Genomic DNA, 71,582 nt, shown 5'->3' on the forward strand with positions numbered 1-71,582 from the left:
CTCAGGTGCTGCTGTAAAATGAGCACAGATAACTAAGGCTTGAGTGAATGATGCTCACATTCAAGTTTATAAGTTGCAAACTGATGTGTTCAGCTTACCGTTTACCAAAAATACTGTATGAGCATGTTCAATGAATGCACTCTTTTTGCACGTTCACTGTTTCCCTGTATGTTTACACATTATTTCCCATCAAGTTCAGAGTACCAAACAGACGGCTCCTTTATATACACCAAACAAACCAGAATGTCTGTGGTGAAATTATATCATCTGACCCCATGAATACATATCAAGAAACAATGATAGAAACTAAAATAATTAAGGCCTTCAAACTGGATTTTTAAGACAGCATGTCAAACAAGACAAGGCCAAACCATAAGGAAATAGATACTGCAACTGATATTGTAATTTAGAGGTGCAAATTCTTTAAATGTAGGAATTATTCACATTTTTCCATCTCCAGTTTGCCACAGGGTGTCTGAGGCCGTGGGATAGTTGCCCTCTTGGCTCAGTTGGTAATAGAGCCTCGCTAGCTAAATGCACCAATTGAATGGTTTAAACTGTTTCAGCCTAACAGGTGCAGCAACACTGAATCTTTCATGGTCTATGAACACGCAGACACTGCACTGACAAAAAGGTCTAATCAGCCATAAGTGAAAACCGTTGTGGGTGTACACTGTATGAACATAAAGCATGCACGGTCTTCTACAGAGGTGAAGATGGTGTGTCTGGTAGGCTATGTATACATAAATTGCCTCAGACTTTTCTTGATTAATCCCTCTGAAAGCTAGTGCTCACTACTAATTTAATCCAGCTTCACATATGCATGCAGTGTCAGACAAATCCTGTTCTCTCTAAATAAAAGAAAACCTAAATCTTAAAATGTATAAAGATTTTTAATACAATGAAAGTTTAATTGTATAAAGCTTGTCAACACAGACCACAGAGGTTGACCTCAAGAGTAAACATTTTTCTTAAATACTTCCAACAACATTGAACACAGCTCCTCATTATGCATCACATTTCTTCATCTTTCAGAGATACTGTTCATGCAATATAAAAAAAGCTTTATTTCCCATATCTGTAAGGACAACAAAATACACATTGATAGAGCAATGACACTTAAATGCAAGGATTTTTCAGAATGTTTGAATATAGTATAAAGTACAGGTATTTTTTGCAAACAACGATAAGTTATAATGTTAACGGACAAACAAGTGGCTGTAAGGCCGTATGGCAAAAACACTTTTTAGCTTGTGAAAATACACATAACATCAATACTGCATTTTAATGAAAGAAGGTTAAATATATAGTTTTCTTGATAAATAACATAGTTATAGCAAATCTCTTGATTAGGAGGAGCAGCGTAAATAAAATGCAGCCTACTTTAAAATAGAGAACCTGGCAAGAACAGGTGTGCAAAATCAGGATACAGCATAAATGTATCAATGTTATTAATGTTTTGTATGGCTGGCATGGATCAAGTCTTACATTTTGTTGTTAATTGCCAAACTTGACATCTACCACATGTAAAGATTTCTTGAGCTAACAAATCCGAACATTTTTCAGCTTAACTAGGGTGTACTTTCAGTAGATCCGGTGGATCTGGGGTCACTGAACTACCTTACAATGTGCAAAAAATGTAGAATAAAAAATAAAGCTAGATTTGTAAAAAAAAAAAAAAAATAAAAAATAAAAAAAACAATAATTTGTAGGACACATTTCTGTAAGGTGCCTGATCAATGAGAAACCTCCTTCATGGATAACAAGCTTTAAAAGAGTGAGACATCTATGAATCCTGTTTGAGCTGCGCTGAAGTCATCACATAAAATATATATATTTCCTTTGTTTCTACAAAAATATGAGCTGCTTGTTAAGTAATAAAACTATATGAATGAATAAACAATATAATATTATCTGTACGATACTGTGGGCAATAGTAAACAACATTTAAAAAATAATAATATAGTGATGTTGATTTTATGCAACAACCAGCAGCGAGCTTAGTCCCAATAAACATCACAATAAAGAAAGAAATTAAGAGAATGTAATATAAAGAAAGGAAGAAAAGAAAGTGCACGTGCAGACGTTATGACTACTTTAACCCTTTGCACAGCAGGGACAATCCCTGTATGCTCAGACAGAGGACCAAAAGGAGAACTCTCGCTCCATTTCTTGTCTCCCTCCACAGCCTGTCGCCGTCCCTCCTCAGACTCACATTCGTAGAGCTGAGCAGCCGTTCTGCCAGCTGGAAGGCCTGGTTGTCCTGCAGCAGGACCGGAAGACACTGGATGGAGACAGGGTTGCAGCTCTTCTGCAACCTGCACATCTGGTGAGATGTAGATATATATAGATGTAAGTTTAAAGGGCTTAAATCTTATTTTCCTTTAAGGAATAGTCCAATATTTGGGAAATTTACGTATTCACTTTCTTTCCAAGAGAAAGATGGGAAGATTAATGCTTCTCTCATGTCTGTATGATAAATACGAAGCTACAACCAGCAGCCTGTTAGCTGCATTGACAAGAAATCAAATAAGCGTATTTCCCAAAATGTCAAACTATCCCTTTAAACTATTTTTGACAATGCAAAATCAAATAGTTTTGATAATTTTCTAAAATAAGTGACACTTTTTGCACTGATAGACTCAAATAAATAACTTATAATAACTTAAATACTATATTATAATATACTGTATCGTCATTCTACGGTTTGTATGATATCTTATGAAAATGTACGTACAAAGGTTTGTGCAATATCTAACGGATTAAAAACGCACAAATGGCATCGTCATGCCACAAAGGTTTTAGAAAAATGGTTGGGCTTCATCATGTTACGTGCTTGACGTAAAGTTACTGTGCTAAGGCTTCGGAAAGTAAAGTTCCATAGGTTAGGTTTGCAAAAGAAATGTGGCGACGACGTTCCTTAAAATAAATCACAATTCACATGAATTCACACAAGACACAATCACTGGTCTCCTGGGGTAAAGTCCTGTGTTTGTTTGACCCATACACCTCCCAACCTGACGCCTGTCTTATACTAAACACTTTTCCCAAACAAATTCAACATGCTAATGTTATTAGCATAAGCCTATGGTTTTTCACATTGTATAAATTAGCTTAGCAGCCAGCAATCTTTTCCTCTTCACATGTAAAACCAGGGACAACAGCAACATTTAATAAAGGTAACAGCACATAATTCGGCTCTGTTACAACTCACAAGGTTCACTGACAAAACAACTGTTATATACTAAACACGTTTTCCAAACAAATACAACATGCTAACGTTATTAGCGCCTGGCATTTTACATTGTATAAATTAGCCTAGCAATGAGCTGAGATTTCCTCTGCTCATATGAAGCCAGGATAAATCACACACAAGACTTAAAATGCTATTTTTGTGGAGGCTTTATTGTCTTCATAATTTATTGTTCAAAAATAGACAGGTCTGTGTCGCTGTGAGGTGTAGTTACATTTCTGGGGTGGTGCACATCAAGCTACGGCAAGGCTCGATGTCGACGCAGAGCCTACACCATAGCTACGGCGTCGATTCAACGCTGAAGTATAAATTCCGCATTATGCAGGGATTTGCTCTTAACACTACTTCCTTCTTTACTCCCATCAGCACATTGGTCAAAGTATTGCAACCTTCTCGATTATGTGGGTAATTCATGAATTACTGGCTCATGATTATTTGGGTTTTATAAGAATTCTGGTGCATTACTTGTCATACTGTAGGTATGTGTATGAACAGTTCCTCAGAACAGCCCGTATTACAAAATATTAATAAACATAGAGTTTCAGTTTCAGGGTGTGGGGGTTTTAGAACTGGGTCAAAATAACATGTTTGGGTTTGATTGGTGGTCTAAGTGGTTTAGGGTCGGTGCTTGACTGACTCAGTACTGGGTACTACAGTTGACCCAGACTGGGTAGAAACTGACCCAGTATTTTTTTTTTGGTGTGTGTGTAACACTTTCAATATTTTCAACGGTGTAATGGTGTGCAGTAAATGAAACAAGTTTACTAACCAGTGTGTCGAGGGCCTCCAGAAAATCAGGTTGGCTCTCACTCAAGAGGCTCAGAGTTTCATCAGGCAGCTCTACAGAAACAACATATATAGAACACAAACATGTTAAACTGTCGCAAACAACTTTTTGAGCACGACCTCGTTTTGCTCAAAGCACTGTTGGGGAAATGTTTACCGCCCTCCTTAGTCTAGAGTTCGCCCTCACCTTCCATGGCACTGACCAACAGGTGAGCCGCATTTAGGTGGGGAGGGATACCACTCTGGCTGTTCTCCGCCAATTGGCCCAGTATGGCTGCCAATGATTCTCTTTGACTTTCCGACAGCTCCTCCATATCGATTGTTTCACCACTGCACAAGTCCTCCAGCTAACAGAGAGGTACAGAAAAGAATGGAAAACGAAAATGTAAATGTGATTTTTACCTTAATATACTGTATTTAAATAAATAATAATAATAACTGGTTATGGGAGACTGTGTCCGTTTGGGAAAGTTATTTGTTACACAGTTATCCATGTGTCCCCTGTAGAGATAAGCCCAAATGGACACAAGGCCACCACAAACCTGTAGTGTATTAGTGTTGGGGTCATTTCAGTCACTCACCAAACACTCCATATATGACAGAGCAGTTCTGTCCCGCATTATTTCTTGGAGTCTCTTGAACAAGGCATATCGAGTTGACTGGGGCAGCTCTGACAGAGGAGAGAGGTCCATCTCCTGTGACCCTGCAAGAGAACAGGAGATACTGCGTCAGATTCAAAAGTGAAGCTAAAGAGGGCAACCACCAACTGAAGTCCAAATCATTTATCATCCATCAGGACGAAAATGGTCAGAAGTACGCAGCGCTGTCATTCAATGAAGGCAGAAAAACCACCAAGATGCTGGAAAAAGGCCTCAAGGGCTTTAAGTTTGAGCACCCAGGGAACCCACTGTGTCCTGTTGCTTCGTTGAATAGATCCCTGTCATTTGTGCCGCCCAATTCACCTGCCTTTTATCTCAATCAATCAATCAATCAATCAATCAATCAATTTTATTTATAAAGCCCAATATCACAAATCACAATTTGCCTCACAGGGCTTTACAGTATACGACATCCCTCTGTCCTTAGGACCCTCGCAGCGGATCTCCATCCCAAGCGGCCATACTACATCAATGATCTATGATAAGCTAACGATATAACTTTAGCTAGCTAGCATGTTTTTATTTGTTTTCCATAGCTATGCTGTGAATCGCTAGGGATATTATTTTTGTTGCATTGCGATTTGAATACTTACAGGTAACCTGCCTACTGGCAAGTGACAACAACTCGGAGACAGCTAGCATAATAGTTGCCGACGGTACATTATGTGATTATTTTGGATCTGCAATGATGAGAACTTGTTTTTCTTTCTTGAAACAATAGGTCTTGACTGAATCACACTATTTGTTGACAAAACCTTCCAGGTCATGTACATAAAATGAAACAGTGTCCAAGTATAGCATACACTTCAAATGATTTTTTTAGGTGGCTAAAATACATTTTGCTGTGGCCCCTGTCCACGGCAGTATACACCGATCAGCCAAAACATTAAAACCACTGACAGGTGAAGTGAACAACATTGATCATCTTGTTACAGTGCAATGTTCTGTTGGGAAACCCCTTGGGTCTGACATTCATGTGCATGCCACCAGACACTCTCCACCCACCTAAACACCAGTGCAGACCAGTAAACCCCCCTCATGGCAACGGCACTCCCCAGTAGCAATGGCCCCCAAACAGGACAACGCACCATGCCACACCACAAAAACGGCTCAGGAATGGCCGAGGAATGAAACAAAGAACTTAAGGCATTGACCTGGCCTCCAAATTCCTTGGATCCCGATCTGATCAAACATCTGTAAGATGTGTTGTTACCCCACCTCACAACCCACTGGACTCAGAAGATCTGAAGGTAACGCCCTGATGCCAGACACCAAAGGACACCCTCCAGAGGTCCTGTGTTCATTGCCTTGACAGATCAGAGCCAAGTTCTGTCCAGGGAGGACCCATCATGGATCGGGGTACCTTTGGGGTAACAGCACATTCCTCAGATGTTTAATCAGGTTGGGATCTGGGGTATTTGGAGGTCAAGTTAATGCCTTGAGCTCTTTGTCCTGTTCCTGGGGTCATTCTTTTGTGGTGTGCCAGGGTGCATAGTTCTCCTGTGGGGGCCACTGCCATCAACCACTGCCATTGCCATGAGGGGGTTTACTTGGTCTGCAACGGTGTTCAGGTGGGTGGAGCACGTCAAGTAGCATCCACAAGAATACCAGGACCCAAGGTTTCCCAATGGAATATTGCACTGTAACAAGATGATCAATGTTATTCGCTTCACCCACCAGTGGTTTTAATGTTTTGGCTGATCAGTGTATTGCTTAGCTTTTGTTTTACGGTAGATTTGGTTCATCAAGGAAGCTGGCAAATCAACACAGTAGCCTACATAAAATAAGCATAGCAGAACCATCAGATGGGTAAGACCACCGGGTTTAACTGTTTATACAAAGGGATCAATTTAGAATATTTATGAAGTTTGAAACGGTCTACACTAGAGTCCATATCGGTGAACTTTGGCTCTGTGTTGCCAAAGATGCATAAAACAGCCGACCCTGTCCACTGCGACTGTTCTATAAAAAGCAGTGAGTCATGACAGGCCGTGGTTTACAGTCATTTTAGAACAGCTATTGGGCGTTGTTGCTCATTGATTAAATATAACCATTTGGGTTTTTTCTTTTGTCATATCTCAGTTTTCCTACCGTTAGCGAGTTCTTGTAGGCTCAACCTATTACCATAATTCTTCTTATGCATTTACAGCTACATTGTGATGATACCGTTGAAATTCTGTTTCTATGAATGACACATTTAAACGGACCTTACTGACGGTCATGACTCTGACTCACTTAAAAATTTCCACAATTTTACTTCTGTAAAAAGCCCTACTTTCCCCCCAAATGTTCTTATTCTCCAAAAGTCTGCATGATTATATTTATCACCATGTTTCTGATGCTGATCCAAATCCAGGCGCAGATGAACTGACTTCTAAACATTTTAAAATTCCACATTTAAAGGATTATGTAACCTTGGAAGGGGTGTGCCCTCTTTGACTTTGTTCCTGTTCTCACCTTCAGCTGGGATCAACTGATATGGTAGTTTACAGCTTTCTGAGAGCAGAAAGCTGACAGACGTTGGCAAAATTATAAAAGCATAAAATGGTGTACATTACTACAACTGAGATATTAATAAATCCCACTGAGCAGTATACTGAAGTACTGTTGCAGTAATTCCACGTTCATAATTATTCTAGATAGTTAACTTGCAGTTTGTGCTGCTGAGGCTGCTCAGCCCAAACATATTTCAGATCAAACAACCCGTGCAAACAAGTCATTGAATCCACAGTGCCACCTGAGGAAGAAAAGGGAACCTACTTCATTTTCATTTCACTGATGCGTTTAACTTCCTCACAGAACACAAAGAAATGGGCAGTGTCAATGATAGTTCAGTAACCGTCATGGTATTTCCCAGTGTATGAATGAATGGACACAAACCATTTTGCAGAGAACCATTGCCCATGCTGTCCACCACATCTGAGGAATCTTGGGATGTCCAAGACATGGGCGAGTCTTGCTCAATGCCTCCTATTGTGCCAGGCTGTAGACATATATCTGAAAATGCACACAATATTATAAATAATATAGTTACAGTAGAATGGACCCACAGGTGCACAAGCATATTAGTACAGACACAATCAAACCACATCAGCCTAAAAGAAGTATTTCACTGCTGGGAAGATGGCCGTTTCATAAAACCAGGCTGTCTATGCAGTAGAGAGATGCAAATACTTGGAGCTACGTGACCTGAGAAAACTGAAGAAAAGGGCTGTGGCATTTGCTTTTGCTCAAGAGGTAGAGAGCCAACAACTACCAGAATGTACTGCGCCGCACCAGACAAATAAATGCTCCCTACTGTGAGTTGTGGCTGGTTTTGAGACTCATGTAACCACTGTTCATACCATGGGTAGTTTTAATAGTAAACTGAAACTATAAAATGAAGCATGTTTTGCTGCCTCTTGCAGCAGCTGGAGTCAGAGAAAAACTTTATTCACTGGGCCGACTGCCGACGACTTTTAAGGTGGAACATTTACTTGTAATGTTACTGAATGTATGAGTTGATGACATGAATCCATCAGCGCACCCTAAATTTCACTGTGGTAACTTTGACCATTCCATTAACTTTTATATGACATACACTTTTAATCCTCACTTGCAGAAAAAAAAGCATCATGGAGTGTTGTTCCTGTGGGCCCCGACACACTAAACCCCGAGCTTGCCTGAGAAGGACTAAATGCACAAAGTCGCTATTTTTAAATATCCCATGGAAAGAGACTCTCACTGCAGCCTGTTTTATTTTGTTCTGAAAATGTGCAGCCTCGTTGTGTGGACGATAAACAAGGTGCAGACTTCCATCTGTCTCACTGGTAATGAGGAAATATAGTGAGTGCTGGATGGAGCAGTGAGTGACAACAACCTCGTCCACATTTAAGAGGACTGTTTGCAATGGAAATGATAGGGTCTAGGTACCATGTCTGAAGGGTTACTTTTGGCTCCAAAGGTACCATACCGAAAGTGTTTGGTGGAAACGGGGCTCAAGAAGCTAAAAAGAGTGCACCCAAAGAGCACCTGAGCTGAATCCATCCCTTCTTACTAGTGCCATCCAGTTATACTGCACATGTGTTATACCCCATAGCTCCCATGGCGTCAAAGAACAGGGAAATGAGCAGGGAGATCTGGGCACTGGTGAGATGGAGGGAACTTTACCATACCAAGTATTCCTTTAATTGCTTACTTGTAATTGAGGATGTCTGCCTAACCGTCTGCTCTGCTTCCATTTTCCATTAAATATTTATGGTAGACATGGTGTCATTTGCTGCGTCCGCAGTATAATCCACAGTTTGCACAATAATTAAGATGCAAGGCTACAACACATCAGTGTTTCTAGGATTTAGCTGCATTGGAGAGAATGGAGAAGTGACATTCTGATACGCACATTCCTTCCTAGAAATTTGTTTTTACAACCGGTTTCAGTTTGCCTGTCTGTAACAAACAACACACACACACACACACACACACACACACACACACACAGAAACTCACTATAGTGTCCATTTTTTTTAATCTCCAGCTCCAGGATGCTGTATGCAACGACTGTACCGGAGGGGATCTCCAAGGAAACATCACTGTCCGACTCAATGTCATTGTTGGTCTTCGCACACACCTGAGAATACACACATATACACACAGGTGTAATTTCAGACAGACATATTTTTGGGATTACAAATCTGATATTTAAATTGCTGAACACCAAACAATAAAGAAATATAAAATCTTTCCCCCAGAATATGACACTGTTAACAATGTTAATAAAAAATAACTGATTTATTTTACTAGAAATGGTCATGGCACTGAAAGTGAAGCAAACTACTTAGTATGTTTTATTAAATTCCTACATACACACACACACACACACACACACACACACACACACCTTAGCAGGGGTCCCAAGCATGGCCACCAGCCTGAGCATCCCCTGAAAGAGGCACTGCTCCTTTTTGGTCTGGGTGATAGAGCAGGTCTTGGTGGTGAGGATCCTCTCCTTCACCACTGCCAGCACGTCAGCTCTCTTCTCCAGCTGCCGCACCAACGGGTTCTGCATGTCCACCAGCCTGATGCAGAGAGAGAAACTTTTTTTAATCTACAATGACAACGTAGTGTAAGTGTGTAGCGTTTAAGTGTGAACAGTGCAGTATATTTAAGTAACATGACACTACTGATCTGCTGCAGTTTGCACATCACTGCTTTGAGGTGTCAGATGTCTGATGTCTTACAACATTTATAGTGCTCATCTCATCAGTAATGAATCATCATGTCATCATCCTGTCATCGTTACAATGTGCAAATAATAGAGGAATTATTTAACACCTGCTGCTGGAGTCCCGTATCAGCTTCTTCACATCCAGTTCCTCTTTCTTCAGCTTGCCAAAACATGACTGGAGCTTGGATGAGCCCTTTCCTTCCACTGCGAGGCTGACAGAGCCAGCCTCAGCGTCCAGCTTCCCAGAGAGTGTGTCTCTAAACGTCCCCTCGTAGGTCAAGAATTCTGTCTCAGACACCACTGACGACACATGTGATGTAAGCATTATGTATGAATGTGTGTGTGTGTGTGTGTGTGTGTGTGTGTGTATGTGTCTAACAAAAAAAGTAGCTGGCACAGAAATAAAATATTACATGTGTAATACTTGAGCAACTTCTCTCCACTACAAACAGAACGTACCGGCACGCCTACTTACCAGGACTGAGCACCTCGTCGCCTTGCAACAAGTCACTGAGAGTGAAATCTGTTGGTTGGTACTTGGGGCTCTGCCAGAACCACATGCGGTTGCGTTTGACAACCACTGCCATGGGAACCAGTTTCTTTGAGTTATTTACTCGGGACACATGGATGAGGCTTCCTTCGGGGTCAATCTGATGGATAAAGTTGGCAGTGGCTTTGGAAAACATGGCTTCAGCGGACGAGGACTGCAGACAGCTGGAAGACGAGAAGAGAGACTTTTAAAGCTTCAATTTGAGCTTATTTTGTCCACTGGAACGCACTGAGAGCAAAGACAAGAGTACTGGTGTGCTCTTACCCAGCTACTTAACCACTAAGGGTGATTTCCAGTTGGTATTCTCCCCAGCTTTCCCCTCTAGATCGTTTATGCAAGTTTGAGGAGTCTCAGTGAAGCTAAGCAGACCCTGTGTGGGTGTTTACGAATACCATGCATGAACCCCACAGAACTCTGTAATTAACAGTTGGCGGTGATGTACAAGGCAAAAAGGAAGTCCCCTGGATGTTGTTAACATATTAGTGTGACCACAAACACATGCATGTAAAATAAACACACACACACCCTGGATCGCTAATTCTGCTGGCTCAGCTTTCACAGCTTAAATATTTAAAGTAATCAGGCGTGAGTGGGATTTGTGCTGTCAGGAAAGAGAGGGGAAAAGAACAGAAGAAAGTCTGAGCCGTGTCCCTGTTGGTTTGAGAAATGTTACACAAGAGACTGCACCACTGGCTGGAGGACAGAAGAAGGGGCCAGTCAGGGAAATAAATATGAAACAGGGGAGTGAATCAAGAACGCCACCACCTTCTCCTGCATAAGAGCAACACAAAATCCCCTTATCACGTTTTCCCACTGCTGAGTCATTTGCTCTGAATTATTGAACCCTTGTTTTAATGTCAGTGGGGACTTTTACCTTTACGCAAACTCGAAATTCAAAGCTCAGCTATGCTTTTTCTAAATATTTTATGTTTCTTTTGTTTAGTTTGAAACAAGAGGGGAAAAAGACATTAAATGTAAGATTTAAACATAGTTCACAAGGTTAAGGTGGCAAGTCACCAAGACTGGGCTATGCAGTAATGGAAAATATAACGGTTCCTTAGATACCTAAGGAATCTAAGGAACTTGGCTAATCACCATAAAGCAAACAACAAGCAGTATCCTTTTTTTTGTTAAGGAAAGTAGGCTTTTATCCACCTTTAAGCTCGTGTGACGTCACACTCTTGGTCCATAGCAAGAAAAAGATTTAAAAAATAATAATAAAAGACAGTACAGTTTATAATAAAAACTATTTGCCAACATAAACAGTTGGTAAAGCTCAGTGGTCAGTGGCCTCACAACATTCTTTCCGTTTGTTACACACAACCACACAGACACACACACACTTGACACGTGCGCCAGCGCGCGTGTGTATTTCCCGGCAGTCCACTTTTTCTCTAATGTAACCAGGCTGCAGTAGCTGAGAGGCGCGCGTGCTTGCACAGTGAGATCAGCTGCGCGCGAGCCTTACGCACGCATGACTTGGATTATGAATATGAAAAAGAAAAAAAGTGGGGAAAAATCACAACAAGCAGACATCACTGGTTATCTCCAGTAGCCTGGACTGGGACAAAAACACAGACAAATGACTACTTATCAATAAAGGTGTCACTTACCTCAAATAGCTTCTAAACAGCTCTATAAATACGGATTAAGTGTCGCACGTTTAGAGCACCGGTCCGCTCAGTTGTCACTCCTGGAACGTCACCGATGTTGCCATGCGTAAGAGCACACCAAGTTGTCCAAACGCGGATCAGAAGTCCTCCTGATGTAACAGTGTCACTTTTCAACAGTGTAAGGTCCGTTATAAAATAGCCTATAAACCGCAGGTAGAGCGGACAGCAGCAGTGTTCGGTCAGAGCTGTGGCTGAATGGTGGGAGAGAGACTGAGTACAGTTATCCACTTCACAGAGGAGGGCGCAGGCCGCTTCCTCCGCCCACTCTCACTGGAGAGTTAATTATGATCACATGAACTCTGGTATGTATGTGTGTGTGTGTGTGTGTGTGTGTGTGTGTGTGTGTGTGTGTGTGTGTGTGTGTGCGTGCGTGCGTGCGTGCGTGTGTGTGTGTGTGTGTGTGTCAGAACATGAGCAGACTTGCCCTGTTTTTTAAAGTAAATTCAGTGCATTTTGCTGCTAATGTGTTTTTTTGAAAGTAGGCCAGCAGAGGGGGGTTTATGACACACTGCCACCAACTACACCACATCCTTTCAGGAGGCACACCTTTGTAGCTTAGTGAAAGATTTTTTTTTCAGTGGCAGGTGTTGACATTTCAGTGTTAAACCTCATTTTAAATGGTCAAATCTCCTTAAAAAGGAACCATGTCTATATAAGCGTTGTTAATGGCCACAAATAATATGTGGGGGTTCAGATTTAAAGTGAAATGATGTAAGGTATGGGGTTAGAAGAAAGTGTGTGTGAGTGGGTGGGTGTATTTTTGGAATATGACCAGTGGTGATAAGTAGTAACTTTGTAAAAGCTGACAGGGAGTTGTCACTCAGATGTAGAGATAATGGCCCTCTGTTACCCCGAGGTATGGATGCACCCACATGCACAAACACTATAGTCACAGCCGGTTCAAGACTACTGTAACACACTGCTGAGGGTGCCGTAGCCAACGCCAATAGTGGTGGAGGAAGTATCCATAAATTTTACTCAAGATAAAACTTTATCAGCAAAGTGTACATTAGTATCAAAAGTAATTAGCCTATGTACTTATTATTTATATTGCTGTATTATTATTAGGCTACTTGTTTATTTAAGTGGAGGCTCAGGCTGTTCACTCCGGCTGCATGTGGTGGGGCACCAGTGTGCAAAAAGTTTTCGAGCATGTAGGGCAGTCTATGTGGCACTGAACCATGTGTTCTACATTTAAAATGCACCAGATAGTGTGTTGAATCATGATTTTTCTCCATTAGAAGGGCACTGCATCATGTTATAGCTACCATAGGGGACTATGTACAGTACAGTTGAAATAGCATTAGTTAGCTAACACTGATGAGTAAACATTGAAATAATAGGCTAAAAGTAACAAAACAGTTGAAACAGTTGAAATAGCATCAGTTAGTGAAAAGTCATTAATAAACTTTGAAATAATTGGCTGAAAGTAAATGATAAACAGTTGAAATAGCATTACTTAGCTAAAATTGTTACTGAAAGTGAGTAGTTGCAGCTGGTGGTAAATTTCACACATTATAATGCAATTACAGTTATTGTCACCTATAAGCCCCCCAGTATCAGTACAAGTGATTTCTTATTACAGCTCACTGATCTGATTAAATCAGTTGAAACAAAGGAGATTGTTACACTGGGTGATATCAACCTGGACTGTAATGAGAGCTCATCAAAATCATTGAAAGCAACTGCAATAAAGCTTGGTCTCTATCAATTAATCAAGGAGCCTACCAGAATCATTAACACTTGCAGTTCAGTCTTTGACCTTATATTCACTAATCAATCCTCTAAACACACAATGGCAGGAGTAATACACACCCCAATATCAGTTCACTCTCTTGATTACACTGTAACGAAAACTGTTGAAGCCACATTCGCCACTTCATCTCAAAAATACCAAATTCTTAACTGTCACAATTTAATGCTGAAATTAGAGACATTGATTGGAGCAATGAATTATCATCCAAAAACCCAGAACAAATCCTGATTTATCACAAAGTGGAATCCACTGGCAAAACATATACCTCTGCTTACAGTATACACTCCCAACAGTCCAAACTACCATGGTTACATGATGAAATTCTGCAACTACTAAAACGGAAGACTCTCTCCCTCAATTTATATCGAACCTCAAAAACTTTAGAAAGTAAAACACAATTCATAGAGTTCAGAAACAAATGTAGTACTGAACTGCGCAAAGCCAAGGCTGCCTACTTCAAAACACAAATCATCCAAACTGCTTCAAAACCTAAAACACTATGACAGACCCTCAAAGTCATCACTGGTGAATATGAAAAGGATAAAAATGACAACATTCAAATTTCTGTACAAGGCACCATTATTACTGAAACTGAAAAGATTGCAAATGCTTCCAATGATTATTTTGTGACATCTGTTAAAGAACTGGCATCTCACTTTGATTCTTCATGATATACTACATCTGTTTCTCCTTCTACAACCCCCAGTTCTCCTTCTCTGAGGTTACACAGCATGGAATGTTTAACATTTTGAACTCCTTGAAAACCTCTTGTGCTTGTGATATTTATGGTTTTAACATGGATTTTTTAAAGACTCATGCCGACAGCCTTATGCCTCTTCTCCAACATCTGACTAATCACTGTATCAGGCTCTCTATCTTTCCCTCCAACTGGAAAACAGCTCAAATCACCCCTGTTTAGGATCCAACCCTGGATTCAAATTACAGGCCAATATCCATTCTTCCAGTATTATCAAATTTATTGGAAAAAATCCTTTACAACCAACTTAGCACTCACCTTGAAAGCAATAACCTCCTCAGTGACTTCCAGTATGGTTTCCATTCCACCCAATCAACTACCTGTCTGCTCTATTGATATTTACTGAACAAATAAAACTCACTCAACAAAGGTCATGTCACTGGAGCCATTTTTGTTGACTTCAGCAAAGCCTTTGATACAGTGAATCATCAGATTCTGCTGAATAAATTTAGCTAATTTAGCTAATAAAAAAAATCCCTTCTTCTTATCTATCTAACAGGTCTCAAGTTGTTAAAATCGATAAGGTAACATCTACCCCTCTAACTTGTAATATGGGAGTTCCACAAGGCAGCATCTTGGGCCCCTTACTTTTCCTCCTTTACATAAGTGACTTTCCTAACGTGTGTAAATATTCCAATTGTTGTCAGTAGACGGGGGACAGAGAGCAGGATGAATGACTGATACTGATGTTTGTCTTCATGCTGATATAACAATACTTTCTTCACTCATTATTGTGATGTCAGGAGGAATATTTATTTTATTGACATGTTAGATTTGTTTCCAGTAAGATATTATTGAGTTTATATAGTAACCCTGTTGCTGCAAACATGGCTGTTGCTGCCATGGACTGTATAAAACTGTATTCTGTGAATCTGACCAAAAAGGAAAACGTCAGAAGGTGAGGTCAATCAATCAATCAATTTCATTTATAAAGCCCAATATCACAAATCACAATTTGCCTCACAGGGCTTTACAGCATACGACATCCCTCTGTCCTTAGGACCCTCACAGCGGATAAGGAAAAACTCCACCAAAAAAAAACTTTTTGGCCATGTGTGTGGAGGAGGGATGGGACAGGCAGAGAGAAAGAGATTGTGTTGAGGAGGGGTCATATATTTTTATATCTATATATAGATACACACACACACGCACACATATATATGTATATATATTTATATATGTAAGTAGTACAATATATGGATAATGGTTGAAACTGTTATAGACAAAACAACAATCATGTTATTTAATTTGAGGATACAGATGTGCACATAGTTTTCCATTCAGGCAACTTACATGACCTCATTCAAACATTCCAACAGCTTGTTGACAGAGATTCAACAATTCCTGTGGACCTAGTCATTCAGTTATGATTCATATGCAGGGTGAGCAGAGTGGCTGAACCATAAGGTCAACTGCCTGACTGGCCAATGCCTCCAATGGATCCTGATAAAAGCATGAGGAAAATTGGAAATGTTGCATGGGGAAGACAGAGAATAGATAAATCATTAAATGTGTGCCCAGACTAAACATGGGTCTGAAATCCAGGACCAACCAGACGTTGGATGAAGAGGATCCCTTACTGACAGCCAGTGACAGAAGCCCCAGCCCAGACTCCTCCCTCAGCTCTGTGGACACACATACTCCCACTGAGCTGAGGTAGCTGATGGATACAAGCTCCAGTCAGCGCAAACCAAGATGGAGGAACTCACTAAGATGCTGCAGAAGTTCCAGCTTATCCATCATCAACCCAAACCACCAGCTGCCCCCAGAAGGACCCATGCGATGGCACCTAAGGTTTCAGCGCCTCAACCAACAGCTAACAGAAGAGGACTTTGTCGTGGGACCTTAACTGGCCAAAGCACCAAAGGTTCCAGCACCTCCATCAACATCTGCCCCACCCAATAAAAAAGGACCACATCGTGGGACAAAACTCTGCCCTGCAAAGGCTGTTTCAGATCAGGAGGACCTCCAGCCTCTGGCCAGACCTACAGAGAGCCTGTCCCTCTGCTTCGAGCAGCTGAACTCAGATGACTGGTAGGACATCAACACTACAGAAGTGTAGAGAGAGATTTTAAAAGCATAGCCGGCAACGACACAAGAGTCTGTTGTTCCTAAAGCAATGATTACCAAAGTTCATTCATTTTTCTCATGTAAACATAGGGAGAAGAAAATGGATGGATGTAAATCTGTCCGAGCTCTGGCACGACACCATCCAGAGATACTGCAGACCAAACTGCGTCAGGTCTGCCTGGTCCTCACAGAAGGGGTATTGAAGACATTTTCCTTTTTGTTTCTGTGTCCTTGTGTTGCATGTAGTTCTCATTTGTCTACTTCTGCTACTGTATACGCAGAAGTATTGACTGATGTTTTGATATATTGTCTAGGTAGGTAGGCACAGAAGAGCAGCGCCTTCATCCATCACCAGGCTAACCTTGTGCTGGATGCGCTGGTGGAGGGCTGCAGCCCTAAAAGAGTAATAAGCGCTCTCCTCAACATAGGGCTCAGGAAGAGGAGAGTTTTTGAACAGAATTTAGTAGGAAGCATAAATTAAATAAAACATGGCGGTCATTCTCCAGATTTTGTCCCTCTTCAGCCACCGTTGTGCTGCAGTGAGGGGGAGCACAGCACCTCCACCACCTAGCCGACATCATTGGAGAGGAACATCTGAAAAGGCCTTTGCAGAGAGTTTCAGTACTGCTGTTAGTAAGATGGCGGTGGATGCTGCTCCAGAAGTCAGGTGGGTTGCCAAGTCTTGCCTGATCTTATGGTTTGTAGGTTCTGTGAATAATGCTGTCTGTTTGTTCAATCTTGCTTAGACACTAAATTGCTTATGTGAATGTATTTCTGTACAGGTACCACGGACAACAGATGCTCCAGGGACTTGCCCACCAGAAGGAGCTCCTGGTCCTCTGGGATAGACTCATCCCAGTGAAAGACAGACGCCCCTTGCAGAAGATCTTGCAGAACATGAGGCTGTAGAAGATAAAGAGGACATCACATTTTGGACTGGCATGGTGGTGCAGAGGTTAGCCCTTTCACCTCACAGAAAAAAAAGGTTTTGGGTAAGAACCTGCCAAAACATTTGCATGTCCTCTCTGTGCCAGTATGGGTTTTCCCGGGATGCTCTGGTTTTCCTCCCACAGTCCGAAAGATATGCCTGCTCTACCCACTGAGCCACCGGGCGCCCCATTATGACACTTGTACTTATTATTGATGTTGCTGTGCCTAACTCTCTGTCTGTCCCTCTCTGTCCCCAACCCAACAGATGTCCGCCCACCATAGAGTCATGGTTCTGCTCGAGGTTTCTTCCCGTTAAAGGGAAGTTTCTCCTCGGCACTGTCACACAACGGGGAAAAATAGGTGCTTGCTCTTGGTGGGAATTCGTTTGAATTGTTGGGTCTGTGTAAATTGAAAGAGTACGGTCTTGACCTGATCTATATGAATATTGTCCTGAGATCAGTTTTATGATTTTGTGCTGTATAAATAAAATCGTCTCAATAGAGGAACACTTTTTGATAACCCTTACTTTAGGAGAGAAACAAGCAAACTAAATTTGGACTTATTCTTACACATACTGAAACAAAGTGTGACACACCATATGTCTTCCAGCTGTTGAACAGTTTATTATCTTCTTTGAACATGGAATATTATTGCTGTTTACCTCATTGATAAACATTTTCCACAGTCCTATGACAGTCATGACTCATAACAAGGCAGCGTACTGAAAACAGAATGAAGTCCCTCGTTTATAACGAGAACCTCTGATCAGCTTCTGGTTTGAGTCACGAAAAAATCCTTGGGTCATAATGCTGACTGGATGGAGTCACACTTGAACAGGTTTTGATCTTTTGAAGAAGTTCACTTCCAACCCTGATCCCTTCCTCTTTTTACAGTCTGAATAAAAGTGTTTTTGCATAACTGCTACAGCAGCTGATTGTGTGAGGCACTGCAAGACAAGGCACTTTGGTGAATACTGAGATGCAACAGAACAAGAAGATACGAATCTTTAGTCTACACTGACAGTGTGTGAGAAGAAAATGTTCCCTTCAGGAGAAATGTAATGAACAACAGAAACCAAACCAGCAGAAGTTCGACAGGCTCTGCTCAGTCCTGAAAGAGGAAGCAGGAAGTCCAAATAGGTTTGGGTTACCATGACATGAAGCAATTTATGTTAACCAGGTCAGGACACGTGCAGGCTGGTCTCATTTCAGTTTTAAACTTCCCTCTTTATGAAAAGTTGTAGTGGAAAGGTTTGGTCAAATCCAGAGGTTACCACAACACAGGAAAGTCCATTTTACTGAAGCCAGGGTCTCTGCGTAGCTCCCAGTAGGTGTTGTTGCTCACCCACGTGTTGTTAGACTTCCTGCCGACACAACACAAACACGACACAACACAAACACGACACGATGATGAGTGATACATCTTGAATGATTATCAAATTTAAATTAAGTGATGCCTGTCAAATATTCAACAACTTAAATTACTTCAAAACTTCCCAGAATAATGTTTGATATCAATATTACCTTAAATCATTCAGCAACTGTGTCATGAAAGTTGTTGTTGTTGTTTTATTTCTATGCATTTGGCTTTTTATTTATCAGAGGAACACTGTGTTATTTCTTCTCTTTAAAATTACATGTGCCATGTTCAGAGGATCAGCAGTGTAGAAGTGTACCCATGAGAAGAAAAGATGTGTGTGGTCTGAAACTGCAATGCTGGAACATAAAAGTACTTGTTGTTATGTTTTGTGGCTACTTGAGGGCAGCAGAAGAGCAGGTCAGTGTGAGGACGCTCTTCTCTTTGCTCTGGTATCAGATGCTGTGATGGACAGGAAACCAACAGGAGGGTGTATTTAATGTTTTCTCAGCCGTTGTCATGACTGTGTAAAATTTGTTTATTTCGCTCTGTGTAAATGCAGTGGAACTCCAAAATGAAGATGTAAATGTGAAAGTTAATGTGTGTACAGAGGTCATTTAATCAACAATCATTTTGCTAATGTTGAGCATTCGCAGAGGGAACTTTGTCATATTTAATAAGAATAATACTTACACGTGGAAATGTTTGTCCCACAAGTTTCCATCATCATTTCAACACTAAGCTGAGATCATAATGAATCCAGTGGACAGGGGAGAACTGTGATTTAAAGCATCTTTGATTTCATACATGACAGACGACGTCAAAGAGGATCTCAAAGTGTTGTTACAAACAGAACGTCAGTGTTATGAGCAGCTTAGTCCTTGTGTTTGCATTAAAAAGTCTCTTTCAAAGACAGACTCTGGTCACTTATCAACACTTTCTGGGGATAGTTACAGAAAAGAAACATTCTTGTGGCACTCATAAAGCATTATCAATAATAAGCTTCCTTTAGTCTGTTTGGAAAAAAAAAATCTCAGTCTGTCTTTACTGGGGAGGAAGTTAAACACAAAACCTTCAAAAGTTATTTAATGAATTATCGACTTCTATGTGACATGTCCAGGTGCTGGTGGGGTTTTTTTGGCTCATGTTGAGTTACTGTGTGGTTGTGTACAGCTGAAAGTGTTTGCCAAGTTCAGCTGACCAATAACATTGTGCCAACAGTGCAGACACCCTCTCTGAAGCATGTAAAAGAAAGCAGCCTGTCACCTGTCTCCTTCAGGGTCTTGATCCCATCCAGCGGTGCAGATCAACTCCAGCCAACATACGACCCCTCATCCTGCTCCTGTGACACAGAGACGCCAACATGTTCTCGCTCCTCTTGTTGTTTGGTCTGGCTCTGGGTGCTGTGTCGTGAAGCTGCAGCGTGGCAACTGTCCCATGCTCTGGTTCAACTTCAACAGCCACTGCTACAAGTACATCGCCACAGACATGACCTGGGCTGATGCAGAGCTCCACTGTGTGTCAGAGGGAGCCAACCTGGTGTCCATCCACACTCAAGATGAAGACAATTTTGTCAGATCTCTGATCCAGAACTTTGACCCCACGCAGGGGTATACCTGGATCGGACTGAGTGACATTCATAAAGAAGGCAGATGGATGTGGTCTGATGGGTCTGCAGTGGACTTTGTCTTTTGGACCACAGGGGAGCCAAACAACACTAGCGGAGCTGAACACTGTGTTATAAACAACTTTGGTACAGGTCTGAAATGGAATGACCATCACTGTTCTGTTATTCATGCCTGTTTGTATATTTCGCATAAACTGTCCATAGCAGCTGAGACAGTAACATACGTCTGACTGAGTTTGATCTCTGTTCACCTGTTGCTCTGCTGGCATGAATTAGGCCTCTACAATGAAGACAAAAATGTACACTGTTATGTGTTTACAGAAGTCACTTCATTTCATGAATGTTGGACATTCACACAGGTAACTCCAGTGGTTGATCAAAAGGAATATTTCCATACCTTTTTGATAATCTCAAAATTAATATTACTAATATTTGCAATAATAATAATATCCCTTCATTGTACATAACAAACATGTATTATTAAGAGGATTAGAATGATAGCAATACAGTAAACCTGATTTTTAATCCACAGATTGCTACCCTTTGTGTTTTTATAGATTTACTTTTCTTTGTGTCTTTGCATGTCTTCTCCAGCTGTCCATCATCAACTGTGTGTCTGTGCAAGGGTGTAGGTTTTGTTCCAACACTGGGGTGGACACATAAGTAGCGGAGGGTGTGTGTGTGTGTGTGTGTGTGTGTGTGTGTGTGTGTGTATGTGTGTGGGCGGGGGTCCTCTGCCAGAAAATTTTGAGCGTCAATCACAGATTTCTGCATTTTCTGCATCAATTTTCTATGTGAATGTCTTTAGTTCTGTCAAAATAAAAGTCCTCTGCTACTTTCAGGTTTTTAGTAGGTGGGGACAAATGCCCATGTTCTAAATATTGAGAGGGGCACAAGTCTCCTGCTTCCCCCTCAAAATCTACGCCTATGTGTCTGTGTGTTAAATTTAGGACAACACAGGTTTAGCAGTTTGACATAATCACAAGGACACATCATTTCTTATTTTGTACATTCTCAGGGTAGATTTCCCCTTTAAAGTGAGACTATGTAACCTCTGCTGAACAGCAGCCACTGCAGCGTCTGTAGGCAGTTATGGGATAATGCTGAATACCAAATGACCATTTAGCTGCTAAGCATTCAGCTAAATAATAATTTAGCATTTAGCTAAAATGCTTAGCTACTGTAACATTAGCACAATTAAAGAAGAGTTATAAATACAGCAAAATGACTGTTATACAGCCACCATGAACTACTGGTCATAGACTGTTGTAGCTGCAAGACTCCTGAGTGTTGAAATGAGCAACACTTTGGTTTATTTCTATGCATTTGGCTTTGGAACACTGTGTTATTTCTTCTCTTTAAAGTTACATGTGCCATGTTCAGAGGATCAGCAGTGTAGAAGTGTACCCATGAGAAGAAAAGATGTGTGTGGTCTGAAACTGCAATGCTGGAACATAAAAGTACTTGTTGTTATGTTTTGTGGCCACTTGAGGGCAGCAGAAGAGCAGGTCAGTGTGGGGACGCTCTTCTCTTTCCTCAAATGCTGTGAAAGTCCAAAATGAAGATGTAAATGTGAAAGTGTTGGGCATTCACTAAGGGAACTTTGTTATATCTAATAAGAATAATACTTGTCTTTTCCCTTCATTCTGCAATTTAATAATAACATTACAAGTATTTTTCCATGTCTGCTCCAGCCTGTGTGTATTAGATAAATATGGGAACAGCACAAGTGTACCAGCTGTTGCAGCCACCAGTACACTGCCTATCCAGCATGTGAATATTTTATTAACTACAGGCTCTGAGAGTAAAATGCAGGAAAAACCGTTTGTCCCACAAGTTTCCATCATCATTTCAACACTAAGCTGAGATCATAATGAATCCAGTGGACAGGGGAGAACTGTGATTTAAAGCATCTTTGATTTCATACATGACAGACGACGTCAAAGAGGATCTCAAAGTGTTGTTACAAACAGAACGTCAGTGTTATGAGCAGCTTAGTCCTTGTGTTTGCATTAAAAAGTCTCTTTCAAAGACAGACTCTGGTCACTTATCAACACTTTCTGGGGATAGTTACAGAAAAGAAACATTCTTGTGGCACTCATAAAGCATTATCAATAAAAAGCTTCCTTTAGTCTGTTTGAAAAACAAACAAACATCCGTCTGTCTTTACTGGGGAGGAAATTAAACACAAAAACCTTCAAAAGTTATTTAATGAATTATCGACTTCTATGTGACATCTCCAGGTGCTGGTGGTGTTTTTTTGGCTCATTTTGAGTTACTGTGTGGTTGTGTACAGCTGAAAGTGTTTGCCAAGTTCAGTTGACCAATAATATTGTGCCAACAGTGCAGACACCCTCTCTGAAGCATATAAAAGAAAGCAGCCTGTCACCTCTCTTCTTCAGGGTCTTGATCCCATCCAACGGTGCAGATCAACTCCAGCCAACATACGACCCCTCATCCTGCTCCTGTGACACAGTGACGCCAACATGCTCTCGCTCCTCTTGTTGTTTGGTCTGGCTCTGGGTGCTGTGTCTTCTCCAGATGTGAAGCTACAGCGTGGCAACTGTCCCATGTTCTGGTTCAGCTTCAACGGCCGCTGCTACAAGTACATCTCCACACGTTTCACCTGGGCTGATGCAGAGTTCCACTGTGTGTCAGAGGGAGCCAACCTGGTGTCTATTCACAGTCAAGATGAAGAGAATTTTGTCAGATCGCTGGTTTCGAACTTTGACCCTGTTCAGGGAGCAACCTGGATCGGACTCAGTGACACCCAGAGTGAAGGCAGATGGATGTGGTCTGATGGGACTGCAGTTGACTTTACCTTTTGGTATTCAGGCATGCCAAACGGTGGAGACGGCCAAAACTGTGTTCACAACAACTATGCCACACAGTGGAATGACTATCAGTGTTCCTATGGTTTTCCCTCTGTGTGTGCAACTCGCATAAACTGTCCATAGCAACTGAGACAGTAACATATGTCTGACTGAGCTTGATCACTGTTCACCTGTTGCTCTGTTGGCATGAATTAGGCCTCTACAATAAAGACACAAATGTACACTGTTATGAGTGTGCAAGTCATTTCATTAATCTTTATTTTCATGAATGTTGGACATTCACACCGGTGACTCCAGTGGTTAGTCAAAGAGAATATTTCCACACTTTTCTAATAACCTCAAAATGAACTTTAATAGTAAATATAATAACACAATATGGGCGTATTCAAACATGATGACGTTTCAGTCTACACATTTCTTTACCCTACGTCTTTGTAGATTTGCATTCCTTTCACTGTTTCACGCAGTTTAGTGGTTCGATATAATCCCGAGGATACTTATCCAGTAGGATGATTATGGACATGAACGAACACCTTAAAATGTATGAAAAAATAGTTTTAATTTCTGATACACCTGACTCTGCTGTGGGTTAGAGCAGCACAAAGACTTCCTGTCTCATTTCAACACCAGAAGAAATGTTTCAGCTCATCTCTCAGTTCATATTGTCGACATGAGCACTAATAATAATGTGATAAATGATTACTGGGTCAGCATGGAGCTTCTGTTTGTTATAAGAGAGACCACAGAAAGGCCCCTAAACTATAAAATAACACTAATAATTTAAAAAGTAAATCTACTTGCACACATCCTCTAATGACTTATCTGTAGATAAAAAGTGAAAAACTCTTTAGGTATACCTTTCCAGTTTAATTTGATTTAAGAGTTTGGGGAATTAATGCAGACTGTATCACACTGAACCAAAAGAGACTCAAATGCAGACTCAGGGACGGAATAAAGTTCAAAACAAAGTCCTTTAACTTCAGGCTAGGATCGGTACACAGATATCAGTCACTAAAGCAAAGGTATCCAAAAACGACAGGCAAAGACAAAATCCAGAAATCCAAAAAGAGGGTCAATATCACAAGGCAGGCAAACTAACAAAGAAACGGCTGGACCGCTGACTCAAAGTACAAGACAAACTGGCACAGACAAAGGGAAACACAGAGACTAAATAGGGGAGACAACGAGACACAGGTGTGACACTTTAAGACAGGTAGGTAAACTAACAGGCGGGAAACACAGGACAGCAGGAAGTGAAGAGCCCTGAAACGAGACAAGGCGTGAGTTTCAAAATAAAACAGGAAACACAAGACAAGAAACATGAGAATGTGACAGACTGATCACAACAGTATTACAAAGTTTAAATAATATATCCCTGAAATTACCCAAAACGAGAGGAGCAGCTTCAACGGCTACATGTATGTCGCCACACCTTTGACCTGTGGGCTGATGCAGAGCTGGGACAGACTCACACTCAAAACACTGACGGTCATGAAAACAGTGTTCACAACTATAATAAAGATTTGAAATGGGGTGACCAGCCATGTTCTCAGACATAAATGTTTGTCTGTGCATCTCGTGCAGTCTGTCTTCAGGCTCTGAGTTAGTTATGTCTGACTGTACCTTGTAACTTGCCACCTGTTGCTCCGTGTACATGCAGTGAAACTCCAAAATAAAAAAGTGTGTGAGGTACATACACAGGTCATTTTATTCACATTAATTTATGCGAATGTTGGGGACTCACTGCAGCAACATGGTGGCTCAAAGGAAATGTTTTTGCATGTTTTAATAATTCATTGTGCAAAGTAGAAATGTAATATTAACATAATTAACATGACAGGTAAACAGTAATGACGTGTCAGCATTTTACTTTTCCCCTGTTTATATTGATTTCAGTTATTAAAGTGTTTTTCCATGTCTGCTCCAGTTTGTGTGTATTAGATAAATATGGGAACAGCACAGGTGTAACAGCTGTTGCAGTCACCAGTACACTGCCTATTCAGCATGTGAATATTTAATCGCACATAAAACTCAACATTTACTACATGCTCACTTATGAGAGTGAAATCACACTGCTGTGAGATCAAGCAGCATAAAGTGTATATTAAGTGTATGTAACAGAGGCATCAGGCAGGAGTGGAGCAGCAAACACTCAGATACCCTTTTAAATATTTGTCTCATCGCGGCTCTTAAGTGCAATAAGGCAGAAATGTTTGATCAAATTAAAAACCTTTCTTTAGTCTGGTTCAAAAAACCTCAGTCTGTTTTTACTGGGGAGGAAGTTAAACACAAAAACCTTAAAAAGTTATTTGAATGAATTATCGACTTCTATGTGACATGTCCAGGTGCTGGTGGTCTTGCTTTTGCTCATGTTGAGTTACTGTGTGGTTGTGTACAGCTGAAAGTGTTTGCCAAGTTCAGTTGACCAATAACATTGTGCCAACAGTGCAGACACCCTCTCTGAAGCATGTAAAAGAAAGCAGCCTGTCACCTCTCTCCTTCAGGGTCTTGATCCCATCCAATGGTGCAGATCAACTCCTGTGACACAGAGACGCCAACATGCTCTCGCTCCTCTTGTTGTTTGGTCTGGCTCTGGGTGCTGTGTCTTCTCCTGATGTGAAGCTACAGCGTGGCAACTGTCCCATGTTCTGGTTCAGCTTCAACGGCCGCTGCTACAAGTACGTCGCCACAGACATGACCTGGGCTGATGCAGAGATCTTCTGTATGTCAGAGGGAGCCCACCTGGTGTCCATCCACAGTCAAGATGAACAGAATTTTGTCAGATCCCTGATCCAGAACTTTGACTATGCTGAGGGACCAACCTGGATTGGAATCAGTGATGCCCACAAAGAAGGCACATGGATGTGGTCTGATGGGTCTGCAGTCAACTTTACCTATTGGTATCCAGGCACGCCAGACAGTGGACAAACCCAAAACTGTGCTTACACCAACTGTGTCACACAATGGAATGACTATCCGTGTTCTACCTATTATCCCTCTGTTTGTGCATTTCCTTCAACCTGTCCTTGCAACTGAGACAGTAACATACGTCTGATTGAACCTGGTCACTGTTCACCTGTTTCTTTGTTGACATGCATGTGGCCTCCACAATAAAGACACAGATGTACACTATACATGTGTGTGTGTGTGTGTGTGTGTGTGTGTGTTTGTGTATGTTACATCTGGGAACAACACAGGCTTAATGTGTAGACATTATCACAAGGAAACTACTTATCTGTAGGATTATTATCTATTCATATGGACATTTATAGACATCTTACAATGTACGAAATGGTACTAATTTTTGATAAACGTCACTGCTGTGAGTGAGAGCAGTAGAAGGACTTCAAAATATATTTTGATGCGAAAATACATCAAAATATCACAAATATTACGAAACACTAATAATAAAAAAATGAATGATTGTAGTAGCATGGAGCTGCTGAGTGACCAAAGAAAGAATTCCCTCAAAAACATAAAATAAATAAACAAATAAATTAATTAATTAATACTAATACGACTAAAAATAATAATGATGACTTTTAAAAATTACTTGAAAACATTCTCTCATGGCAGATCAATTAAAAAAAAACCAAAAACCAATAAATAAAACTAATTTAAAAAATCAGGTACACCTTTCCAGTTACATTTAATTCAGGAGTTTGGGGAATTTTCTCAGTAAGTGATGAAAGCAAACTGCACATTATCCTTCTCTGTTACTAATTAATGCAGACTGATCACAACAGTATTACAAAGTTTAATTAATATATCCCTGAAATTACCCAAAACGAGAGGAGCAGCTTCAACGGCTACAAGTATGTTGCCACACCTTTGACCTGTGTGCTGATGCAGAGCTGGGTCAGACTCTGTCTGATGGAATGCAGGAGAGCCAAGAAAACATTGACGGTCATGAAAACAGTGTTCACAACTATAATAAAGATTTGAAATGTGGTGACCAGCCATAGAATAGAATAGAATAGCCTTTATTGTCATTATGCATTCCTGTATAACGAGATAGGAGAGCTGTTCCTTTAAAGTGCCAGCATATATAAACAATACACAATACAAATGCAAAAAATAATACCCATCACTTCATACATCACATCATACACAGACATCATTTACACAGACAGTTTAAAATATGCAGCAAGTTTCTGAGTTAGTTATGTCAGAATGTACCTTGTAACTTTCCACCTGTTGCTCCGTGTACATGCAGTGAAACTCCAAAATAAAAAAGTGTGTGAGGTGCATACACAGGTCATTTTATTCACATTCATTTATGCGAATGTTGGGGACTCACTGCAGCAACATGGTGGCTCAAAGGAAATGTTTTTGCATGTTTTAATAATTCAATGTGCAAAGTAGAAATGTTTAAATTGATTTCAGTTATTAAAGTGTTTTTCCATGTCTGCTCCAGTCTCTGTGTATTAGATAAATATGGGAACAGCACAGGTGTAACAGTACACCACCTATTCAGCATGTGAATATTTAATCGCACATAAAACTCAACATTTACTACATGCTCACTTATGAGAGTGAAATCACACTGCTGTGAGTTCAAGCAGCATAAAGTGTATATTAAGTGTATGTAACAGAGGCATCAGGCAGGAGTGGAGCAGCAAACACTCAGATACCCTTTTAAATATTTGTCTCATCGCAGCTCTTAAGTGCAATAAGGCAGAAATGTTTGATCAAATTAAAAACCTTTCTTTATTCTGGTTCAAAAAAACATCAGTCTGTCTTGACTGGGGAGGAAATTAAACACAAAAACCTTAAAAAGTTATTTGAATGAATTATCGACTTCTATGTGACATGTCCAGGTGCTGGTGGTCTTGTTTTTGGTTCATGTTGAGTTACTGTGTGGTTGTGTACAGCTGAAAGTGTTTGCCAAGTTCAGCTGACCAATAACATTGTGCCAACAGTGCAGACACCCTCTCTGAAGCATATAAAAGAAAGCAGCCTGTCACCTCTCTCCTTCAGGGTCTTGATCCCATCCAGCGGTGCAGATCAACTCCAGCCAACATACGACCCCTCATCCTGCTCCTGTGACACAGAGACGCCAACATGCTCTCGCTCATCTTGTTGTTTGGTCTGGCTCTGGGTGCTGTGTCTTCTCCTGATGTGAAGCTACAGCGTGGCAACTGTCCCATGTTCTGGTACAGCTTCAACGGCCGCTGCTACAAGTACATCGCCACAGACATGACCTGGGCTGATGCAGAGTTCCACTGTTTGTCAGAGGGAGCCAACCTGGTGTCCATCCACAGTCTGGATGAACATAACTTTGTCAGATCCCTGATCCAGAACTTTGACCCTTCACAGGGAAGAACCTGGTATGGCCTCAGTGACATTCACAAAGAAGGGAACTGGATGTGGTCTGACGGTTGCCCAGTGCGCTTTGTCTTTTGGTATTCGGGACAGCCAGATGGTGCATCAGGTCAAAACTGTGTTCAAACCAACGTTTTTGGATCAGCATGGAATGACAATCCTTGCTCTCTCCCCTCTCCCTTTGTTTGTGCAACACGTATAATCTGTCCTTAGCAACTGAGGTGTTACATGTGAGACTGAATCTGGTCACTGTTCACATGTTGTTCTGCTGACATGCATGAGGCCTTCACATTAAAGATGGAAATGAACACCTATATATGTGTGTATAGGAATCATTTCACTAACTTTGATTTTCAGGAATGTTGCATTCACACAGGTAAATTCAGCTGCTGAACAAAGAGAATATTTCCACTCTTTTTAATCATTTCATAATTGATATTACTAATAAATACAATTAAATTATCAGCGTACAAGCAGATTGTAAGCATTTGAATGCTTGTTTCTTTTTTAATCAGCAAGAAGCAAAACTCCTATTCATAGTGGTCATCATTACTGTATATGCTGATGCTCCTCTCATGTTATAAATCTACTTTCAGAAACATTCAGTGTGGCTTATGACCTGTGAAAATGTGTTTCACATGACTATTTTGTTTTAGATCTTTAATGCATCTATTAATTTATGCACAAATAGTGCTACTTTGTGTAAAGCAGTGGCGAAAATCCCATTTCATGGGGGGGGGACAATAAACAGTAAAATTTTAGAGAATAATTCCAGGGGGGGACAAGGAAAAAAAGTTGTAGCCTGTCTTTTATACAGCATCTTTTACCGCAATTTGACGCTTTAATCTTCTCTCTATCTCTCCAACAGGCAGAGTGAATGTCTATACTTATGAGAAATGGCTTAACAACTAAACATTTCCTGCAGTTAAACTGGTAACTGGTTTTTAAACAGTGTGCTGTGAGATATGCTGCTGTGCACCTCACAACCGTGCGTAATAGTCGCGCATAATGACCGCTCCTCATCCGTTAGACTGCACGTCTTTCATGTTTGTCTCACTGACAGGTGGAGAGCCTACAGACAGGTACCCATTAGCTACGCTCTGTCACAACCGTGTGTAATAGTCGTGCGTAATGACCGCTCTTCATCGGTTAAACTGCACGTCTTTCATGTTTGTCTCACTGACAGGTGGAGAGCCTACAGACAGGTACCCATTAGCTACGAGCTGCTCCACCACTGACTGCTCTTGTCCTGTCCTCTCCCTCTTCTTTCTCTCCTGTCCTCTCTGACTATCACTAAACTCTGAGCTTAATCATTAGCTTTTAGCTTAGCAGCACTCGTAATTGAGTAGTCTTTTGAACAATGCAGGTGAAATGTTGCAGACAGTTTATATTATCAGCCTGGGCCTGGGGCTTGTTGTAACAGTAAATGTGATGTGTTGTAACTTGTGTAAGTTAAACTGTGTCTGTGTGAGTGAACATCTTACCCTGCGATGCGCGATGTGGGCAGCGGGTCCAGCCACACACTGCTACTGCTGCCAAGTAGCCCCGCCCGTTGGAAAGAGTGTGGGATATACCACTACTAGGAATGGGAGGGGGGGGACTAAATCTTTTAAGATTTAAATAGCACATTATTGCGCGATTATAATGAGCACCGCTTACATTGTGCTTTCAATAAATACTACTGCATTGTTCAAAAATAATTAATTGTGTCTCAGATTATTCGGGGGGGGGGCAGCTTTACTGAAGGGGGAGTCATGTCCCCCTGTCTGCCCCGGGATTTCCACCCCTGGTGTAAAATGTCAAACGTTATCCTGGAAAATGCAAAGATTCAGACTCCCTGCAGGAGGCAAAAGGGGGATTTGAACTCTTGATCTTTGCATTAAAAGACAACCACCTTATCACCTCTGAGAAAATCAGTTTGTCATTGCAGGTCACAGTAGGTTTTGACATGATGAATTATGAATTAAGTTAATTTAACTTATTGCATATTTGAGATTTGTCACAGGTGATTGGAAATTTTAGTTTGCAAATTAATAAAGTGGCAGAGGATACGACATGTCAACTTTTAAACTACAAGAGCTACCTAGGTACCTAGCTACCTCAGGCTCCTCCAAAGGGACAGTGTCTGCCTTATTACATGTATCTCTGGAAATAATCATCAGGATGTCACCAAATTTGTACTAGATGTTTACAGACAGCCACTGCATACAATAAAGCAAATAATTCATCAATACCATTGTCCATCTTTGAAATGTATACACATAAACACACATGAATTTCAGCTGAAAATTGAATTAATGGGTTAGGGTTAGGGTTATTAAAAAGCTAAACAGATATACTATACTTTATATTATAATATATATGATAATGATCATTTCTTCATCATTCTAAAAACATTTGTTGATGATATTGTATGTTATCTTTGAATAAAATGTTACAGTGAGTCAAATGAGTTTAACATGGTTTGAAAACTTTGACAGAATGAATTGGAAAAATCAAATATTAATCATAAATAAATAATGAATTATCTAGATATTTATATAGCCTATTGTTGTTTTTCCATTTCCACTGCTAGTAAGATGACATTTAGCCTTCTATTTATTATTCTTACTTTCAAGATTTACCTTTCTCTTTAAGATACAATTACAAAAGTAGTATTCTCCATACTATCCTAATGATATGCTTCATTGATACTTATCAGGGACACATCAGGAATTTAACAGCTAAATGTTTGATTGGTTAATTCAGTAGCATCTTTTGTTTCTATTAATGTTAGTGATAGCGAAGTGTTGTTGCTCTAACACAGCTCTAACTCACAGTCACGATGCATGATGTTGAACCACATAGGATTATAGACAGTAATGTTCATGTACACTCCAAGACTGAAGAATAATAAGCAATCAGTAATAAGCAATGTACCTGCACTACATGTAACACCTTTTCTAAAGGTTAATTTATAGAAGCAAAGTGGAAAAACTACTTACAGTGGGTACATGTTTCCAGTTTTATTGGATTGAAGAGTTATCGGGAATGAACTCAGCCTGTGATGAGAGCAACCTTCATTCCCTGGATGACACAGTGTAAATTATATATCCCTGAAATGACCCAAAACATGAGCATCAGCTTCAGTCATGGGACCAAATGTGTTTCAATGTGTTGGATATGTTACTGTGAGAGAGAGAGACAGAACAAAATGGGAGCAGTGAGAGGGAACGAGAGAAGGAAGTAGAGATGCACAAGAGGCCATTTCAGTTTGAAAGACTAATTGTGGTCTTACGCGAAGCCAAACGGTTTGTGGTGGCAGTGGAGGCAGAACAGTTTTGCAGTGTGTAAACAGCTGCATCTGTCTCATCTCAGCTGATTCCAGCTGGCATGAGCTGTGACGAGAAGCGGTAAACACTCCCAGCCATGTGCTGTGTTTGTGTGTGTGGAGGAGAGGTCTGGTCAGTGGTGGTTTAGACCCGCAGTGCAGCAGTATGGTTTCCTGATGCTGCTAACCCCTATCATTTTGCAGTCATCCTGACGGGTACTTTACCCAGCAGGCTTCTGACAACTAAACAACAGTGGAGGATGAAGTAGTAATGAGGGAGGTGAGACAATGACAACAGACACACTTGGTGTGACGCAGGTGGTGTGTGGTTGTCAATCTGGCATAGTGCCCTTAGAAATAGATACAATAGGTTTTCGCAAGGCTTTTGAAAATACTCATTTCAAATACCATGTGCTTGACTAAATGTTGGCTCCGAGAAGTTGCCAGGCAACCTGTGAAGACTCCTGAGCCTGGCCAAGAAGAAATATGGCACAAGGAAGCTTCAGGAACATAACTAGGAATTGTTAATATACTTCTTGATGTGGTAATGGGTAAAGTGGGACAGTTAAGCTTCATCTTTTTTATCTTTACATCTAGGCCTATATACTTTCATGAGTAAAAATCAACACTGAGCTCATCATAAGCAAATACCTCAAGATAGAAAAAGGTTCTGTGGCTATTAGGGGTAGATGATACCACAAAATTTGGTTTCAATCTGATACCAAGTAATACAGGGGCAGAACTGCCGATATCAAAATGATACAACACTTTTTTTTTTTTTTTTTTGCAGGGAAACGCATTGTGTCATGATTTATGAGGTGAATAATCAGTCTGCTATAGCTAATGAGGTCCAAGTTCAGTTTAAAAATGTAACATTAACCAATGTTGAAGATCTGATTCGACTCAACCTGGATATTTCTTGCCTACTGTAAATGTCTCTGAACAGATTCTGCCAGTGAACTTTGTCTCTGCGCCAGGGGTCTGGATGCTGAAGCATTTACTTCCTCTTCCTGTCTTTTCGGTTGCAGCTCCAAGTTCTCTTTCACGTGTGTTTTTTTCCTCTTTCATTAAGCCGTCACTGCTGTTATGTGTCGGATTAAACCAGTCAGGGTGCACACCCTTGAGTGGACAACACAAAGCAGTGGAGAAGCAAACAGTACATGCATTCAATGTATTCACGACAACGGAACGTTGTTCTCACAGTTTTACTCTAAATAGGTACGACATAGAAGAGTGAAACAAATCTCTTTTTTTGATATTAATCCTATTGACGCTAGGATTGATCTTCAAAATGAAAACATAGTATCTGTAGAGTTTATATTTTGGTATTGATCCGCCCACCCTGACATCACTTCCAGGGGCATGGCACACCTTATTCAACAACTTTGCAGTGAACCATGATGGAAAGTAAAATGACTTGTGTTCTGGGGTGAATGTTATGGTCTTAGAAAATGATGGATAGTTTGTAATTAATCATTTGTTATGGTATGTAATAGTGAATTAGAGTTTCTTCTAAAAAAATTGGTTCATATTAATTTTCTTTTTTTATGTGATTTTGACATTTTCACAGTTTGCCAGTACGCCGTTGTGTGCATTTATACTTGTGCGGTGGTGTGTCTCTGTCACTCTGCAGTTACACCTCCAAAACACTAGTTGGCGGCAGAGGTTTCTGTGAAGTGCTGTAAAATTTTGTTTAATAGAGACAATTTCAAACACAAGTACACAAATCAGCTTCACTATAACTCGCAGCATACAGAGACACAGACAAACACTTGTCTTTATCTGGACACATTTTCCCCACAAATACAACATGCTAACATTTTTAGCACAAGCATATGGCATTTTACATTGTATAAATTAGCCTAGCAGCTAGCGGAGATTTCCTCTTCTCATATGGAGCCAGGGACAACAGCAACATTTAACAAAGGTTATGTTAGAATATTCGGCTCCATTACAACTCACAAGGTTCACCGACAAAACAATTGTCTCGTACTGAACACGTTTTCCAAACAAATATAACATGCTAACGTTATTAGCACAAGCCTATGGCATTTTACAATGTATAAATTAGCCTAGCGACGAGCGGAGATTTCCTCTGCTCATATGAAGTCAGGATAAATCACGCAAATCACAAATGCTATTTTTGTGGAGGCTTTATTGTCTTCACAATTTATTGTTTTGTATCTGTGAAATTAAAGTAAATAAAAGTTTCCACTGAGGGAAATCAGCTTACTGAAATAGACAGGAGGTCTGCGTCACTGCGACATGTACTGTACATTTCTGGGGAGGTGCACATCGGGCTATGGCGTAGGTTACAGCGTAGCTATGGCATCAATTCAACGCAGAAGTATAAATTCCACCTTACTGGTGTTACTGCTAAAGTGGGACAGCCATTCAAGTCATTATAATGGGGAAATTGAGTTTCCTAGATTTTTGTCCTGCATAAATTAAGCTAGCTAGATAATTCAGCAAGGATTTACATAACACTTGATGATGAACGTGATGAACATTTTTCATACATTGCCTATAAAAACAAAGTGTGTGCCAAAAAAAGACAGAAAAAAGTAAACAAGGAAGATGGATAGCCCTTTTGAAGAGCCAGATGTGGTGATGACAATGATCCTAAGAAGACTGAGAACTGGATCATGTGTATTATTGTGAGGACTGATTCCATGAGACATGTGGTGAAGAGAATGGCCTCACTGAAGACGGTCATATTTATGTGTAGACCAGTAAGCTCCCTTAGATACCTTTCCACTCTGAGCGGAATATTACAGTTCGCTGAAATAACAATAAGTAGGCTACTTTCTATGGTCACATATGGTCACAAGATAATGAACATTGTGCAAAAATATTGTCAATAACCAAATAGATGCTGAGGCACTGACAAAACTTCAGATTGCCAGGCAGGGGATGACTTAACCTGCTTCTTCAATAGCTTCTACTTTGTGGAAAATTAAGAAAAAAGTCACATGAAAGTAATGAAAGTGGGTAGCAGACATGGAAAAACTAAGACACACACTTTTTCTTTCTTCTTTGTTTGATAACTGGATTTATGTTTTCAGAGTGAAAGAAAAATTTGAAAGGGTTGACATTTACAGGTTATTATGCAGTCGTTTCACTGGTCAGGCCCACTTGAGATCAAACTGTGCTGTATATGGCCGCTGAACTAAAAAGGATTTGACACCTCTGGTGTAGACTAACCTACCGTACCAAAAGCAGAAATAAAATCCAGCCTGTGAAATAGTTATAAGAAGAGATGTTCATGAAGGATCATCCTTTCTAAATCTAAATCTATATGGAATAGATGAAACTCATCACAGAATATTGTGATGTGATGTTTATTGTTGTTGTTTGTATTACTATTGTGTTTATTTCATTAGGCCTACACTTAAATATCAATAAAATGTGTTTTAAGTGTCCCACTTTGCCAATTAAGGTGTCCCACTTTGACAGTAGACTCTAGAAAAATGTGTTTTTGGGTCAATGTGTGTTTGAGGAAGAATCATTCATCATGTCTTTAATGTTTCTTTCTTTTTTTTCCTGATGTATACTATAGGGCTAAGACATCTGGATGGTAAATAAAAATTATACAGAAAGTAAACTATCAATAAGTGTCCCACTTTTGCCAGTATTCACCCCATTATCTTGCTGTGGACCCTCATTAGTTGTGTCCTTAATAAAGCCTGAATTGAACTGAACATAGGCTACTTGAAGTAGTATCTGTAGAAATATTCATCACGCAGCAAAATAACTTTATTGATATAATGATATAATGTTGCTGATGCATTATTGTGACATTTCATAGACTAAATTATTAATTGAGAAAATCCTTAGCAGAGTAGAACTACTCTGACTACTGAGTGGATCAACACATTATGTTTTTAAAAATGTGATCATAGCCTATGTAAAATTTGTATCTGCAAAGTAACTAATAACGTGTAATGGTGTTAGAAGTACAATAATTGCCTCTGAAATTTTTGAGGAGACGGTAAAAGCACAAAATGGAATAACCTGAAGAAAGTAAAAGTACCTTAAAATTGTATTTGAGCCCTACACATGTGTTAAAAGTCTGTTGAAACTGTAAATAACACAAACATTGTGCTATCACTCACTGTAGTGTGGCAGGGGCAGGTTCCCCTGCAGTGCCACGCCCCTGTGCCGTTTTCGCGCGAAAGATCGGACTGCACCATTGTGAGTGTGAGGGGGGCGTAGAAGAGAGACTACTCCTGAACACAGAGAGATACATCTGTACCGTAAAATATAATTAATAAAATACTTTAAAGTGAGTAAGTCTTTAGTGGTTTATCAAAACTACAGTTACAAGACTTTATTACGAACTAATGTATAAGCCCAACAACAACAACTCCCCTACTTTTCCAACGACCGGACTTCTCCAGCGGTTAATTTTTAAACCCCCTCCCCTCAGTCCATTCATTGGTTTTCATTTTAAAATACAAAACTTTCTGTTGGACGGGATTTTTCAGCAAAACGGAGATAAGATGACTCTCAAGTCAAAGGTAAGCGACAGAGCAGCGCGTCTAAATGTACATTTACTTTACACGTTGTGGTTTTGTGGTGAGGAAAAGTCATAACGACTTAACATGTAACGTTACACCATTGTTACTAGCTAACGTTGTTGGATTGTTCGGCCTGGGTCTGTTTCATTGTGGAGATGTATTCATACCTTCCCACGAATAAGGTGATGTTAGTCCAGTTCTTTAATCCAGACATGCACAATGTTATCTCTTTAACTGAATTTGCCTTTTCGTGTCTTTGTTTTGACCTGGTTAACGAACTAGCTTAACGTTACACGTGATCTGATTCACATCAGTGTTCGTGATCATCAACAGTTAAGGTTGTGCTCATAGTAAAGGAGTGCATGTTCAGTGTTTTTGGGTCCAATATGTGTCGCCCTCCTTTATGAAGGTCAGAGGTCAACACCCCTGGGGCCGGAGGGGATGGTTCAGCAGAAATCAACAAATGGGACCTGGGATATCAACTGCATTGATCCTGTTTTACACAATAGAAATCACAGTCTCACTTGCATATATTTGTCAAAGATTCTGGTCCAATAATTCAGTCTTTCTCGTAAATAAAGGCAAGTACGCTGCTGTCATAAAAGGCCATGAAAGAAAAACATGCAAACACTTAACTCCAATATTATCCTTGCAGTCCTGCAGACCCCAGGCCCTGTTAACCAGATTGAGAAACATACTTTACATTGTTTTGTCAGACTGATGCATCTCGACTTTCCCTTATTTTATGAGCTGCTTATAAAGATCATTTTGAACAAATGACAAGTTTCCTGATCTTAGCCCCCTGCTGTAAAATCTGCTTAAATGCAATGGATGTTATATGGTCAGTGTTTGTGATTGTGTGGACAGTACTCTTCACACTACAACCCCCACCTAAATCCCAAATAAATAGTCATATTTTCAAGCATAGCACACATAACATAGGTACAGTGTTTCATTATTTTGTGATATACCTACGCTGTGATGTCATTACAGACATAACCTCTAGTAAGAAACCTGTGCTCTCATTTTAAAGCTACTCTTATTATACCTTTCACACCCACAACTCCCGCCTCCCTCCAAAGTCCCATCCCCCTCCTCCTGCAACTCCACCTCCCTCCAAAGTCCTACTCCCCTCTCCTCCATTACGTCCTCATTACGTTTATGATAGGCGTAGGCGTTGGCAAGGTAATGTTAGATACACGGAAGAGGAGAGCGAGTGTAACGTTACAACCAAGACAGTCAAATGCAACCCTGGAGTTTTAAAACTCAACCGGAGTCAGTTGATGAGTTTTAGAATAAGGTGCTTATAATTATAATAATAAAGTGCTAACGTTAGATAGTAATGTTAACGTTACTAGTAAGTGGAAATGCACAAGGAAGATAATGTTAATGTTTCTGGGGGCGATGTTGTGTTGTGTCAGTCAGAGGCCTCCACGTGGGACAGGACGGCCAATTGGTCAGAGTTTTCTTAGAACCATATGGGAATGGTACAGTTATGAGTTTTTATCTCTGGTGGAATTCACTTACATTTTAGTGTGCCATCAGCTTGTTAATAGCATTTTAAACTAAACAAAGAAAAGTGAAAAAATTCCAGAAAGGTAAGTGTCGTTTTAATTCGTTAACAAAAGCTGCATTTAATCATTTACGCAGTATAGCTAAGGTACGACCTCTACTGATGCTGAGAGGCTTGTCCATGCTTTTGTTTCCAGTCGTCTTGACTATTATAATGCTCTATACACTGGCCTATCTAAAACTGCCATTGCAAAACTACAAACCATTCAGAATGCTGCTGCCAGAGTTTTAATAAAAACTAAAAAGAGAGACCATATAACTCCTGTTCTGCATAACTTGCACTGGCTCCCAGTATCTTGTAGAATTGATTTTAAAATCCTTCTTTTGATTCGCTATCACCATACGTCCTTCCACGAACCTTGACATCCTCCGCAGCTGCCTTTTTATCTGTCTCTAAAGTCACTACAAAAACCTTTGCTTCTTTTAGCTGCTACACCCCAAAAATTTGGAACACCCTGCCTTTAAATATTAGACCTGCTGGCTCAGTGGACAGTTTTAAACGATGACACAAACATATCTTTTTAACATAGCCTATAACTGGCAGCTGTCTGTTTTTATATTCTTAATATGTTCGTATATATGTTTTTATTACTTGATTAGTTAGTGATTGATAAAGGTATTTATTCTTCTCTTTTCTCCTTCAGTGAGAATGTTGTATAATTTTATGGTTTTATTTCTTTGCTGTTTGTCTCTGCCAACACTTTGTGCTGCATTTTGTGCATGAAAGGTGCATTCATTCATTCATTACACACCCAAATAATGGAGGGTTACCATTTCAAAACACTTTCTACATATTTGATTTTAAGTAGGTCAGAAGAAAAGAAAACATTGTCAAGGAAAAATGGTTTAGTGATTATTTATTTAATACACATACAGAATTGGCGTCTGTCGGACCCCCAAAATGAGGAAATAAGTTCAGTGCCAATGTGAAGTGTTTGTTCCTTTTCCACTTCACTTTGTCGCTGGCCCTACCCTGCCATGACTGAGAGGCCACACAGGCCTGTAGTGATAAGGCCGTCCTTGGGTTTAGTTTGGTATCTATTGGCGTAAATTCAAGAAGATAGATTTACTTCATTAAAAGCAGCCAGTCTCAGCACTGGGTATCCTGGCAAGCTGCAGAGTGACACAGCTGAACTAAATTAATTTCTCCCACAGCATTCACTCAGTGAGTGTCCACTGATGGAAAGGTGCTCCCTCTGGTGTAAAGAATGAAAATTGATCCAGCAAATTGTCCTGTAGAGTTTTCATGGAAAAAGAGGTTCTGGTTACAGTCAGTGTTCTTTATCGAAACACATTGTGTGCATCCTTGAGCTTTAGCAAATGTTTTAAGTGCAGCATATCTTGCCATGCTACCGCCACCTGTTGATTTGTCAAGTGGCGTGACACCAGCGGTAGGACTGTGTCACCTGTGTTCATGTGCACAAGATAAACAAAGTTGAAATTCTCTCATAGAAAATGGCTTCATAGAGCTTCTAGAGGTGTCTTATGTGATGCTGGATGTGTCTGCCAACAGGTTCCATGTTTCAAATCCAAGTTTATCACTGCTGAGCTGGCTCGCCTCTTCAGCCAGTCGGACAGTGAGGAGGAGTTTGAAGGTTTCAGCGAGGACGAGGAAGACGAGGACAGAGGATCTTTCAACAAACGTCCAAAGACCATGGTATGAAGCGTCTATTGTTGGCTGTATTATCTGATGAAAATGTGTGCGTTACAGCAGCCAAGGCACCAGACTAACTGCTTTTGTCTTTCTGGTGTTCTCCAGATGGTGGACTCAGAGGAGGACAGCGACATGGACACAGGCTTCTACTCTGATGGCGAGGAGGCTCCCCCACCAAAGAGGAAGAGTCTTTTAGTTGCCCTGAGGTGTGTGTGTGTGTGTCTAAGTGTGTGTGTCATTCAATTGGTAAATATGTAAGTCTCATATATATAAATGTGAAAATGTGAATTCATAGTTGTTGCCCTTGTTTTTTAACCTAGAGATGATCGCTGTATGTCATAGGGCTGACCCGAATCCTTTGGTGCTAAGATCGCTGCCATGATAATCAATGTCCAAATCAGTATTCAAATGCTCTGTTTTTGCAAACCATAAGACATCTCAAATAACACCACAAATTAAGAGACAAAAATCCAACAAAATTCATTGTGCATCACCATTAATTATTAGTTATTCCTAGACAAGGACACGTAAACTTAGCGACAGGCCCAGTTTTTTTGACTCTTGACAGTTTGACCACACGTAACAGGCTTACAGATACGCTAGCATGATGTTGAAAATGTCAAGTGTCTGGAGTCATTTCAAAATTTGCAAAGAAAACCCCAAAAAGTCTAGTGCCAGATATGCCAAAGGAAAACTGGCATATCACAAATCTACAACGAGCTCGGCAAATCACCTTAAAGCTGTAACAGCTCAGCCGTCCTGCAAAGTGTTCTGTTTTCTAATTACCATTGCTAATGTTACTGCAACCTGCATGCTAACAAAGTGGCTAAAGCCTAGTTCACATTACAAGATTTTCACCCGTGATTTAGACGCCGCAGAGGATCTTGAGAGCCACCTTGGGTCAGAGGTGAGTCGGCAGATAGTCTGCCACGACGAGTCCTCATGTGTGAACAAGCCTACGAGCAAGTCGCCCCCTTGTCTGTGACTGGGACTGGATATCTGACATGCTAGAAAACTGGAGAAGTCTGACACGACTGACAAAGAGCATCAGCCAATGAGAGGGGGGGATACGTCCCACGTCAGCACGCAGGAGGACGGAAGAAATGGTGAGGATTCGCTTCTTTTGGGCTTGTTTCCATAGCCCCATAGCCGTTTCTCTCCCAAGATCTGGCAACACTAACAAGCCGGCAAGCAACAACAACAACAACAACAACAATGGTGGCGTCCACAGGATCCTGGCGAGCGTGTTGTGTTTGGACCCAGGCCCTGAAGGCAGATCTGATTCAACACTTGGAAGAATATCCCAAGTTAAAAAACGTAGTTTGGTGATGTCACTGCGTTCTCTGGGGCTCTGTTGGTGAGGGCTCGGTGGAGAAATCTTGTGGTGTGCACACAGGTTGTAACGCAGTTGGCGAGACTCCCGATGACAGAAACGGGTATGAACCCTCAAAAGGTTACGATAGTCTCTGCTACGCAAAATTGGGGTAAAAAATCGTGTGAACTAGCCTTAAGTGTCGTGTTTTTTTAGATGTCACTGAAAGAACAATGGAAAACTTATGTTTCAAAAAACTTCTTGTCTCTAATCCCTTCCGCCCTCAGAGCTTTGATAGATCGCCAGTATTTCTCAGTGAAGCTTCAATACCCCAAAACTGGTATTCAGGATGGCCCCAATATGTTTGAACGCGTAGATCCATGTGTGGAAGTCTGCTCTCTGTGAAGTGTGAAGCCTTTAATGCAACATGAACCTACATGATCTATCTTGAACAGGCAAAGGCTGTGAATGAATAATGAGTGACGCTTCATATTGTCGCTGCCTCTTTAGCTACTCATGAGTTTAAATGGTCATGTCACATTCGATGGCTTGAAGTTAGTTGGACATAGATTCAACTTGTTGCTTTTTCCCACTATATTCATCCTGTTTGCCACATATACAAGGGTCCGGCAGAAACACAGGCCTGTTTCATGACAACTGTGTTGATTCTCTCGTGACTGAGCAGTGATCTTATTTTAATCTTGCTCTTCAGGTTCCCTGTCAAAAGACTGTCGACCCCCAAACAGGAGACGCAAGAGAAAAAGATCAAAAAGCCAGTCGAAGAAAGGCCTCCTTCACTGAGAGCCAGAGGAAGGCAGAGCATGAAGCAGCAGCAGCAGCAGCAGCAGGAGTGGGATAAGGAAGAGGAGCAGCAGGAGGAGGAAGAAGACAAAGAGGAAGTCGTATCTCTGAGCCTACGGAAGCGAGACAAGAACATCCAGGAAAACAAGGCCATGGTAATCAACCCTTAAAACCATTTGTGTTTGCTCCATATTCTAACTGTTTGATCTGTATACTCAAGTTATATGAGTGCCTCCTCTGGAGCATGACTCTGATCTCCTCTGCTGTTATCTTTCAGCTGGCTAAGCTGTTTGCTGATTTGAGCACCACGGCTGAACTCACTCCACCCAACACCCCTCAGGTGAGTAACTGCAGTGAGTAAAGTCATCCAAACTTCACAGGAACAAGAGTCGGATGTCATCCAGAATTCAAAGTCATAATCTGAAAAATAATAATCAAGAAAGACCACCACCTTTGGTTGCCATGTATTTAAGAAAGGCACGGTTGTCAAGGTCAGTGTGACCTTGCAACATGTTTTTGGCCATATCTCAAGAGCTTGCGTGGTTATTATGACAACATTTCACACAAATGTCTAATAGGAGACATTTTCTATCTTAAAGGTCAAAGGGCAGCTTCACTGTGACCTCATAATGTTCTGCAAAAACACTCTCTGGCCATTATTTAACACCGTAACTCAAGAACAGAAAGGGAAACATTTGGTTAGATGCTGAATTGATGACACTGATCTTGGATGTCCATCTTCAAATTGTGCTGATTGTATAGATCTTGCTGGAGGGTTGAAGATGTGTGTGAACCATTCATGTTGCAGCAATACACAAGTCTGGACATACATGGATGTAAACTGTACCTGCAACATGACTGGTTGAAATAAGCTTTTCTGTTGTATTTTATAGAGATTGATTTTCTTTTTTACTGACATGTAAACACTGTCTTTGTTTTACTTCTGCAGAAGAAGAAGCGGACGCCACAGAGAGCAACGCCACGCAAGCGCAAGTTCAAACCGGAGATGGGGTCAGAAAGGAGGAACCCGTCCCGCAAGGCTCGTCCACGTGAGAACTTTGCAGTGGAGGAAAAGAGTGAGCCAGTCGCCCGCAGAGGCCCCAGGACTGTAGACATCAGGAGGCTGATCGAGGTAGAAGAAGTGTTTTATTAATCCCACTCGGAAATGAAATGAAATGTTTTAACTCTGCTGATGCACACGCAGGACCTATAGGCAGACAGTATTGTTGTGGAAGCATGTCAGAGGGACTGAATTGTAGAAGAAAGTGCCATTATTATTATTATTATTATTATTATTATTATTACTAATCTCTAATCCGTCTGTTGTGATTGTGCAGGTGGACGAGGAAGTCAGTGAGGGCAAGACGAGGAAGAGGAGCCGCAGTAAGATCCAGTATGACGTGAGGACAGTTGACGAGATCACCAAAGAAGACCTGGACAACATAGCGTACCGCAGCAAGGACAAGATCTGGGACAAAGAGAATGTGAGTCACAGCAGGACTTCACCTGCTTTCATGGTCATGGTACTGTGATGTCAGCTTTTCTGGGTTAGTGTGTTCACTATTTATTTGTGTGTGTGTGTGTGTCTTCCAGGGCAGCTCGTGTCACCAGTGCAGACAGAAGACTCTGGACACCAAGACGGTGTGTCGCAGTGGTTTTTGTGTGGGGGTCAAAGGTCAGTTCTGTGGGCCGTGCTTGAAGAACCGCTACGGAGAGGACGTGCGTGATGTGCTGCTCGACCCGGTCAGTAAACATTTTATTCTTTATTTCTCTCACTTTGGTTTTGGTAAACGTGACATAAATGCAGCGTCTGAAAAGACACCAGGAGGAAAAACAATTCAAAAAAACAAACAAAAAAATTCGTCGACCTTGAAGTGGCTGAACTTTAATGTCTCGAAACAATTCAACAATGCACATATAATTATACAAGGTACGACTCCATTGAAATGTGATGTCATCAACTCCTTTAACTTGTGCACTCCTGACAGTTAAGTCCTTTTTGCGTCTTCTTACATTGTTGGATGCTGCTTTATAATTGACCATGTTTCTGGATGGTTCTGGTAATCCATTGTTTCTGGTCGTGGAGTGATCTAACTGTGCACACATCCCGACCACAACAAGACGGCCGCATGGTCACTCCTCCTGAAAAGGGACAGCACCAGTCTGCAGCACCACTCTGTGGCCACCTCTGATTGGAAAGGCAGTGCAAAGCACCTAATAAGTGACGGCTTCTCAGCAAAGATCCTTCCTGATGAAGAATCAGAAAAATCTCAAACATGTAACTGAATGTTTGTACAAATTTTAGCATAACTCAATTTCTAAAAGCAGCCAAGGCAGGTGATTTGATGTATGCTTTAAGACTAAAGAGTGGAAGGACATAAAGCCTCAACATGGAACTGCATGTGTATTATTAGAATAACAACACGGTTGGTCACCCACATTAAATTTGGGCCTTTTTTTTCGTAGACATGGTCGTGCCCCATCTGCCGAGGGGTGTGTAACTGCAGCCTGTGTCGTAAGAAGGAGGGCCGCTGCGCTACTGGCATCCTGGTGGGACTGGCCCGCTACAACGGCCACGACAATGTCCACGAGTATCTGGAGAGGTAAGCCACCTCATTCTCACCGTACAGTCTTATGATACAGACCTGGATTGGACCTCCATCATTGTCAAGAAATCCAAAGCTTTTCAATTTATTATCATGAATGAGAAATAAGCACATTATTCTGACATTTAAAAACCGTTTGGCTTCTTACGCTTAAATATTACTTAAACAAAATAGTTGCCTGTTCAGTTTTTGATTGACGACTAATCAATCTTCAAAGAAACAGAGCTCACGTTTTGTTTTGTCTCCACTGCAGCATTCAGAAGGATCTCGAGTGAAGTCCAGAGAGAAGACCAGAGAGGAAAACCTGCTCGCACAGCTAGAAGCTCTCATCCTGCACAATACCGTAGACCTCTCTTTAACGCACATTTAGATGTAGATCAACCTTTTCTCTAACTAGAGAAACAAAAGCAAAAATTAGTTTTTTTTTACTCTCCTCTAAACACAAGGCACATACACTGTTAATATGTTTTATATATCCTGATTTAAGGCTGCATGAGATGCAGGGATGCTTTTGTTTTTTAAAGTCAGTACTCAGTTTTGAGTTGTATATTTCCATTTGAATATCTCTACTGTCGATGTTCACTAAAACAAATCTAAGGTTTGGTTATTTTCTGTGTTACAGATGCAAAAGGAGCCCTTTTTATATACCAACTACTTTTTTATGAGTAATTTTTACAGCGTTGTTGGCAATCCACTGTAATTTTAATAAAGCACGGGGCATTATCTAAACAATTGGCCATGTTTTTATGTCTACATATGTATTCCTGTAGGTTATATTTGTTGGTTGTGCCACACACTACACCACAGTGTCATCTTTACCGCACATTTAGGGGAGGTGCACACATCTTTTATGCTGCGCCATAGTTGTCTGTTGTATGCGTGTAGGGTGTCATTTCTCCAGGTGAGTGGGGTCAGGTCCAGGTCAGCTCATGTACTCGACCAGGCCAGTCAGCTGATCTCGTGTAATGACCAGGTGCCATTGCTGCAGGGCAGGGGGTCACGACACAGTCAGAGGTCATCATGAGGAATCATTGGCAATGTGAGTGACAAATAGAAATACATTTTATCTCATCACCGTTGTCGTCATTATCCAGCTGTAGTTTCAGTTTTAGCGCGCACACTCATGTTTGACGTGAGCGTACATTTGACGTCGTATGACTGGTGTTTTTACATTTTGGGGTTGATTATGTGTTCAAATTAACACTCGAAGTGATGAAAAAAATAATACAAATATCCGTCCTTGTTCTGGTACTTTCAGAGTTCATTACATTAAACTCTTTTTTTACCTTCAAAACTCCACAAAAAACGCCCGAGGGTGCAGAGGTATTGTAGATTTAGGTGTTTTTGAAGTGCTTCAAAGGAGTGACATGTCAAAGGTATGCGTGAGCTGCCTGCTACATGATGCTTTTTGTAAACTGGCAGTCAGTGACCTGCTGGTGAACTCCCACAAGTCACACTTTGATCGTAGCTGAGGTACACTCGGGGTGTTTTGTAGAACGTGTTTTCTGAGGCACAGAGTTTATTGGCTCATTATAAAAAGTAATCAGTCAAGGCCAGCGATGTGTTTGGTCTGGTAACTCAACGCAACCTTTTCCTTAAGGGACCCTCCCTCTATCATTGAGTAAACTAATGACCCCTAAGTGACATAGTTTATTCAGTTCATAACAATAGCAGAACAACTGATAAAACTGTTCAGTTAACCCGAGTAGTGAACGCAATAGCTGCAGGAATTATGTGTCAAACACAATTTGGATGACTTTTAAGCAGATTGTGAACGGGTTTTCCTGATATTTTTAGGAACTTTTTATACGACTCTCTGCCTGCATTATGTATTTTTATTTTCATCAATCATACATAATTAATAGGCATCTTTTCTGACACACTATTTTCCTGTTCCTGATGCTTGGCCGAAGTTTACATCCTGGATAATAATCTAAACTCTAAAAATAACACTTTTATTTTGTTTCTTTCCCAGAAATAAATGAAATGCTGAGATATAGATATATATTTTTTAGGTTTTCACCCCTAAAATCAAGAGCTCCTTGAGAAGCTTCTGCAACTCCAAGTGAGGATCGGTATCCCCAGACTAGGAAGTAGTGCTGTAACTGAGTGGTCACCGGTTCGATCCTTGGAGCATCAATTTGGAGTCCATTGTGATAATAATATTAATATTATACTGCGCTTTTCAAGGCACTCAAAGACACTTCATATATTCATGGACTAAACCAAAAAAACAGACAAGCAAAAGAACAAATAACGGATGAGGAGAAGAAACTGTCAGTGATTGAAAACAGCGTTGGTGAGTCTTGAGTGATTTGGGGGAAGACTCGGATGGGTTTGGGGAGTGAGTGTGATGATGGAGGAGCTCATACAGGAAGGATTTTGAAGTGGATTCTCTGGGGGATGGGGAGCCAGCGTGGATGTGGTCACGGGTGCCAGAGTGGGTGAGTAGCCGAGCAGCAGAGTTCTGGGTATACTGGAGCTTATTGAGGGTTTTTGAAGATGAGCCATAGACTGTTGCAGTCGTCCAGACGGGAGGTGACGAAGGCGTGGACAAGGGCAGAAATGGTAACTGAGAACTGTAATTGTTCCCAAATGAAGCACAGATACTCCATCACTGCTGTCACAACACAGCTGAGAGATTACCCAGTAATAAGGGGGTGGGAGGAGTTATAGGAGCTGTGTGGAGCTGTACATGTGTGTTGGAGTTTAAGTGTACCGTGTGTAGATATTTTTCTGGCTCCACTGTGTTTTCCATTTCCATCTGATTGATGCACACAAATACCAGAGCATCAGGGTGGAATTTAAGACAGTTTTAATCACTTTATTGTCAAGTGTTATGCAGGCAAAGCATCTTTTCTGCTTGAAGTTGTCCTTTTTTCTTTGTTTTTTTTTAATCGACATAACACGTTTGTACAAACCAGTTTTAAAAATATCAATAAACTGGGGCCTTTGAGGCTAACCTGGCAAAAAACCCATTATCAAATGTCATGGAGACGAACAAACATCTTTTTAGAAAAAGATTTTACAAATGAGATGTCACTACAAAATATCAAAGAAAAAAAAAGTTGGTTGTCACACAAAATATTACCAAAAACATCTAAATTTGTTTGGTATCAACCTTTTTCAACTTTAAACAATAGTAACTTTTTTTTTTTTTTTTTTTTTTTTGCTTTCTTCTTCTTGTGTTATTTATTTTTCTCCAAAAAACACGTTATGGCGCAAAGAGAAGAAATGAACAGCAATGGTCGGACGTAGAAAAAAGAAAAAACAAGCACAAAGAGTAAAGAAGAGAGAAGCGGCACTACAGCGAAAAACTCAAACATGCTGTACACAACCTCAGAATCAACGCACACAAATACAAGTCCAGCAAAAGGCAAATAGTACAACTCAAGGATAAATAATAAATTAGCCATACACAGCGGGGTCCTGTGTGTTAACATACTGGGAGGGGACTTTTTTAAAACAACCGATAAACTCTATAGAATAAAATTATCTTTCAATTTAAAAAAAAAAATGTACGCACTGAACTAACACAGAGCAACACCACCAGAAAACATCTCATAATATCCACATAGCTAAATAGCCCGACCCACTCCCACCCACAGCTCCTCTCACTCTGTCTCACTTCACCTCTCTGTGCTGTCGTGTGCTCCCCATGTCGCCTCTCGTAACGCAGGAGAACTCCCCTCTTTCTCCACCCTGCTAACTCTGACATCTGTACAACAGCTTGTGTTAAGGCAATTGTGGTACGTCGGTCACGTCGCACGGTTAGAGTCGGAGAGGGGTCTTCACCAGAGCACAGAGGGCAAAAAGCAACACCAGTGACAGTGCCGCTGTCCAATGAAACTTGTCGTTACATCTACCAGGTGCCGTGTGGTGGTAACTGAGCGTATAAAAATTACAAGCCAACACTGGATAGACTGCAGCTGTGATGTTGAAGCCACCCTGTGGTATCTGCAAAGTAACAGGCTTTGTTCAAACGACAGCGCCGCTTTCAAATGTTGTCACTAATCTTAGAGCGAACTGGCTTGTTTTATTAACAGAGAAAACTTCCCCTGACAATGTAAACATGGTTTCACTAGGATTGTCATTATAGTATTGCTTTCACTACACAAACAAAGTTGTAGAAAGCTAGATTGTTTTTCTCTATAGAAACCTTTTTTTTTCTTCTAATGGCCACTGCGCCTCAATAGGAATGCATTATTTATAAATCTTTTTATATGTGCTTTTTTCTATTCTTTTTTTCTTTTATTTTTTTTTTAGAATTATCCCCTCTCTTCTTCAATAACAGTTTATCCGTTGACTGGTCTCGAAGGAAGCAACACCTGAATCTGATCTGAGGACTAAACCTGAACCATGAATAAAACTCAAATTAGGTAGATCCTCTCGGTGACAGTGTGGGAATACAAACACACACTCATTCATACAGGTCACATACACACACATACACATGCCATCCCAAGACTGCCCCTGCTCTATTATCGCTCTGCAACAGCCCTGTACCGTGACTGACCCTCAGCACTGTCTGACAGGTATGAAACAGGAACACAACTTTGTGCATAGAGTTAGATTCTGTTGCAATTAAGAAAATGTCTCTCGATGTCACATGATTTAGATTCAGCAGGTCCCCCTGTCCTGTGCTAATCTAGTCACTACTTACATTCCTTTCCCCACTGAATGGAATTATTATAGATTCATTTCATAAATGCCAAACTAATCTTTCATATGTTTACGCTAAATTTTCGTTATTATATGTGTTAGTTATTTTTAGATTGTGATGTTTATATTTGTCCGTCTCCGTTCAACACATGAACCCGTCTCTTTTGAGTCCCTTATCGTGAGCGAACATTTGTAAAATTATGCAAAATTAAAAGTAAAAAAAAAAAAAAAAGAAAAGAAAAAGTAGCCACCTCTTACAGTCCCTGCAAAGACTCCCAAGAAAACAGGAAGTCAGCCTTCGGCGAAAGAAACAGGCCTATTCGAACTCCTCCTCTTCCTCCTCTTCTTCCTCCAGGTGATTAGAGGTGGTGGGCGTGGCGGGGTCAGAGTCACGTGAGAGGGTCGCCACGGCAACAATCTGGGGGGAGGCACCCAGGCCTTCGGGGGCGTCTTCCTCCATGTCATCAGTGGTGATGATTGCCACAGCCGCTCCGCCTTTCTTGTTCTGATGCGTCTTGATGTGCTTGGAAAGGTGGTCACTGCGCATGAAGCGCTTAGAGCATTCAGGACACTCAAAACGCTTTTCTCCTGGAGGGGAGGAGACAGAGAATTAGAGATAAATAAATCAAGAAAGGACCCCGAGACTAACACAGAAAACCTGCTTTGGTTGGTGCATTCTTGGAGTCCCCTTTATGTTCAAAAATAAACACCAGCATCACTGCCCTCATTCTTCAATGTCCCTTATGTTTGCATACATACAGCCAGTAGATGGCACTAGAGGGCAGAGTCAAAAGTTTCACAACAATAAACAAGGACACTGTGGAGGAGGTCGTAACAATGTACCTTTAAACTGAGGCGGTGGTCTGTGTGGACATTCTTTAAATCTTGACATGTGGACAAAGAATTCTTTTCTTCTCATTACCAATCCATTCTGTTCTGCCATTATTTACATTTCTTCATCGTCTCCTATGGTTGCATCTCTCTTGTCTCTCTCTCTCTCTCTCTCTCTCTCTCAACTTGTCATGACAAAGACAACTTCTGGTAATGTCACTTTGATTAATGTCAAGTTGTCATAATCAAGACAATCCAAACAATGTCAACTTGTCATTACAAAAACCATAAACGTTTATGACATGTACATAATGTTTATGACAGGTTCATGACCGTGTCATGTCATAGTTATGACAGTGTCATGTCACTCTTATGTAGATACCTTCAAGTAAAGTGTTTCCGAATATTTTCACTGCTCTACCTAGCTATGGAGACATGAACTGAAACTTATCTATGCTCTCTTCAAAGCTACCAGACTCCATTGACAAAAACAGTAACTTTAGCTCACAGAACACAGGAGCTGCTGGTCTGCTGCTTCACCGATTGATTAGTTTGTGTTATTGTGTGACTTTGGAGTTTTTAAGGGTTCACCAGTAAATGATAACAACAGTTGCTGAATTCACGGGTCAAACAATAACACAAACAAAGTAACCAATCGAGGCAGTGGTAGACCAGCAACTCCTGTGCTCTGCATACTTTGATGAGAGTTATGATAAATTTCATTCCAGTTCCCCGTCAGAAAGGCCCGTCTGATGGCAGGTGTAGTATACACTTAAACTAAAACTGATTTTTTCAGGTGGCTAAAATATGTTTTGCTGCTGCACCTGTCTGCTTCTCTAAACTCAGGGTATGCCGACCGCCCTCTACTATAGGTGATACGCTAACTATGGATAAGTACCTCATACAACCCCATTTCAAAATAGCCAGACTATCCCTTTAATTGGTTATAGCCCTACTTTGCATTCAGTACTGAATTAAAATTTGCGTAAATGCTATGACCTCCAACGTAACCAGGGTGACCCACATCACCAATCTACATCTCTGTTTGCGTCTCTCCTACCTGTGTGTGTTCTCCGGTGTCTCTGCAGCTCGTCGCTCCTGGTAAACCTCTTGCCGCAGAAGATCCAGTTACAGACGAACGGCCTCTCACCGGTGTGCCAGCGCAGGTGGGCCCTCAGGTGGGACGTCTTGCCGTACACCTTCCCACAGCCCTCCATGTGGCAGATGTGCTGCTTCTTCTTTGTGGGGTCCCCGCTGTTCCTACAGCACACACACGAGTTAGGAGTGAGCTCATGAGCTCAAGCGTTCAGGGCTTTAAACAAATGGGATCACAGCTGGTCCGCACTGTGTCGAGAAGGGTTGTACAGTAAGCAAACTCTGTTTTATACATTTCTCTGAGTGAATCAGACTCTCAACAAAGGGATTCACTGATTATTCTGCAAAGCTGAATAAATTTGATTGTTCTCTGAATATTTCAGTGCATGTTCTCGGTGCCAGCTCCTCATTACAAAGTGAAGTGCTGGGTGGCGAGAGGTCGGATCTCTCACTTTGGGATACGAGCTACACTGAGTTCTGACCATCTGTCAAACCAGTTGTCCCACCATGACATGGCAGTTATCAAAAATGTTGGAATAATCATAAAAATGTAAACATGAGTTTATAAGTCATGAACTTGGGCACACATCGAGAACTGTGAGTGGGGTGAAAACATTAAGAATCTGATGTTGTGAAGTGCTGAATACAACATTATGTGTTTCTAATGCGTTCATACCTTCCCTCTCCATCCCTGCAGTTTGGACAAGAGCAGGCGACACGACGAAGCCTCTTGCTGGGTGGTCCCTCCTGGTCCGAGGAACTTTGCACGGAGCCCAGCTGGTCTGGACTCATCGATGAGCCTGATGCCACGTTGCCAACAGTGACCGTCACTGGAGATGACTGAACTTTGACCCCATCCTGACCCTGTGGTTGACCTGAAAGGTGATTGAAAATGACAAAATGTGTGAACATATTCATCCAAAACAAGTCTGTGGGGTAGTCTAAGGAAAATATGACGATAGAGAACGAAGAGCCACTGGAGTACAGTGAGATGCACTGTTTGATTGGGCCAGCAGGACATCCTGGTATAGTCCAACTTTAAATGGTAAATATATCAAGCAGTGTACCACTCAGCCCAGAGACTGAAAGTTTGAGACAGGAAATTTATTAGAGCTTCATATTTTCTCAGTAACTAACGCCTGCACACTTTGCTTTCACCACATTTTAGTTTATATTAATGAATAGATCAGTGAAGCATTAGTCACTACACATTCACACAGTTAGTCTCAGTGCGGCCTTACCCTGTAGACCAGTAATGGTGAGGGGAACACCCTGCACCTGAACCCCAGCAGTGCCCAGCCCTGCGATGCTGACCGTCTGTACCCCAGATCCCGGGTTGATCTGAGCTGCGCTGAGTGTCAGGGGAGCTCCACTCAGGGACACCAGCCCTCCGCTCCCCACTGTCGTCCCACCAGCCACCGGGGCCAGTGTCAGCTGCTGTGGCACAGCCGTCCCAAGGCCGCCCTGCAGGGAGACCCCGCCAGGCAGCTGCAGCGTCTGCCAGGTGATCTGCCCAGAGGGGGACAGGGTCGGGGTACGGATAAGGACCTGGGCTGGGTTCTGGAAGGCCTGAATGGGCTGCAGGGTTTGTCCAGGGGCCAGCTGGAGGGTCTGAATGTGCTGAGGTTGCTGCTGCCCCTGGGTTTGACCCTGACTCTGTGCCTGAGGCTGCAGCTGGATCTGCTGCACCAACTGGTGCCCCACCTGACCCACAATCACCTGCTGAATGGTTCCCGCTGTATCGGTCTGGTTCTGCAGCCCGTTGGCCTGGTTCTGGCTTTGAGAGTCCGCCTCGCTGCTCTGTACTTGGGTGTCAGCTGCTCCACCCTCTGATCCAGCAGAAACCACTTGTGTCACATCAGACACGCTGTCACCTTCGGCCACTACCGTCGCGCCAGTTGATGCTGTTGCATGAGCTGCCCCAGACACTGCTGTTGTCACCAGCTGGTTGCCATTGGCAACAGAGAATGTGCCATCTGCTGATTGGATAAGCTGCACGGCCCCGCCCCCTCCAACATTATTTATCACAGGCAGAGCCAGGGTCATGCCACTGAGGTTTATGGGTACTGTGGTCATAACAGGAGTCTGGGAACCCTGCAGAGTTTGCAGCTGCAGCGGGAAAGACTGTGCGGGGCGGATCTGCAGCGGGACCGTCTGATTGGCTGTACTTGTTAGGATGGCTTGCTGGTTGGCTGGCTGGAGGATAGCCTGGGTCTGGCCTGGACTCTGTGTCTGGATGAGCTGGACCTGCTCCGGCAGAGCCCCGATGGAGGCTGTCTGAGCCGGGCTGATATGGATCTGCTGCCCATCTGCAGTCTGCAGGTGAGGGATGACCTGATACTGGACCCCGCCCCCGGCATTGGGCAGGTTCTGAACCTGGATGATCTGGAACTGCTGTTGTTGCTGATTGCCTGTGACACTATTGGTCCCACCAACTGGCTTCACCTGCCCAACAGGAAAGGAACAGTGACACAGTCAGGAGCACAAACATTGGCAGTCAACAAAAAGCATTTGCTCACACCCACTGGTTTCCCCACCTCCTTCACCTTGCGTCCCCCCGGTGAGCTGTCATTAGCCAAGGTGGTGGCCACTGTCACAGCAACAGGCTGATTGGTGTTCTCTTTGGCCATAGTAGGCGCTGCTGTGATAATCTGCCAGCCGTTCCCCGTGAACTGAGCCGGGACCAGTTCCAGCTGCTGGGGCACCAGGGCCTGACCTCCAGCGGTGTCCACCACTATCTGACCCTGAAGCTGACCCGCCTGCAGCTGAATCTGACCTGCCTGGACCTGGATCTGCTGGGCCCCCACCTGGGCCTGGGCCCCCTCCGCTCCCCCCTGTCCTCCGATCTTACTGCAGGTGGCCGCTAGCAGAGCCAACGGAGAGGGCTGTGAGGAATCCTGGAGGGTAGGAGAAAGGGCGGAGGGGGGATGGAAGGGAGGGACAGAGAGAGGAACGGTTACACAGGAGTGGCGAGGAAGGGAGGAGAAGCCTGTCGGGGGTTAGAGACAGATGAAAACACACAGAGAGCTCATGTACTGTACACACACAAACAAGAAAAGCACAACACCTAAGTCAATGAGCAGGTACCATTATGAACTCACACGAAAAAACAATTTGAAACAACGATGATAAAGAGTAGAGGACCGAGGGGTGGGGAAAACATGGTGCAGAAAAAAGAAACACAAAAAGCTGAGAGAAAGAGAGAGAGCTGTCAGTGGAAGTGGGCGGTATTACAGGAAGCGAGTGGGTGGGCGTGTGAGAACCACATTTCTCTTTTCTCAGAACACTGGAGGAAAATGCCGCCTTCTCTCTCTCTCTCCTCCCTTTCAAAAGAACTAGGTCGCAGGCAAATTTTAAATGTTATACACCTCGGAAACAGCCTAGATTCTGTAACAAACACGACAGCGTGGAATAACATAACGCTTGTCATACAAGTTTTAACAACAAAAGACACACTTAAGGATAACTGCCTGGCTGAAATTAATCTCAAAGCTACATCCAGCCCTGTAAAAAGCAGCTAAGAATAGAAGTTCCACAGTTGTAGAGCCACATACCAACGCTGCAGGTCTTTAAAATAAATCCACATGCAGAATTAAATCATTTTGACTCTAATTCAAGCGGACAATTCAAAACTACAGTGGCTGAAGTGTGACAGCCGTATAAGCCTATTCAGGAGGCTCTGGTCTGGCTCTCAGCAGGGCTGCACAGAAGCAGGAAGTGGAATTCACCAGAGAAACGCCCCCAGAGGTGTCTGGCTGGCTGGGAGGGAGGGAGGGGAGTACATTTTTGGCCTACAGGCAAAGCAAAAGTAATGAAGTATGATAAACTCTTATTTCTTTTCCTTCTTTATTACCTGCGATCCAGAACTTTTCCCCTTTTTAGATGCTTTCCCTCCTTCAGTTCCAGATGATTCCTTCTTGGAGTCTGTCAGGAGAGAGTAAAACAGGAGGATATCTCCAGTTATGATATCATCGCATGAGTGTTTCTGAATAGTGCAAAGTCCCAGAGTGAGGTGCAGTCATGCAGACACTGAACACAACCTGATCATAATGCAGATTTGGCACAACAAAGGTGATCAATAAAAGGTAAAGGAGAAACCAGTAACCTCATCATCAATATCAAAGGCACTGGGAGCCTCCTATCTGTCAGACAGAGAGAGACAGAGGGGTGGAGACGGAGAGGGGGGAGGGTACCTACCACTCATAACGCATTAATATACCGAGAGGGAGAGGGTGTAGTTCACGGTAGAAGGCCGGCCGGGTACAGAGGCGGAGGACGGCCTATATGTTCGGCGCTGGGCCGTGGCGGATCTGCCCGTTTGACGAAACCACCCACCGGCCAGGAAGGGCGGTGCCAAGCGCAGGCACAATCAAGCAGCCACAAATAACGGAGATAACGGAGAACACAGTGACCGTCACCGGCCCCTCGGCCCCCTCGCAGCCCCGTCGTATGTCCCTTTTACCGGAAAGCCAGTCCATAAACGAGTAAATTAGCGCTTGTCAGAATAATATCCACAGAGAAGTTGGCAGTGTGTGACGGTGGAGGCCCACCCACTTCCATTTAAGCATCAGGACAACACCCTCTTCGCTGCTCCTGCCTGTCGCCGCCGTTTCCCTCGCAGCACGACGCGGGGACGCCTCGTCGCCGTCCGTCGTGCACCGAAAACAAACCGTCACCAGTGTTTGTATTTTACGCGTATTCCCCTTTTTTTCGTGCACAATTGATTTTTTTAAAGGGGGAGATACGGGGAGATAGCTGTGGCTTTTGTGGGCGGACGCGCTCCTCCCACATATTCAGATTGGACGACAGGGCTCGGCGTGCGAGGGTCGAGATGGGAGTTGTATTTTGGTGAGGCCTCGCCTTCTCGAGCTCCATTGGGCGGTTGGGACTACAGCTCCCATGATGCTCCGGCGCGTCGTCGGGTTGCAGCGCACGGTGTTGGTAGTCATGTTGGTGTGAGAGCAAGAGGGAAGGGCGGTGACTTCTGTGTTGTGGGGGGTTGGGCGAACGGGAAAGGGAGGCGTGTGTGTGCGTATGTGTGTGAGTGTGCGTGTGTGTGTGTGTGTGTGTTTGCACTCTGTACACTGGTGTCACAAGATGACAGCTCTGGTACAAAAGAAGAAGACAAAACAGGAACTGAGGGGTTATTTAGTCTGAAATACAGTGGAAAGCAATTTGTAAAAAGTAAATAATGTGGAAATGTTGCCTCTGTGCTGAAAAACTTTTATTTCTATATTTGTCACTATTCAGTCCCTGTTCCACTTGTTCCTGTCCGCAGGTGTAGATCTCAGAGGGACACAGGAAACACGCCCCCTCAATATTTAAAACATGTGCATTGTTGCTCCCTAAAAAAACATGAAAGTTAGCAGAGGACTTTTGACATGTGGAACATTAATTGCTTCAGAGAAGGTGCAAGTTGGCGCATTACATTTTAACCAGAATGCAGGAAGTTAAATGTTAGGTGCCCAAAAGTTTCTGTCTGGAGGACCCCCCACACTTCATATGCACCCCGGAATCTTTAACCGACACCTTCGACTTTACCTGTATTGTTATTCAACTTTGAAGCTCATAACTTTGCCTGGTTTGGGGTTGAAACAATACACAAATCAGCCAAAAAAATTAACATCTTGTTGGGAAACCTTGGGTTCTGACATTCACGTGGCTGCCACCTGACACGCTCCATCCACCTAAACACCCGTGCAGACCAGGTACCCCCTCTCATCACAGCAGCACTCCCCAGTAGCTTTGGCCCCCCAAAAACTGCTCAGGAGTGGCCCGAGGAAAGTGACAGAGACCTCAAGGCACCAACCTGGCCTCCAAATTCTCCAAATCCCAGTCTGATCAAACATCTGTGGGACATGCTGGTACCCCACCTCACAACCCACAGGACCCAAACAATCTGAAGCCAACGTGTTGGTGCCAGACACTATAGGAAACCCTCCAGAGGTATTGTGTCCATGCCTTGACAGGTCAGAGCCAAATCCAATCCAAGGAGGACCCACCATGGATCGGGGGTACCTCTGGGGTACCAGCACGCCCCTCAAATGTTCGATCAGATTGGGATCTGGGGTATTTGGAGGTCAGGTTGAGGGCCTTGAGTTCTTTGTCCTGTTCCTGGGGTCATGCCTGAGCAGTTTTTGTGGTGTTCGGGTGGGTGGAGCACATCTGGTAGCATCCACATGGATGTCAGGACCAAAGGTTTCCCAGCACAACATTGCACTGTAACAAGATGATCAATGTTACTCACTTCACCTGCCAGTGGTTTTATTGTCTTGGCTTATCGGCGTAGACTGTATGTAATAATGGATATAGCCACTGTGCAGTCATCGGTTTGTGGACTGCTGGTTTGAAGCCTTAAGTTTGGCATTTCAGCAGTCGCCATCTTGGTTTTTTGGAGCCAGAAGTGACCATATTTGGACGAGAGGGTGGAGGTGTGGATGAGCGAGGGGTCGATCTCACTCACAGACTGTGGTGACAGCCTGTCACCCAAGCAGCCCTGTCCCTAAATTTGCGTAACTTTTGGCCTCGATAAAATGTAAATGGTTGAGTTATTAAAAAAATTCTTCACACGTGCAGTTGACATAAATGTTGACATTAGTTATAGAGACCAAACTGTTTTATGTACCAGGCTGTAAACATGTTTATTTCTGCTGTAAAGTTTTAACAAGGGGGCCTGTGGGGAGCGACTCTGTTTTGGAGCCAGCCTCAAGTGGCCATTTGATGAACTGCAGCTTTTGGCACTTTCACATTGGCTTCATTTTTCAGCCTCAAAGGTTGATGCTTGGTTGAAACAGTCTACTAATTTACCAACCTTTCATTTTCACTTTTTCCCCTCAGTTATTTTTCATCTGATTTCTTTTTAAACCTTTTGATTTTACGACTTGTCTGTTCTATGCTGCAGTTTTATGACGTGGATTATGGAGAGTGCTTCATAAATAAAGATTATTACAATTAAATTCATCCCACCAACCAGAGCTACATGGTGATGTAGTAGGCCTATATGGTCCGGGGCTGCGGTTTCCCCTGCCCAGTTTGTCCTCTCCTTCAGAGAAACCCCTCTCTGAGCAAGGAGTGACTTTAGCCAAGTGGAGTCAAAGCCCCAGTTCACCGAGCAGAAAACATCATTAGCGGGCAGCCAACTGAGGATATGCCCCTGGCACACAAGGGAAATATTTAGGCTCATAGGCTGTCAGGCAGAGCAGTACTCTGCCACAGTGGCACTGTCTCTCTAAGATGTACCCAGTCACTTTCATATGTAGTCAGGATGATACTGAAAGCCGTTCAGTACTGATAGATTTTCTGAGAAAGGGGAGAGCGGGGCCCAACCTAACACATTTTTGTTTGGGCTAAATGTTTTTAAAACAGTTTGAGATTACTTCTTTTTTTTTGTTTTATTCTAACAACATGCACATCTCTGCGTTTTTTTTTTTCTTGCACTTACCTTTCACCTACAATTGCACCAAGAAGTGACGGAGGTGAAACGTGTGCTGGAAAAGTCATAGATAGATAGATATCCAAACATCTCTACATCACAAATGCAAAGATAAACACAAAGATGGATAGGCTAGTATGTGTGGATATATTTTTCTCTTTTCGTTCGTGATAGATTGACGGATTGATGTATGTAGATACCTATCTCTCCATCTACATCAGGGGAAGGACAGGTATCCATGCAGGTATAAATCCATCTGTTAGCCTATCATCGGTATTCAGTGGTTTGACTGATAGATGTACGTAGATTGGGTAACCTAGAGTCAGAATATGAGAATATGCATACTTCAAAATGATGCTATGTTTTAGGCAAGAAGACAGTTATACAGATGATATATGTTTGAATTTGATGACTCACACAGACAGCTCAGTAACTGAAAAAACAAGCATGACAAAGAAATTTACGTATGTCGCCCCAAAAACACTTTTTGTCACTCTGCTGAAACATGTCCACACATTATGAAAATCTCGCGGGTCACTGTTTGGCGGTATTAGCTTTGACTCAATTCAGGGGCTGCGGCCTTGGGATAGGCTGGGCCACAAAGGATTCATCTATCGCTTCCTCCAAATTCTGGGAAAGAAGGATGCATTTCTCGTGCATTTGAGCCATCCTTGGTCGCACCAATGCAGCCTTCAAATGCAGCCTTCGAAGGCGGCAGCCCCTGAGTTAAGAGAACTGACTGGAAGCACGAAATAATCGTTCCGGTGTGACCACTTAAAAACTCAGTGTTACAATTGACCCCACGTTAGATTGTGCCCCGCACACTGATAAATATCGGACATTTGAGCTCCTCATTTGAGATTTCAACATTTTCAGGCTTGTTTATTGAACTTGATATAAAAATTATGAGATCAACATGCATCTACTTTTATGTGGGTGTAACCATGCTGCAACATTCCTTATCAAGACTTCAAGGGTACACAATCTGACTTCTCATCAGAGGCCTAAAGAGAAATGACTGTATTTATCGGCTGCTGCCACAGGCTTGATAATACACTACTTCAGTGGTTTCTTTTTGGTCATGAGGCTGCTTGAAGTCTGAGCGTGTTTTCGCAGCCAAACTACACGACACACACACACACACCTGGGGTGGCCCAGAAACATACATATACACACACATGCACTGTAATTACCGCGGAAGCCAAGTGCCTTGTTCCCGCCCCCTGGGCCACTCGGCAGGGCGTTGCTAGGCAACGAGGTCTGGTCTGAAGAAGGGTTGTTGTCTGTGTGTGATGGTGGTGATGGGAGGGTGGTGTGGTGGAGAGAAGGCTATCTATCGACTATTCCAGATAACTGTGACACACATAAGGGGGAACATTTCCATGAGTCAGTGCTGTGAGACTTTATCATAATGAGTGTGTTCACAACAACATTAATCCTCAGTAAAGTCACTTTAGCCTTCAGTGATCATCCTCACAACAAAAGTCTTTATGGCCTTTTTTTAAAATGTAAGATTAAGTTTTAGACCAGCAATAGATGAAAACAAAAAATAATAATAAAAACAGCCAATACATTAATATCGTACAATGTGAGGAAAGTGACAAAGTGGCTCCAGCTGCTGCCACTAGATGGCGCCATATACCAGATTGGGCTTCATTGTTATTACAGTAATATTTTACACTCTGTATCTCCACTTTTTTGTAGAAGTATTCAGATCTTTATTATGTTAAAGTAGGAATACACTATGTAAAAACACTCTGCAACAAGTAAAAGTTCTAGTAGGGTGAAGTCATGATTTGAGACATCAGGTAAAATGGGACTAATAAGGTTTTACATCCTGGGCTCTTCAACTATAAACAGGTTGTCACCAAACATGTCATTGCATGTTAATACAAATGATTTTTACATAATAAATGATAATAAAAAACTTTATTTGTATGGCACTTTTCAAAAGGCAGTTACAAAGTGCTTTTGTCTTTTCTCTTAGAGTTATTTGAAAGTCTGGCAGCTGAGTTTTTTAACGAGCTGGAGACGAGAAGTGGCCTTTTGGCTGAGCCCTGAGTACAGCAAATGACAGTAGTCCAGATGTGTTGAGATAAAAGCATGAATGAGTTTTTCAAGATCTGCTTGAGTTGCACGATTTGGGTTATTTGTGGAAACAGAGCTCAGAGTCAGAGATGACACCCAGATTGCGGCAGAATGCTTTACATTGGAGGACAGGCTCCCAAGGTTCTTCTTTAAGTCAGGTTTGGGGGTCCAGAAAAGGACCTCGTACATGAAACAATCATTCATGATAGTATGGGCACACCACAACAAAAATCCACTGGTCACAGAGCTGCCATGTGGCATGTTGATAAGAGTGCTGCATCTAAAACAATAAAGGTATAACATCAAAAATGGTTGTAGGACATTGAATTTTATTCAGTGTTTGACTTATAATCAAAATCTTTTCACAATACACTTTAGTTTTTAGGGAAAAGGGTTTTGACTGAACATCGTGCATTCAGATGAAAATAAGATAAAGCTAAAATGGGACACTTTTCTGAAGTGAAACCAGAATGTTTTCAGCCATCATTGCTACACACACACACGTCACCAAAGAAACAGGCAGCAAAAGAACAGGGAAAGCATGGCAGAAAAGTTAGACAATCTTTTTTAATGAATAGCCACAGGTTATATTAATGATTTAATGAATTAATGATTGAACTGATTAAGAGATTTAACACAAACAAACATTACTGTTCCATTATATCTTACCAGCTGTCCCATTTTACCTGAACATGTCATCCGAGTAAAGTCAGAGTTCCCAATGTGTTTTAAGCTCCTTAGTTTCTACATTAATTTACTTAGCAGGATGTTTTCTTTACAGAGATGTAGCAGAGAACCATAATGGGTTCTAAAAGTAACACTGAAGGTCGTCTTCAGGGTTTTAGGTGGTTTTCTCGGTCATCTACCAAAGTGTCCCAATTACCCGGCCCGGGAGCAACAAAATATACTTCAATATTCAAGATAAAAGTACTCTTTTATTATGTGCTTCATATTATTGCATTATTACTGTCGCATTAACATTGAAACTCATCAAGGTGGAGCTATTTCAATCAACAGTAATGCATCATATTTTATAGGTTTTATATGTTAAAGGAATACTTCACTCACAGAATGACCACTTGTATATCAGTTCGTCATACCACGTTAACTTGGATTCGTGAAGTTTTTTTTTTTTTTGCACGCTGCCACAGAAAACCGTAAATATAGCCTACTGATTCATTGATCAAAGGATCATGGGTACAAATACTTCAAAATCACACATAACTACTTGAGTTACTGTGGTCAATTTGCAACTTTCCAAAGAAAATAATATTCAGATGAACGTGCCATAACTCTGTTTGCACTCTGAGAGGAACTAAGTTGCTTCCCTCTTCCTTTCTGTATTCAGTCGTACCACTATGGCGTGCGTGTGTGTGTGTGTGTGTGTGTGTGTGTGTGTGTGTGTGTGTGTGTGTGTGTGTGTGTGTGTGTGTGACCAGAGGGTGAGGATCGGGGCCCTTTCTTGATGGTTCCCTTTACCAATTTGGTTCAGTTGCTGACAAAGAGAGAAAGAGAAAGAGAGAAGAGAAGAGAAATACACATTAAAATGGGCAGGTGGGAGATAGCACTGTTAAACACTGTATAACCATGACATTAGAACAGAAAGTTTAAAGCAGCATCATGTTCATGAAAGCAAAAATAAACGTACAGTACATATTTCCTTTGACTTCAGTGCTGCCCGTTACAGTAGGTTTGGAAACACATCAATGACAAAACTACTGAGCAACCACAAAACAGCAACTACAACCTAGTGTGGAAACAAATTTGGGGTCAAGATTGGAGAATGTGCATGAACAGATAAGCACAGAGCAAATGAAGCCAGAGCTGTGAGCGTTTCAGATGTTTTGAGCCCAGCATGAGTAGATTCTGACAAGCAGTAGGGTTCACTTTCTATCTTTAAAGCTGTGAACTCTCTCTGTCTTTTACATGCAAACTCCAACTGAGCAGAGCAAAATGCCTTTGATTTGACTGCAAAAGTTAAGTGTCATCCTGATATGTTAAGCACCCAGAATCAGCTGGAATACAGCTAACGAGTGGGAGCAGAAACTGAACATGTAAATGAGCTTATGTGTGTGTGTGTCTGCATGTTCGCAATCTTGACATGAAAACTGATCAAAGCTGGAATTTGTTTTTGCCCGGTTAATAAACTCAAATCAAAGTGAAAACAGTGCTGCCTCTCGGAGTGACCGAGCATCCACTCGAACACCTCTGATGGATTTGATACGCATCTTGGAGGTGACTGCGTTGTCCACCTCACTTCCAGCGGTCATGTGAGCATGAAACACCAGGGCGTATGCATGCACAGGAATGTAAAGTTGAAATGGTGCACCTACGCATGATGTTGGAAAGTGTGAGTCAGTGCACGCCGTTACATTTTTTTTTCATGATATCCCCAAGCTTTGTGCAGTCGTGTGCGTAGGCGTGTGCTTGTCACACGGGCCCTCGGCGTCAGGATGTCTCCTTCTCCTAAAGGTTAAGTTGTAAAGACAAAAAGATTTATGACTTCTACCATGAGCTAATCTTTTGGCAGATGCCTATGTTGCTCATACAGTCTGTGTGTGTGTGTGTGTGTGTGTGTAGACCTGGAGAACTTGTTGAAGGGTGATAACAGACATGTTTCACATAACTTTCCTCTAACAAGCTACAAGTTGTGATTGATAGATAGATAGATATACTGGTATTACACACAAGCTCACATTTTTGGGTGATTCGCAAACTGTACCTGTACATCTAAATTGTTCCTGTCTATGAAGTATGAGCGCAGTAACCTTAGGAGATGTAACCTAGTGTGATGAAAGTTTTTTTTATTGTTATTACTGGAAACATGACACATCACATTACACTGAACGGGACTGGCATGAAGCTCTGTAAAAGTTGGCAGCGTCTCCCTTTAATGATAGCTGACTGATTGATGCTTCCTGGTGTCTGTATCAAGTGGAAAACAACCGGTGTGTCTCAGTGGGCATGGTGCCAGTTCAAGGTGTGGGTGGGACATGTGTTTAACCCACACCTTTGTTAAGCAGATTGTTTTCCTCTCTGTGGTTGGATATTTTATTTGACCTTTTCTTTAGCATACACGCTACAGTATTATGTCATGTGTGTCTGTTGTTTATCTTTTGAAAAGCCAGCATTGGAAAACACTGACTTTTTAAATGTGAAGCTGTTTTATTGTGTGTTTTTACCAGTTTAAATCACCTGGTCCGTTTGTTCTGGAGAGAAAGAAACCTTTGAGTATAATTTCCCTCCTGGTAAAAACCTCGGAACGTGAGGACCCTATTGGAAATCTAACAGCCTTGGCCCTCTTAAGGTTTTTTTCTTGTTAAAGTGGTTTACTTATATGAGCAGCCTCCATGCGGTTCCATTAACGCCGACCATTTCAAGATGCAGCCACCACAGCAGTTACAATAAATGCATTTGTCGGACAAAAAAAATAAAAAATAAACAGCTATAACCCACCTGTGAAGCACAATTTTATTCCACAGATCACACAGATATTACACAGTTCTCACACACCGTTAGTGGTCCAGATGATCATGTCAGCGTGGGCTTTCTCCGGGTACTCCAGCTTCTTCCCACAGTCCAAAGACATGCAGGTTAATTGGTGACTCTAAATTGTCCGTAGGTGTGAATGTGAGTGTGAATCGTTGTCTGTCTCTATGTGTCAGCCCTGTGATAGTCTGGTGACCTGTCCAGGGTGTACCCTGCCTGTCGCCCAATGTCAGCTGGGATAGGCTCCAGCCCCCCCGCAACCCCCAACAGGGTAAGCGGTTACGGAAAATGAATGAATGAACTAAAAAGCAGTCTCAACCCAGATGCTTTAATGTTAACAGATTGCCTTGATAGTTTTAGCAAGTGATGTTTGATTGAGTTTGTCGCCTTCCTCCCTTTAAACAGCAACACATACATATTTAAACAGGGTGTCGAACCGAAATGAGGGAGTGCTTTTGCTCATCCAGACTGTCCAAAACTGTAATTAACACAACAATTTATGAAAATTGTTTTTGAGACATCAGATGCTGGTTGTCACACCCTCTTTGATTTTATGTCTCTGATGGAAACATGTTTATTAACAGGCTATGGTTGGAAACGTTACCAGAGTCAGATAAGGCTGCCGGAGTGTGTGTGTGTGTGTGTGTGTCTGTGAAAGTAAATAGCAATTCCCCTGTGATTTTGTATTAGTGTGTGTGCATGTGTGTGGGTGTGTCAGCAAAATAAAATTTGACAGATTCTGTCAGTTCCCTAAACATTGGTCAAATATGGTTTAATTGTCCAGAATAACAATCCTTTAATGCTTTAGAATAAATGTGTCTGGTTCAGTGTGTGTGTGTGTGTGTGTGTGTGTGTGTGTAAGGGGCGTGCCAGTCTGAACTCAGAAGTGTTTCTGAAGGAATTCTTTTGCAATTACCCGGAACACCAGAGTGCAGAGCGGAATGTTAACCACGGTTGTCATAGTAGCCAACAGAGAAGCGGCCAATCAGTGGCCGGATGGCAACGCATCACAGAGGCTGAGCATCAACTCCGACTCAAAATAAAACTCTTGAAGGCCTCCAAAGAGAAAAACCTTAATCAGTTCCAAAAAAATCATACAACTCGTCACATCTGAAATCCAAACACTCAAAAGATCCTGTTCAACAGATCCATGCAACGAGGACAGTCTGAAGGCCTGTGTGCTGTTAGGTCGTCTCTGTGAACTGTGCGCTGCGTGTATTGTACTCAGATAAGAAGTTCTTTTTTCTGCTTCTAACTTTAATGTCTTGCAGTGAGATAATTAATGAGAGAATCAGGGCTCTCTGCAGGGGAGGGCAGTTTTAATTGGAAATGGAAGTTTGCAAAAATGGTGAATTCTTAACTAAAACCATTTCGGTTTTTCTGTGATTGCTGAATTTTAATAACCTTATATAAATGAATATGAGCTCATGTTTCTAAAAAAGGCCTTTTTGAAAATCAAAAAGCAAAGAATGGCACTTGCACTTGCAAGGGCATATATTTAAGCCCCTTTTACACTGCCCGATTTTCCGTGAATGTTGGGCCGTTTTGCTGGCAAGCTGCGAGTGTTTAGACACACAGAGCCGGAGTGGTGAGTTGATCAGAGGTGCCCAAGGGAACCTTTTTGGTTTAAAAGACCGAGGCGGCCTTCCGCCACAGGAGGGGCTGTTGATGACTTGTGGGAAGAGCTGTTGATGACGCTGCACGTGCGACCCACTGGTGGTGGATAAACAGGAAATAGCTGATAGCAGGAATGAGCAGCTAGTAGCAAGAGGAAAACACAAACCTGACAGACACTGTAAAGATGAGCAACTGGGGAGACAAGGAATTGTGTGCCCTCCTTGCCCTCGCAAACAAAGAGGCCATTAACCGTCAGATGACGGGGACGGTGAAGAACGGGCCGACTTACGAGAGAATCGCAGAAGGACTGGCCAGCCGTGTCTTCCCTCCCACGTCACTGTTTACGTCACACGCTGAGCTACACGTTTTGTTACTTGCTCACGCCCCCCATTGCCCCAAAAAAGGTGCATTCTGTATAAACAAAAGTAGGTAGGCGGCATTTTGCCGCACTCCCCGATTTTGCTTTTATACTGCCAATGCTGAAAGAAGACTGATTGGCTTTCCTGCAAATGTGCACAATTCCTACCTAAAAAGGGCTTTAGTTTCAACACCAGGGGCTGGGGAGACGACACATGGAACGTGGAGTTGAGGGGTCATCTGCCAGCAGAGTTTGAGCATCAAACACTTAATTTTGTGCTTTCTTGGGAATTTTTATGCACCTATTTGCAGAGGTGGGACCAAGTCACTATTTTGCAAATCATAGTAAGTCGCAAGTCTTTGCACTCGAGTAACAAGTTGAGACTCACAGGTCCCAAGTCAAATCCCAAGTCCTAAACTTTGAGTTTCAAGTCTTAAACAAGTCCAACACATTCTCACTCCAACCTCATCACATACTGACAGTTGGTCATGGACTTTCCACGTCCAGATATGACGTACAAGGTATCCTGGGTACGTTGGTTGGTGACTTTCTGGGACACTGTGTCAAGTTCTGCCTGTTACATGCATTGTCTGTTTTCAAAATACACTTCTGTTTTCACAGGAAATGTACCTTTTACATACAGTGTCTTTCAAAGTGAACGCACTATGTCAGTACAACAATGCGAATTGACATTTTTTTTCGCCCAACAACTAACGCACGTGGTTAGGTATAGGAAAAAAGAGCAGGGTTTGACCTATAATCTTACAGGACGTGAACATCATGCTCCCAGGTTGAAGTTGGTGTTTGTTGGACCCATCCAAAACCCCTCTCACCTACCCTTTTTGGACTTTCTGCCGAACACTGTTAAACTATAACGGCAACCGGCCGCGTGTCATGCTGACGTTAAAGGACGGCTTTTTTCATCAGTGTCTGACGTCGCAAGTCAGTGCCCAAGCGCCGGATGTCAACGACTTTGGAGTGAGACTGGGCTCACAAGTCATGACGCTTTTCTGCAAATGTAACGTCACTTCAACAACAGCGTAATAATCTATTAAAAATCAGATGTTAACCTCCTTAATCCTTAACTTAACATCTTCTTCACTTGTACCTACATGTATGTATCAGTGCATATAGTACTGGTACACACTACAATAAATTACACCGTATGTTGAGGACATTTTTTGTTGACATGTTATGGCCTAAACCATGAATCAGTAAGTAAGAGATGCTTTGGCAGATTCATCAATGTTAAAAGTAGCAGTTAGCTGTAGCCCTGCCATTTAAACATTTTTTGCATTCAAGGTACAAACATGATGCTGATGACATCTACAGTTAGTCATGAGTGAGTGCGAAATATTTAACAGATGTCTCTGAATGACATATTTAGGTCACTTATGTGCTGAACTGCTGTTTTCTCTTGTGTGCGTGCAAACATGACTCAAAAGACTTTAAATTCTAAGTGTTTACTGCTCTGTCTGCAGCTTTGTTCTAATAACAACAGTGAGGCCGAGAGCTGAATGTAATTACAAGTCCTGTGATTCAGAGGACACCTTCAAAGACTGAGTGTGAATGAGCAGAATGTGCAGAATGTGTATGCTGGTGACCACTTCAGGTATTTACCATTTGCACTTTTCTGCGCTTTTGCTTTTTGCACATCTGTGTGTTCATACAGCAGCTCAGGTACCTTCACAGATGACACTGGAGACGTTACATGTGCACCAAGAGAGGGGAAGAGTCAAGCTACGGTCAGCCTCCAGAGGTATACGACCCCAGAGGTTCAAAGGTCACGACGAAAAGCTCCCGAGGACGGGAGATGAGATGCTCTAAGATGTAACATCATTATGGGAGAGATAGGAGCAAAAACTTGAACTAAGACTGAACTCTGAGTTAAACTGTGACCCCATAAATCAATTGGAGGTTGCAAAAACAAATTTCAACCAGACAACTGTATTCTGCACGACTAACAAGACTCCCAGTGATGGGTTTTATAGTTCAAGACACTGAAACCTTCTCTCTGTGTTAATGAGAGGGGCGGGTGTTATTGAGAAATGCATTGAAAAGGAAATGTGCTCCCTATTATCTCACCATTACAACTCCGCTCTCCAAATGCAGCCGAACTCAAAGATGCAGAATTAAGCTGAACTGAAAGACTATTAAAGAGGACCGGACCCATGCTGTGCTTTCAGACAGTGAGCAAGCATGTGTTTAAACAGTCTCTTTGAAGCCAAATGTGAAATGATTAAGTCCGCTTAGAAGTCTGTGTGGCTCTTCGGTGTGTGTTTGTGTGCGTGGACCTCTTTGAAGATGGTACTCTTGTACGAGTTCAGGAAGACCTTTACAGCGGTGCTAAGTGGAGGGTGCAGCACACCATAAAGATCCAAGATAAGTGTGTAAAAGTGTGTGTGTAGTTCAGTGCAGGACCTGACATGACTTGCGGGCCCGGTAGAGCTGACGCCAACCCCTTGTTTCTGGCTGTCTGTGTATGTCCTGAATGACAGCCCAGAGGCAGTGCATGTGTGTGCGGTTAGGTGGGAAAAGAAGCGTTTCATGTTTGACGGGAACATCAATAAAACAGCAACCATGAAATCACCTCAAAACCACCTGAACCTGGTTTGAGAATGTGTGTTAGAGTGTGTATGTGAGATAGAAAGAATGAGAGCAATGGAGAGATAGAAAGAGAGAAGAGGATGTGTGCTGAGCAACGTTCTTTTCTCTCATCTGTATCATCCTCCCTTCCCGATTAATGATGACCACGTTAAGCAGATTTTTTTTGTGTGTGTTTGTGTGTGCAAAGATGGTGGTAGTGTAAAAAGGTGTTCAATTTAAGCTGCCCTGATCGTGCGCGCATTTTCAGCCAAATCTGAGGGTGTTTTGCATTTCTTTGTGGAATAAATTAACAATTTGTTGCACGGCAATTAGCATGAAAAAGCAAGCGGCTTTTTTCCAGTCAATTTAACATCAAGCCATCTCTCAGTGCTTTTCTTAACCCTCTCTCTTCTCCTGCTCCCTCACCCCCCAAATTTTATGGCAGGCATTGTGGCGAGGTGAAGCGCAATGAGTGGGAGGAGCACTAGTTAACCAGGAACATAGCATGAATAGTGTGTGTGTGTGTGTGTGTGTGTGTGTGTGTGTGTGTGTTTGCATCTATCTGCGTGCATTTGTATGTGTGTGTCGGGGTGTAACTGCATGGGTCTGTGCTGAAAAGTGCTTTGGTCCACATAGAATAAGTCATGGTAACCCTATTCTCACATCCCACATTAAAAAGCAAGTACACATGACCGTCCAGAGGGCACTTTTTGAGCCCACATGAACTGAGAACATCTAAACTCTGGAAGATTTAGGGGGGTTAAGTGGTATCTAGCAGTGAAGATTACAGATTGCAACCTGCTGAAACTTCATCTGGGTAAAATTCCTTTGGTGTTCTTTGTTCAGGAGATTTTTACCCACTCCCTTTGTACAAACAGCTCATTCTACGGTAACAAAAACACAAAAATTCTTATTTTCAGATGATCATACACTAAAGAAAACATACTTATTGCATTATATTACATTTCTGCCAATATATTTCTCTAAATCCTACACACTGGGCCTTGAAGCACTCGAGTTTGTGGGTCAGTCCCAACACTCACACTTCCCCTCAATATTCGTCCTAGCCCTTGTAGCCGTAGTTGGGACACCGTAGCCCTGCGAAGGGCTACGGTGTCCCAAACTTTAGGGAAGTGCTTTTCAGCCCTTAAAATCTTAAATTGAAGGGCTGTGCGATGCACACTTACGAACCCATCTCAACTGAGGGGAAGATTGAATTTCCAAGGATGCATTGCGAAACTATCCAGCCAGGCGAGTTTTCCAGGAAGATGGCAGCCTCCATGAGAAAGCCATCGCACAATTTAAGTACTATTTTCGCAAATAAGCATGCAAAAATTCAAAAATATGTCAGAATGTGTTTCTGCATATGCATTGTTATCTGTAAGTGTTGAGTTAGAATATGAATGCTTGAAAATTGCTAATTCATGATGTAGCCAACATGAATATCTCCAGAGCTCTCTGTGAAGCCATCAATGCTAAAGCCTACGTCGACGATACACGTGACGTAGGGTTAGGGTTAGGGTCTGTTATGCTAATTTGCATGAAGTGGCGTCCCAATTCGTAGGTAAAATTCCCTACCCCACAACACAACCCCTTCATTGTTGGGGGGAATCTATCTGGCGAGTGTGAAACCAAGGGGTAAGGTAAAGGGAAGAGAATTGGGATTGGCCCAGTAAGTGTCACTTGAAGTATAAGAACTTAAAGGAGTTAATTTGTTGGGGTTTGTATGTTCTTCCCAGAACTTACATTTAGTCGAGTAAATTAAGTTTCCTACTAATATAATGTATTGTTATATTGTAGTTGCAAACATGTTGATACTGTTGAATTAAAGTCTTTGCCTAACATTAAACAACGTGCTTTTGTTGCAGAGCTCAATGTTCTGGTGTCAAGGTCCTGCACTTTGTACACCTGCCATCTTCCCCAACTACCTCCGTACGAAGCTTACATGGTACATAACTGTAGTGTTGAAAAGAAAAGTTGTCACAATATCATATAACTAATTTCTAGGAGACAGGGCTGCCTTTCCATTTGTGACGCTGCCTCCTCTTTCTCCTCCTTGATTTATGGTGCTACTCTTTCAGTCCCTTACATAACTACGTTGTTACTCTCCCTGTGCTTAGTCGAAATCATTCTAGACCTATTTACTCTGAAATGTCTAGCATAAGCAATAGCCTCTGTTGCTACAATTAAAGATTAGTCACTGACATTTCTGCTGAAGTGAAAACACTAAGAAGACTTGAACTATTGTTTGAAACGCCAATTGACCTCTACGTGCTGAAATCAGTCAAAGTTTAAACTGTGAAAGTAGTTGAAATTGTTGTTGAAGTGGGAGCACTGGAAGTTAATTGTGTGTGTGCACTTAAAGCAGCTGAAGTGTCAGTTCACATGTATGTATTGATCGCAGTTGATTATGTTAATAGCTTTGTTAGATTGTCAGCTGGAACAACAAGAAACAGCTGAAGGGATTTCCAGTGGTCTCGGCTTACTTTGGTGGAAGTTTTTTGGAATATCTTGAATGCTTTTGCCAGAGACCTCATTTCCCAAATCTCTGCAACAGAGAGGGTGATTAAAATAGTATAATTTCCCTTTAAAAATCACACTTAGACACACAGACGCAGTTGGCTGTCATGGCTGGTTGTCCTCGGGGTAGCCAAGGGAGAAGAGACCCCACAAACAGGCCTTCTGGTGGGAATGAGAGAGTCTACTCAATCACTACTTGCCGCAGACAGACAGATGGACTGCTGGCCAATGAGACACACAAGCACACACACACACACCTCGAAGATGACCTAGACCCCCCACGCTGAGGTAGCAGTGATCAGATGCATCAAGTCCATCCATCAACACTGAAAGTGAAAAATGACATCTGG

General features: G+C 42.0%; 4 protein-coding genes and 1 pseudogene across 7 annotated transcripts; 3 read left to right on the top strand and 2 right to left on the bottom strand.

Moving 5' to 3' along the window:
- Positions 1–874: 874 nt before the first annotated feature.
- LOC117263278 (gasdermin-E-like) lies at positions 875–12,337 on the bottom strand. The gene is made up of 10 exons (XM_033636517.2): positions 12,065–12,337; positions 10,377–10,615; positions 10,009–10,201; positions 9,575–9,752; positions 9,184–9,304; positions 7,579–7,695; positions 4,621–4,742; positions 4,227–4,386; positions 4,023–4,093; positions 875–2,326 (listed from the first exon to the last, which is right to left on the bottom strand). The coding sequence occupies exons 2-10, from the start codon at positions 10,585–10,587 to the stop codon at positions 2,093–2,095; spliced, it is 1,407 nt and encodes a 468-aa protein (XP_033492408.1). The 5' UTR covers positions 10,588–10,615; positions 12,065–12,337; the 3' UTR covers positions 875–2,092.
- A 7,933-nt stretch (positions 12,338–20,270) lies between these two features.
- On the top strand, positions 20,271–23,683 carry LOC117263052 (C-type mannose receptor 2-like; annotated as a pseudogene).
- Positions 23,684–28,417: 4,734 nt separating this feature from the next.
- On the top strand, positions 28,418–29,093 carry LOC117263283 (type-2 ice-structuring protein-like). Its single transcript, XM_033636525.2, has one exon. The coding sequence runs from the start codon at positions 28,519–28,521 to the stop codon at positions 28,990–28,992; it is 474 nt and encodes a 157-aa protein (XP_033492416.1). The 5' UTR covers positions 28,418–28,518; the 3' UTR covers positions 28,993–29,093.
- A 7,379-nt stretch (positions 29,094–36,472) lies between these two features.
- On the top strand, positions 36,473–45,280 carry cdca7b (cell division cycle associated 7b). Of its 2 annotated transcripts, none has more exons than XM_033636642.2 (10): positions 36,473–36,609; positions 39,695–39,838; positions 39,941–40,041; positions 41,860–42,103; positions 42,226–42,288; positions 42,898–43,080; positions 43,286–43,432; positions 43,542–43,691; positions 44,415–44,551; positions 44,808–45,280. In XM_033636642.2, the coding sequence occupies exons 1-10, from the start codon at positions 36,592–36,594 to the stop codon at positions 44,827–44,829; spliced, it is 1,209 nt and encodes a 402-aa protein (XP_033492533.1). In that variant the 5' UTR covers positions 36,473–36,591; the 3' UTR covers positions 44,830–45,280. The 2 variants fall into 2 exon arrangements, with proteins under 2 accessions (XP_033492533.1, XP_033492534.1); XM_033636643.2 differs by lacking the exon at positions 36,473–36,609 and adding an exon at positions 36,677–36,791.
- A 3,490-nt stretch (positions 45,281–48,770) lies between these two features.
- sp4 (sp4 transcription factor) lies at positions 48,771–55,937 on the bottom strand. 3 transcript variants are annotated; one of them, XM_033637457.2, is made up of 7 exons: positions 55,340–55,937; positions 54,996–55,066; positions 53,689–54,039; positions 52,384–53,587; positions 51,819–52,017; positions 51,108–51,307; positions 48,771–49,804 (listed from the first exon to the last, which is right to left on the bottom strand). In XM_033637457.2, exons 1-7 carry the CDS (start codon positions 55,344–55,346, stop codon positions 49,533–49,535), a joined length of 2,304 nt encoding a protein of 767 aa, XP_033493348.1. In that variant the 5' UTR covers positions 55,347–55,937; the 3' UTR covers positions 48,771–49,532. The 3 variants fall into 3 exon arrangements, with proteins under 3 accessions (XP_033493348.1, XP_033493347.1, XP_078031700.1); XM_033637456.2 differs by having other exon boundaries at positions 53,680–54,039; XM_078175574.1 differs by lacking the exons at positions 54,996–55,066; positions 55,340–55,937 and adding an exon at positions 54,697–54,836 and having other exon boundaries at positions 53,680–54,039.
- Positions 55,938–71,582: the final 15,645 nt, after the last annotated feature.

This window comes from Epinephelus lanceolatus, chromosome 16 (genome assembly GCF_041903045.1).
Source record: "Epinephelus lanceolatus isolate andai-2023 chromosome 16, ASM4190304v1, whole genome shotgun sequence".
Lineage (NCBI taxonomy): Eukaryota > Metazoa > Chordata > Actinopteri > Perciformes > Serranidae > Epinephelus > Epinephelus lanceolatus.

Excerpts from the sequence above, each read along its gene's own strand:
- LOC117263278 (XM_033636517.2), bottom strand. The coding sequence starts at position 10,587 with ATGTTTTCCAAAGCCACTGCCAACTTTATCCATCAGATTGACCCCGAA. Across the intron at positions 9,753-10,008 it reads ATACGGGACTCCAGCAGCAG|GCTGGTGGACATGCAGAACC; the intron begins GTGTTAAATAAT and ends TCTCTGCATCAG. Across the intron at positions 4,094-4,226 it reads GTTGGTCAGTGCCATGGAAG|AGCTGCCTGATGAAACTCTG; the intron begins GTGAGGGCGAAC and ends TTGTTTCTGTAG.
- LOC117263283 (XM_033636525.2), top strand. The coding sequence starts at position 28,519 with ATGCTCTCGCTCATCTTGTTGTTTGGTCTGGCTCTGGGTGCTGTGTCT.
- cdca7b (XM_033636643.2), top strand. The coding sequence starts at position 36,765 with ATGTATTCATACCTTCCCACGAATAAG. Across the intron at positions 39,839-39,940 it reads ACAAACGTCCAAAGACCATG|ATGGTGGACTCAGAGGAGGA; the intron begins GTATGAAGCGTC and ends GGTGTTCTCCAG. Across the intron at positions 43,433-43,541 it reads AGATCTGGGACAAAGAGAAT|GGCAGCTCGTGTCACCAGTG; the intron begins GTGAGTCACAGC and ends TGTGTCTTCCAG.
- sp4 (XM_033637456.2), bottom strand. Across the intron at positions 52,018-52,383 it reads CACCATTACTGGTCTACAGG|GTCAACCACAGGGTCAGGAT; the intron begins GTAAGGCCGCAC and ends ATCACCTTTCAG. Across the intron at positions 51,308-51,818 it reads TGCAGGGATGGAGAGGGAAG|GAACAGCGGGGACCCCACAA; the intron begins GTATGAACGCAT and ends TGTGTGCTGTAG.